The sequence below is a fragment of the Hippopotamus amphibius genome, chromosome 17, assembly GCF_030028045.1.
Source record: "Hippopotamus amphibius kiboko isolate mHipAmp2 chromosome 17, mHipAmp2.hap2, whole genome shotgun sequence".
In the NCBI taxonomy this organism is placed as follows: Eukaryota; Metazoa; Chordata; class Mammalia; order Artiodactyla; family Hippopotamidae; genus Hippopotamus; species Hippopotamus amphibius.
The window spans coordinates 52,533,440-52,589,616 of record NC_080202.1 but is presented as its reverse complement, the minus strand read 5'-3'; the positions used below and the strand labels follow the sequence as shown (position 1 = coordinate 52,589,616).

The 56,177-nt window shown below is 54.6% G+C and overlaps 1 protein-coding gene across 4 annotated transcripts; it reads right to left on the bottom strand.

The window, feature by feature from the left end:
* Window positions 1-3,840: 3,840 nt before the first annotated feature.
* Window positions 3,841-45,187, bottom strand: SLC38A10 (solute carrier family 38 member 10). 4 transcript variants are annotated; one of them, XM_057713894.1, is made up of 17 exons: window positions 44,788-44,802; window positions 42,127-42,244; window positions 41,523-41,730; window positions 37,137-37,182; window positions 36,224-36,317; window positions 35,864-36,007; window positions 34,876-35,000; window positions 32,032-32,134; window positions 31,018-31,200; window positions 28,650-28,761; window positions 27,686-27,792; window positions 15,987-16,158; window positions 10,133-10,300; window positions 9,457-9,909; window positions 8,797-8,916; window positions 5,564-5,734; window positions 3,841-5,293 (listed from the first exon to the last, which is right to left on the bottom strand). In XM_057713894.1, exons 4-17 carry the CDS (start codon window positions 37,151-37,153, stop codon window positions 4,263-4,265), a joined length of 3,000 nt encoding a protein of 999 aa, XP_057569877.1. In that variant the 5' UTR covers window positions 37,154-37,182; window positions 41,523-41,730; window positions 42,127-42,244; window positions 44,788-44,802; the 3' UTR covers window positions 3,841-4,262. The 4 variants fall into 4 exon arrangements, with proteins under 4 accessions (XP_057569877.1, XP_057569874.1, XP_057569876.1 ...); XM_057713891.1 differs by lacking the exon at window positions 41,523-41,730 and having other exon boundaries at window positions 44,788-45,187; XM_057713893.1 differs by lacking the exon at window positions 41,523-41,730 and having other exon boundaries at window positions 16,002-16,158; window positions 44,788-45,187.
* Between the last annotated feature and the right edge of the window lie 10,990 nt (window positions 45,188-56,177).

Below are 56,177 nucleotides of genomic sequence, written 5' to 3'. Positions count from 1 at the left end.
GAATTCAGGACCAGACACTGATGACACAGTCCCCATCCCTGCCGGAGGTGACGGACCCACAGATAGGCTGAAGGCCAGAGGGAGGAGTGGGCCAGAGAAACAGACTTGCCGAGAGTACCTCCCCACCTTCCCTGTCCACCTGGACCTGTTGTCCACGCCCAGCAGGTGCCTCCGGCCTGAGGATGGCTCTCTCTTCCTGACCCTTCATGTTCTCTACACTCTGACCTTTGACAGCCTGCTGGCTAGAGCTTCCAGCATCTCTGTTGGGTACAGGCGCTCCAGCCCCTTCCAGAACTGTCCACCCAGTGCTCTCTCCTGCCATCCCTTCAGACTCCAATTCATGGCGGCAGATGAAGCCACTACCCCATGTCTCATGCCCAGGGCTGTGGACATGGTCCACTGACCAGGCCAGGACACTTACCACACGCTGATGTCAGTTCACAGGCCTCCCAGGCTCTCCTCCCCAAACTCGATCTGTTTTCAAGACTATATTTATTGAAGGGAATTCAACCAAGTTGTGTCAAGATGCAGGAAACATGGTTTCTGCTGCTTCTGCAGCTGCGTCACTACCAAGAAGTCACCCCATGTGGCTCTGTACTCTCCACCTGTCTTAACTTTAGGCGGAGGGCTCAGCTGCACCAGTGGAGGCTGTACACAGCCTTAGCCTTGGCTTCTTCCCACCCCGGGCTGGGCTCAGTGGCCCTGCTCTTGAACAGGAGTATGGACAGGGTCCTATCCCAGTCACCCAGGCCAGCCCTGTGTCTGCCAAGTACAGCTGCCAGCATAGAGGGTTACCCGCTGGTGGCCCAGTGTGCTGCTCTGGCTGGGACCACTGGCCACACCTACCGGCCATGGGGCCCAGATGGAGGAGTGGTCTGTGGTCAAAAAGCTAAGCAGTGTCCCCGGGCCCCTCCCAGCTCCATGCATCACTGGTAACAGTGACCCCACCCAGAGATCTGCTCAGATTCTGGGGAAGAAGATTCAGGTTCCTTTCCCAAGGGGCTGCCGACTGGGGAGCGGAGTGGAGCTGAGAGCCAGGAGGAGAGGACAAGCATTAACTGGGACAGAGGACCCTGAGTGTCCGGGGATGGCAGGCGGCAGCAGAGGCCCGGCACTGCTGCTCTCAGATGGTCATGGCCCCGGGCTCGGGCCGTCCTGCTCTAAGGAAGAGGTTACCTTGACAGAAAGAGGAGGGTGGTGTGACCTCCAGAGGACACGAACGCTGGGTGAGGGTAAGACATTCGGGTAAAGAGGGCTGGAAACAAAATCCAACTCCAAAACCTTAACAAATGGAGTTTCAACCTGAGGGAAACTTCCACTGAGCACGGTTTGTTTGGAATTGTTTTTAGTTAAGAATGGAGAGGCATGCGCCTCCTAGATAGCTTCCTCCACAAGAGGGCAGACAGCAGTATCAAGCAGTATCAGCAGTATTTTGTCTTGTGGAACTGAAAACCACAGCCACAGAAAGAGAAAATGAAAAAGCAGAGGACTTTATACCAGATGAAGGGACAGGATAAAACCCCAGAAAAAGAACTAAATGAAAAGGAGATAGGCAGCCTTCCAGAAAAAGAATTCAGAATAATGATGGTGAAGATGATTCAGGACTTTGAAAAAAGACTGGATGCAAAGATCAAAAAGTTTACCAAAGACCTAGAAGAATTAAAGAGCAAACAGAGATATGCAACACAATAACTGAAATGAAAAATACACTAGAAGGAACCAATAGCAGATTAACTGAGGCAGAAGGGAGAATAAGTAACCTGGAAGACAGAATGGTGATAATCACTGATGCAGAAAAGAATAAGGAAAAAAGAATGAAAAGAACTGAAGACAGCCTAAGAGACCTCTGGGACAATGTTAAACGCACCAACATTCGCATTATAGGGGTCCCAGAAGGAGAAGAGAGAAAGAAAGGACCCCAGAAAATTCTGGAAGAGATTATAGTTGAAAACTTCCCTAACATGGGAAAGGAAATAGCTACCCAAGTCCAGGAAGCGCAGAGAGTCCCAGGCAGGAGAAACACACCAAGACATACAGTAGTCAAACTGACAAAAATTAAAGACAGAGAAAAGTTATTAAAAGCAACAAAGGAAAAATGACAACATACAAGGGAACTCCCATAAGGGTAACAGCTTATTTCTCAGCAGAAACTCTGCAAGCCAGAAGGGAGTGGCTCGATATATTTACAATGATGAAAGGGAAGAACCTACAACCAAGAATACTCTACCCAGCAAGGATCTCATTCAGATCTGACAGAGAAATCAAAAGCTTTACAGACAAGCAACAGCTAAGAGAATTCAGCACCACCAAACCAGCCCTACAGCAAACGCTAAAGGAACTTCTCTAAGGGGGAAACAGAAGAAAAGGACCTATGAAACAAAAACAAAACAATTAAGAAAATGGTAATAGGAACATACATATTGATAATTACCTTGAATGTAAATGGACTAAATGCACCAACCAAAAGACACAGACTGGCTGAATGGATACAAAAACAAGACCCACGTATATGCTGTCTCCAAGAGACCCACTTCAGACCCAGGGACACATACAGACGGAAAGTGAGGGGATGGAAAAAGATATTCCATGCAAATGGAAATCAAAAGAAAGCTGGAGTAGCAATACTCATATCAGGTAAAATAGACTTTAAAATAAAAAATGTTACAAGAGACAAGAAAGGACATTACATAAAGATCAAGGGATCCATCCAAGAAGAGGAGATAACAATTATAAATATATATGCACCCAATATAGGAGCACCTCAATACATAAGGCAAATGCTAACAACTATGAAAGAGGAAATGCAAGGCAGAAATAGAGATGAAGATGTAGAGAACAAACATGGACACCAGGTGGGGAAAGCTGGGAGGGTTGGGGGGGGAATGAATCGGGAGATTGGGATACCAAATTGTACACGCTAAATACATGCTGTTTATTGTCTGTTAACTGTATCTAAATAAAAGTTCTTAGAAAAAAAAAAAAAAAGAATGGAGGCTGGGAAGCAGCGAGACCTGGCCCCTTTCACCGAGCTTCCCTCTGTGAGAGCAGTGCTTGAGGTTCATGGGGAATCAGCTTGGCCTCCAGAAAATTCCACTCCTTTTATTATTCCTTTCTAGTCTTTAAGATGACATACAAATTACAGTAAGCAATAAAAACCATTTCAAAAGGCACAGGGGAAGAGAGTGACCTGAGGCCGAGGCTGGAGCTGACATATGCCCTGGGCACCCCAGCCAGCGGTCAGCTAGCAGCCCACCCACGGACCCCTCGGGGCAGGGTCTGGAGCTGCCCCTACCCCCACAGGGGAGCGAGGCACACTCAGCACAAAGCAGGTGAAGACCCTGGGCTCACGGGGGGACAGCCTGGCATACCTGCCAGGTCGCCTGCAGACCAGCCTCAGGGGTCAGGGGGTGACCATCAGCCTTTCTGCGCCTTAAGAACAAAGTGCAACATGAAACACCACAACCCTCCCGACAGATGAGTAGGTCCCAGGGGTGCAGACCCAGGGGAGAGGCTGCCCCGGAAGACACGAGAAGCAGCCTCTGCCGGCTGTGCGCTCCCCTACCCCCCACACCTGTGGGCCTGGCACCCAGTCGAGATGCCGAGCATGTGTCACCGTGGGGTTTGGAGATCACAGCTTCTGTGTGTGGTACGTGGTCCTTTGGGTGACTGACCTTGGCACCAACTGCACTAACCAGACATCAGTGGTGTGTTTTACTTTTTAAATCTCACAACCATCCGACTGGGAGACCAAGAGTGTGCAGAGCAGAGCACCAGCACGGAAGCAGCTGGACTCACAGGCCCACTGAGCCTCTGAGACTTGAAGCAGCATTTGCTGTGAAGCAGGGTAAAGGCTGAAGTATTTACTCTGGTTTTGTACGACACGCACAGAGAACATCCATAAAGCATTAAAGTTTGGGGTAACAATACCCGTGGCTGGTGACGGCCTCTCAACAGTGGCCCAGGGGTCAGAGCTAAGTCAGCACCCGGGACCCCCATAGTCCCCCGGAATCCCGGCTGCTCCTGCAGCCGCACAGGAGGGGGGCGTCCTGTTTCCCAGATCTCAGCGAGCAGCTCCTCCTCGAGGCCGCAGGGAGCTGAGTCACTGGCAAGTGGAAGAGGACAGAGGGACAGCAGAGCTGGTCTGGAAGCGGGGTGCAGCTGGAGGGCCGTCAGACTCCACCCTGGGCCAGACATCCGGGACGCAGCGCCCATCGTGATCCAAGTTCCCCGGTTGACCGGGAGCACCGTGGCCTTAATGGGGCTCAGGGCTCTTCCAGGGCCCCGGGCAGCTGTTTGATCTGGCGGCCTGGGACCACCCGCAGGGCGCCCCCTGCGGCCTGGTGCAGCTGGGTCTCCAGGGCGCTGCGGAGGTCGTTGACCTGAACGTCGGGCAGAGGGTTGAAGCTGATGATGACCCCGTCCTTTGGGGCTGGCCCCGCCTCTGCAGGAGGAGCCACGTCCCGCCGTCTCCTCCGAAGGTCGGAGCCGGCCTGGACTTTCAGGTCCCGGTTGGGTTTGGCGTTGTCCGGCTTCTGATCCCCTGGCACGGCCAATTTGGGCCCGAGCTCAGGGTCCGGCCTCTGCTTGGGCTCTTGGACAGCAGTGTCCTCCCCAGGAGCGGGCACGTGCTCCTTTCTCATCTCCTCATGGCCACCCTGCTGCCCGCCGGCAGAGACGGCCCGGTGTTCTGGCTGATGTAACATGGCCTGGGCCCGAGGGTCTGCTCCCCCTAGCCTGCTCGACAGGCCTCCAGGTGCCCGGTCTCGGCTCCCTTGCTGGGACTTTACCTGAGGGGCCCCGATCGCTGCCCCCACCCCCAGCACGCCTGCCTCCTGAGCGTCTGCACCAGGGGCTGCCGCCTCTTTTCCAGATTTCTTCCTTTCGTGGGAGCCTCCACCAAAAACGTTCTGCCTCTGCTCAGGGATGTCCCCAGCACCGTGCTGCTCTGGGCTTGCGGGCGCCTTGGCGGGGTCCAGCATGGGGACCAGCTCCTGCACGCCAGCGCCCACGGCCTCGGGCACAGCGCCCCGCCGGCCTTCCCTTCGCTCGGCCTCGGCTGCCCGGGGCTCTAGGTCAGCACCGCCAGGAGGTACAGCTGGGGCTCTACCCACGGCCCCCTCGGGCTTCTCCAGGGAGCGTTGGCTGTGCCCCTGGGGTGGAGCCGGGGGACGACCAGGAGCATCGGGCACAGCTTCCAAAGGCTGTGGGGGGGGACGGTCCGCCATCCCCACGTCATGGGCCTCCTGCTCCTTGCCTCTGGGCCCGGCCACCCCCAGCTCAGGCTGCACATCCGCTGCAAATGAAGTCAGTCACCATTTAGCCACAGAAATGAGCAGAAGCTACCGACGCAGCTTGCCAGCAATCAAAGAATATGAACCACGTCCTAAATTTGCCCAGCAGGACTCTCGGCCACGGAGCCACAGACCCAACCGTGCAGGGACCCCAGGAGACTCTGGCATTTGTGCATTAAGTGACAACCCCTCTTCCCCGAGTGGGCGCAGCAACTGTCCCTGGCGCTGCAGGCCCAGCCCCCTCCCCCACCCCCTCCTTCCCCCAGACTTGCCATCCTCGCCATCCTGGCCGTCCTGCCTCTGCTGGTGGATCTCCTTATGCTGCTCTTCGATCACCGCAAGCAGTTTCTCCTGCTGGTCCAGGAGGCGCTTCTGCTGCACCTGCTGTTCCTTAATCACTTGCAACAGAACGGCGTGGTCCAGCATCTCCGCCCGGCCAGCTTCTGGTATTTGGAAAACACGCAGTCAGAGCCCGTGGGCTGCCAAGGCATTCTGCTGGGCTGAGGGTAGCATGATGCCCTCAGCAATGCCAAGGTGGCCTGTGGGCCCCTCCCCAGGACGCCCCCTGGGCGCCCCTCTCCACCCGGCTGAGCTGGTGCCCAGGCCGCCCAGGGGCACAGCCATGACCTCTCCGGTGACCAGACACCCTTCCAACTGCTTTGCTCCCACCGTGGCTCACAGGTTATGAGAGCCAAAAGGGAGGTCACACGCCATAACCGCAATGACGGGGATCTAGGCGGGGTGACCTGAACTATGAACTATCCTAAAAGGAACCCTGGTACTTTAAGAAAGTTTCCTCCAAGATGAGAATTTTAAAAACAAACACAACCATCTTCCTCTTTGGCAGAGACAAGAGCTGGGACCTCAGTGAGGTGGAGGCTGTGGCAGTGCTCCCGCCGGCCCCACCTCTCCCAGGAAGCTGGCTGCAGCGGGCACGGGAGGAGCACCAGGTGAGCTGGGGGCAGGAGGGCCCCCCGCAGACCGTGGACTGAGAGGAGGCCCCGAGGCTGGACACCTTGGGTGTGGGGAGCTCACACTGCACTGCAAACGCCTCTGCGCTGGGTCAGCTCTTTACAGCCAGCAGTCTGGGTTTAAGTACCTTTTACAACACATATGTCTTTAAACAGGAAGCTCTGAAAGATGATGTAACTGTACAGGCTGTCAGATGTAAAAGCTCAAATCCAAAGAAAGAAGAACATTTTGTGAGCGAGGAGAGCTAACACCCCAGCGAGGGCCCTGCATGCTGGGCACACACAGATGTGCTGGCCTGTTCTCCCCAATGGTGACCTGTGCCCCTCCAGAACAAGGCGGGGTTGGCCTTCTCCCAGGGACTACCATGGCTTCCTCCCCAGAGGCCAGTGCCAGGACACGCAGGTGGGCGGGCCCATGAGGAATATGCTGAGGCCGACCGCAGACAGGACGGGCCCCTTGGCCAGCCCAGGTGCTCCAGCCCCCCGCTCCCCACACATCTAGATATCCTCAAGTGACCAAGATGCCTGTCTGTGAAAGCCCACGTTCCGTGGATTGGCTCAGGGCTCTGCACACTCCCTTTAGACAAGGGAAGTGCACAGCACCATCCCACAGGGTTCTAGACCAGCTCCTTCGGCCATGGCCATGCTGTCACCCTGGGTACCCATGGCTCATGACCACCTAATGGTCCCACGTGCTGCCAATACCACCTGTCCCCAAGGAGGGTTCCTGAGGAGCAGGCCCCTGCCTCACTGGCTCCTTGGAGGACCAGACTGGACTGAGGCTGGAGGAGGGGGCAAGTGCGCCATGTCCAGCCAGAAGCAACAGGGACAGACATGAAGCAGAGTGGAGGTGACAAACTGAGCCCCCCCGCCCCCAGCCAGAGCCCCGCATATGGCTCTGGGTTCCTGCCTGGCCCACCGGGACCACAGCAACCAGGCTCATGGATGGGATGAGAGCTGCACGGATATTAACATACGTGCAGAGCAATTAATACCAGGCCATGCACATGGCGGAAGTCACACGCAGGCCCCGCCCCATCTCTGGGGGCCCAGGCGCTCACAGGCTGCACCTGGCTGTCCTCTGGTGACAGTGGAGCCCCAGCAGGGCTAAGAGGGACCAGGGCGTCTGTACAAGAAGGGAGTGGGTTGGGGCATCAAGGGGACCCTACCTGAGGGGCGGTGGCTGAGCCAGGGTCGGGGGCAGACCATGTGTGGCTCCTGGGCTCTGCCTCACGTGCCCCATGCAAGGTGCTACCGGACGTGGGACCCGCACCGTCTGCTCTCGCATCTTTAAACCCCCACAGACACCTTCACTGTGATGCTCCTCCCGACTCCTACCTGCCACCATCTTTCTGATTTCAGCTGCGTATCCCATTGGGAGGCGTTTGGAGAAAGGCAGAATAGGAAACCATGAAAGTTCTTTTCAGAAAAGAAAAAGTCAAAGAATCAAACAGGCTTAGATAACAGATTATAAGGACCGGGACCGCTAAACAGACTGAAACCAAAGACAAAGTAACAAGCGGGATTCCTACGGCTCCCAAGCTGCAGGAAATCCCAGGACCCTCGGCTCTGTCTTCCTGGCCTCAGTGTGCAGAGGACTGGCCCGCATCCCTGCCCAGTGTTCTGGGCCGGCTATCCCGAGGCTGCAGGATCCGCTGGGAAGCAGCTCCTGGGGCAGCGAGGCACGAAGATCCCATGAACCCACCCAAGTCTGCTGTACCACGATCCCCACTCGCAGACCCAGATTCCCAGAGCACAGGGTAAAACACCCAGGGGCTACTCTGGACACTGCTACCAAATATGGGGACACCATGGGGACTTAGATTGGGCGGGGACCAAAGAAACCAGGATGGGTGATCATTTGCTGGGACGGCTGCCAACGCCTCTAATGCAGGCGCAGTGCCCCACCAGGTGGGGCCACGAGGAGGGGGCATCAAAAGCCAAGAGTTGGGAGCACCCCAAAATGGGCACGAAGGTCTGGAGAAGGATGCAGAGCAAGTTCTGTTCACTGGAGAGAAAAGATAAGATGAGCTTTCACGTTGGGACAGGTGCTGGGTCTTCACTGCAGATGGACAGAAATATCCCACCCTCTCCCCGACCCCTGCCCTAACTAAGACGAAGGGGCGGGAGCCACTGCTGGGGTGGGGGCAGCTAAGACACCAGTGAGTCACCGGCTCTCCCACCCTCACTAAAGCCCCCACACCTGGTGACTCCTGGAAATATTAACATATCTATTTTGAAATGAGATACAAATGGTAACAGAAAATCACATGACAGTGAGTTTTTTTTTTAAAGGGAAGAGAAAAAAGACATAAAAAACGTTCCCAGGGAGGAGAAAAGGCTGTTCGTGGGTAGAGGAGCTATTTAAGAGCTTTCCTCAGCAGGAAACTGGCAAGTGCAGAGGCTGCGGCCCTGGGAAGGCCCCCAAAACGACGGGCACCTGTGGCTCCTTGCCCACCTCAGTCCACTTCTGGAAGGGAGGGGCAGGTGTCTCCAGGTCCCCGGAGGATGCAGGGAGAAAGCGAAGGTCTTACCCTCCAGCTTGCTGCCGGCGTGGTCCCCGCCCTGTCCCTCCTCGGTCCTCTGCTCTCGAGGCTCTGCCTGCGGCGCAGCCCCCGGGCCTGGCTTCTCCTCGGGGAGGGGAGCCTTCCCACCTGCACACACGGCAAAAACTTAGGACGTTTGCAGAAAACTCAGAAGAAGGTAGCGGAGAGACAAGAGAAGGAGGCACAAGTTTCTTAAAATCACCTCCACGTCACTCGTCCCTCCCCTGTAGCACAGTGTATATTCAACCTGATGAGTTACCAGGGAGGTAATAAAAAATATTTAGCATCTCATAGGCTGGCGACAGAGAGCCAGGGTTAACTACCTTCGCCAATTAACATGCAGGGACCGTCCTCAGCAGCTCTGAGACGGCACTTAACAATGCACCACCCGTCAGGCCAGCGCTATGCCCCGTGAGCGCCCAGACACGCAGGAGTAGCTCGGCACCTGACGTTTACGGGTCTGGCAAACAAGTATGTGACAGATATCAGAGTAGCTGCCAAGCCCTCGACAGCTGCAGAAGGGCTGCTACATGCACATGCTGATCTCGCGAGAAAAGAAAGGCAGTGTGACAGAAGTGAGGATGGTCGGTTTCTCCTGCCCCTTCCCCAGCCTCTCCCGGGCCCCACATGGAAAGGGCCCACACCCACCAGGCTCGTTCTTCTCTGCCGGCTTGCCCACAGCCCCCGCGGCATGGCCAGGCAGCAGGGCACCGTCTGCTCTGGCCCCTGCACCTGCCTGCAGGACACCCTGGCCCTCGGGGAGCACCGCCTGGGGCCCTGGATGCACAGCCCTGTTGCCCGGCCCCAGGTCCTCCTTCACAGGCTCAATGGCTGGCTGACCATTTTCTTCTGGAACCTTCTGGGGATCTTTAGGAAGACCACCCACTGCCTCCAAAGCCTGGTCCTGTCTGGGTCTCTCTCGTTCTGAATCCAGCAGGGGCAGTGCCATCTGACCCTTGCCCCCCAGGGCCCTTTCATCCACACGTTTGGATGGATGCTCCTTCTCCAGTCCTTCTCGGTCTTGACCTTCATCCACCACCACCTTGTCGTGAGGGATGGGAGGTTCGTGGCGGTGGGCCTCGCCCAGAGGTACTGCAACTCCTGGAAGGAGATGGACGATGTGGGGGAATGGGCGGGGGTGGGGTAGGGTGGGTGGGGAGGGGTGGGGGGTGGCCTGGCCTTCCCTCCCAGGGCGGCCTTCCCTCTCCAGGCCTGTGAACTGAGCTCTTGTCTCGACCAACCGCACGGACCGCTGTCCAGCTGACTTCCCTCTCCCGTGGACACCGCCCCCAACCCCCCACCCCCATCCAGGCAGTCACAGCACCTTGCCCAGGGCGATCCAGCTGTGCCTCCTCCTGTTTCTCCTTGGCGTCTTCCCTTGGGGGCACATTCACAGGGCCCTTAATCTGGGCCTGCTCTACCTCATCTTTCTCATTCGGCACCTTCGGCTTATCTCGGCTGTCCTCGGCCACTTCCACAATTGGATTCTGGCCTGTAAGCACGGCACAGATAATTGAGCGGTGTTTCCACATGGCTACGCCGCCAATCAACACGCCAATCAACACGGCAACTGGGCGGGTTTCCCTGGATTGTAATCACATTTCCCAGTCGAATGGCAGAGCCTAAGCAGTTATTTTTTTTCCTGTTCGATCATTAGCAGCTAAGTAGCACAGAAAACTGTCATTTTTCATGTGTATTCATAACAAAAATACGTCAAGATGCAATTTACACCTAACTGGGTGCAGAAGAGCAACACTGCGCATAAGCCTGGCCACCACCACCAGGTGGCAGCACGAACCCACCATTTGCAGCCTGGGGACCCCCCCCCCCCCCCCCCGCCCCGCCCAAGCCAACCAACCTCTTGCTGCAGGCCAAGGGGGAAGGGGAGGATAAGAGAAGCTTAAGGAAAATGCCTGAGGGAGGCTGATTTGCAATTCTGTCAACTTTTTGCTGCAGAAGTGAAAATTCCCATCAAAAGGAAGGTGAGAAAGAGGCACAGCACACAAAGCTGGACCCTCTAGCCTCCCACTTCCGGCCTCCCACAGGTGCCCGTATCCCACAGGCCTCCTCATCCTCCAGCAGGTCCAAGACCTCCCCCACACGGTCACCGCAGGTCCCTGGGGAGAGGTGCATGAAGATGGCCCGCAGAATGGGGCCAAAATGGAGCCTATTAGGAAACTCTCTCCATTAACAAAACCACTTTCTACCTGTTAGGCCAACGTGGCAGAAACTAAAAAAACTATCTGGGGAAAAAACACGTTTAAAAAGTCATTTCATCCCAGAGGCCGGAAGCAACCTCTTTACCCCTCTAAGGCACAAGCTGCCTGCAAAAGGGGAGGTGGAATCCCCCGCAGTGGCAAACCCGAAAGGGACTCTGGGGGGGATTCATGACAGTCCTCTTCAGGTGGGCCTGCTCCCTCCCCCAAAGGAGGAGACGGGACCTGGGCCAACCTGCCGTGCTGGTGGGAGCGTCTTAGTAGCTGAGGTTTAGTGTCCCAACTGGAGAGGGGATTGTGCTGGGCAAGAGCCAGACTCGGGACCCCACAGTTCAATCAAGAAGCTGATTCAAGGACTTTTTAGGTGGCGCAGTGGTTAAGAATCTGCCTGCCAATGCAGGGGACACAGGTTCGATCCCTGCTCCAGGAAGATTCCACATGCCACGGAGCAACTAAGCCCGTGTGCCACAACTATTGAGCCTGAGCTTTAGAGCCCAAGAGCCACAACTACTGAGCCCATGTGCTACAACTACTGAAGCCCATGCGCCTAGAGCCCGCTTTCCGCAACAAGAAAAGTCACGGCAATGAGGAGTCCACGCACCACAGTGAAGAGTAGCCCCCGCTCACCACAACTAGAGAAAGCCCATGTACAGCAACGAAGACCCAGCACAGCCAATAAATAAATAAATTAATTAATTTAAAAAAAAAAGAAAGAAAGAAGCTGATTCTAATAAGCCTGTGGCGCCTCCGCCACGCCACAGTTAACACCCCCGTCCCAGCCCACACAGGCCCCTGTGCTCAGAATCAAGAGGTGTGGGTCCAGTGGATTACAAAGCTCAGAAAGAGGGCCAGGAAGGGAAGGAAGAACACAACAAAACAAAGACCATCATCATGTCATAGGACCAAGTCACTTTCTCAGCAGGGAACAAAAATCCATCCGTCATCAGGCAAAGGAATGACCTGGAGACTCAGGTGTGCGAGGGGCACAGGGCGCAGGGCGCGGCCACCCTGCCTGCAGAGGGCTGGGCTTTTGGCACTTCGCAACTGTCCTCGGCAATGGATGTTTTCTTAAACAGAGCTCCTCGAGGGGACAGTCTGCCAGCAATGCCTCTGGGCCTCAGTAAAACTAACACAAAACTTCCCAATTAGCAACTGAAAAACAGCCCGCGCTCCAAGGCTTGTGGCTTGGCTCTAGAAGGAGGCGCCCGCAGTGGCGCGGACGGGAAATTGTCCGTGTAGTCACCCCAGGGAAGGACGAAGGCCAAAGGCCGGGCAACAGCAGGATGAGCGGCTGGGCCAGAGGCGCTGCCGGGCTCTCCTCCCAGAGGCAGCCGTGGGTTGGCAGGGACTGGCCAGCAGAGGGCGCTCCAGCCTGGATGGGCCTCCTCTGGCCTCAAGGTCATGGCCTCCGCTCCCCAAAGCAGAAACCACGAGGGATATGCCATGACTGCTTCGTTCTGACGGGTGGTGGAGCGTCCGACCTGCTCAGCCTCATCCACACTCAGACCCTGCTGTCGGTGCTTCTGGCCAGGAGCTCCAAGACAGGCCATCGGACAGTCAGGCGTCAGACTCTCCTTCCCGCATCCAGTGCAGGCGCCAGGTGATTCTGTAACTGGCTCGGGGAGATGGAGGACCGAAGGCCATAGACACCCGCAATTCGTTCTAAAATCGGGGGACGTGCGGCAGTTTGCAGGTGCGACATCTACAGTAGGTCTGTCCATGGCAACGAGAGTCTGCCTGCGAGGCTGGTTCCACCTTGGAAGACAGGGTCGGGGCTGGGGGCTCTTCTTTGCCAACTCTCCTCTGCAGGACCCCATTCTGAGTCCGGGGGCGTCTCTCTCTGTATCTTGTGATCAGTAAAGATGGAAGCAGTCCTCTCTGACTGCCAAGCATAAAAATAAAGTGACTTTCAAAATCACACCTGAGTCCCGCAGAATGAGTCCCTGTTGACTGGAGGGGAAACCCACATTCAGGAGACGCACAGGACCCCGGGGCCGTACAGAGAGCAGGAGTGGCCGCCAATGTTCCCTTAAAAGGCCAGGCGCTGCTTTAAAGAAACTTTCCAGACAACCTTCGAAGCAACCGCCTTGCTGCTGCCGTAAGAAGGTTTTACTTGTTAACCCCCACTCTTTTTGACTTAGGCAGCAAGGGAAACGCTATTACACTCTTATGAATGTTCAGGAATCCCAATGGGTCCTTGGACCCAAAGTCCTCGCTGGGTAGCCCGGTGGCCCCGTCTGGCTCACCATCACGGCTCTTCTGCAGACAGGTGCGTTTGCCCACGGGCAGCAGGTGGAGGGGGCATGGGCCGGTCACTCGGGGCTGGACACGGGAGGCAGTGCCCCTCCCACCCCCGAGGAGTCCTTCCAGATTCGGCTGCAGCTGATGTGGTTATCTTAGCACCGGTGAAATGAGCTCACAGCCGTGTCCTGACGAACGGGCAGAAAAACTGAACAGAAATCACGCAGCACAGCGGTCTTAACAGCCCCTTCTCTGCAGGGCACAGGGAGGGCTGTGAGTTGGGCCTCCCCATGGGCAAGCCAGCATCTGCTGCAGGAGTTCGGACGCTTTCCCGTCTGCGTGCTCCAGCAGCTGGCGCAGCAGCAGAAAGGACGCATCCTCAGAAGAGCAATTAGATAGGGCTGGGGGCAAGGGGGGAGAGCTCCCACTCAGGCCTGTGATCACCCTCTGCCACCTGTGTCCCCACACAAACAGGTTGTTGCCCACAGGCCCCGTCCTGGCCCTTCCTCTTCTTTCCCACCCAGCAGAAGCAGGGCCGAGTCACCGCTGGGGAGAGAGACAAGCTGTACAAGCTGTGGCCAAGGTGGCCCCAACACCAAGAGAAGCTGCGGGCTGGGAGGGAGAGAAAGAAAGGGGACAAGGCCATGTTCAAAGGAGGAGCTGAGAGTATTACAAACTCTGAACCCACCCGCCAGACCCCCGAGGGGGCCATCAGCCTTAGGTGAGCGGCCTCGTAGCCTTTCCTAAAGGGCCCGGCCACCTGTTCTGTCCACACCAAGTGTGTCCTGGGCTCTGCACTTTCCGAGAGTGCCAGGCTGGGGGTGGCCAGTCCCACATGTCCCCAGGAGGGCAGGGCTCCCCCAGTCTCAAGGCCAACTTGCGCTCTGAGGAAAGTTGGTACTGTTCGGTCTCTTCGACATCAAACAGGCCAATAAACCCGCCTCACACGCTGATGGGCAGACGTCTGCAGGGCACGCGGCCAAGGCCCCACGGGCCCCACTCTGCTTCAACGAGGCAACCCATCAATGACGGGGAGGCCGGGGGTGAGAAACACGGAGACTGAGTTAAACAAACGGCATGTGGTTCTGAGAGGGGCCATGTGTTTGTTACAGACTCGTGGAAGAAATGGAAACCAGATGTGGCTGCGGCAGCTCCAGGTGAGCCCGGGGCCCGCCTCCACGACAGGATGCAGCTGCTCGCACCGGCCATGGGCTGGAGGCCGCATAGCGCCGTGGGGACAGGCAGCCCGGGGCCGATTACAGCAACCGATGCCGAGAAGCCCACTACTGGGCAGGCCCACAGCCAGCTGAGGGTCTGAGTCTAGTTCTGCTGGGGGTGTCCCCAAAGCACACGGGGCCAGGACACCCGGGGCTGCCAACAGGGGTGGAGAAGTGACATCTACTTCCCTCTTTAAGGAGACGTTTTTCCCGTCCAAATTACTTAATCCATGCAGCTTGCCGCGGGATGCCCAGGCAGCTTCTGACCACTCGGATTAACCTCTCTGCTGAGCCCTGCTGTTCACAGGGGTCCTCTTTGCAGGGGACCCGCCAAAGGGGGAGTCTTCTCGCTGGCCCTTGCCATCCCAGGAAAGCAGGAGAGCATGCCCAGCTACTCTGGGCTCAGGGCTTCCTAAAAAGAGCCCCAGGATAGACTGTTATCCTGCAGGAAGTTGATGTGGGGCACGGGCACTGCAGGGGCTTTCCGAGCACAGGGAGGTAAGGCTGGAACAGAGACAGCGACACATCCAAGAGCCCCGTGCTTCTGGCTGCGGGCAGCCCGGCCCTGCAAGCACCTGGCATGCTTGCCTCCCTGGACAGCCCTTGAGAGCTTTCCTTTTGTCAGTCACAGTAGGTGGAGAGACCAGGGCTTCCACCTGGGCTTCTTAGCCATCACCACCCAAAGGGACCTGGAATCCACAAGCACCCAGCACTGCTCCCGCAGAAGGGAATACCAGCCAGGCAGCCTGGGGAATCTCAATCCAAGCCAGGGGTCTCTTTGCAGGGGAGGTGAGCAGACATGCACACACCATCAGTATGAATACACAAAACCCAGCCATTGTCAGGGCGGAAGCCCCCAGGATGAATGTTATTGTAGACAGCACCACCCACCAGCACCTGAGCCCGACGCCACTCGCAGCTGCTAGAAGGGGATAGGCCAGATGGAGGGAGCCCTCCCTGCACCCCTCCTATCTAGGCCTGGGAAGTCCACAGGCTCCAAGACACCTCTTCTCTCCCAATGCCCCCAGATGCAACGGAGCTCCTGCTGTACCCTAGAAAGCCACGCTTGGAAAGCACTCTGCACCCCATGGGCCTTGCCACAGATGGGTGACAGGGCCACCACACTGGGGAGCCTTCCGAGGTAGGCCTGCAGCTCATGGGGGAGTGTGGCTCAACCCTCTAGCCACGGGCAGATCGACAAGAAATACAGAAGGTCAAAGAGGAAACAAAGCTGATGGGCATCACTGACATCAGGAAAATCTGGCTTAAAATTTACATCCTCAAAACAAAACAGGCAAACGTGAGTGACACCCACAACGAGGTGACTTACCTGTCACCACTCTAAGTGGGGGTGCTGAGATCTCGGCCCTGCTGTCTGCCATCTGTCTGTCCCCTGGAGGCCCCCTGCTCCCTCCATCACCCAAGGTGACGCTGCTGGGGTGCCTCCAAGAAGGCTGCGGGCCTGTGTGCGTACCTGGGAGCCGCGTACCCGGGAGCCGCGTACCTGGGAGCCGCGTACCTGGGAGCTGGGCTGCCTCTGCCTTCATCGCGCCCTCGGCCTCTCCAAGCCTGCCGCCTGGGGCTTCCTTTGCCAAGTCCACAGGAGTCTCCTGGCTCACAGACAGGGTGGTGTGTGTGCTGACCACCAGGATGCCCAGGCCGACCCAGAGCACCACCTGGATGAGACAAAGGCCACAAGAGCTAAAGGCGCCACCCAGTCCCTGTGCCCCTGCCCTCCCTGGGGGTGGGGCACAGCCCACAGAGACTCCGAGCACACTGACCAGTAGATGATGGTCACTAACTGATCAATGTGACCACCATCAGCCACGCCTGCAGGAGCCACACTGGCGATGGGGCACGGTCGGGGGTGTGTCATGAGGGAGCAGGGGCAGCAAGTGTGATACGGAGGGGCCTGCTGGCTGGAGACACCCAAGCTCACTGGCCAGGCGCCTTGGAGAGCCCAGCGGCCACGCCTGCCCGTGCCTACTGCTGCAGAGATCGGGCCCCTTGATGGTTTTGGCCAGAAGAGCAAGAATCTCGGGGCATCTGCCCATCTTGAAGGAGGCCCTTGCTTGTTCCACCCCCTCGCCCAGTAGAGGGCCCAGGCCACTGGGTGCCCGGCTACACATGGCCTGTCCCCAGCGTCACCCAGCAGGCTAGACATGCCTGCAAGTTGCAGGGCACAGACGGGGAGACGGCTGTGAAGGAGGTGGCTCCTCACCCCCTTGGGCTGTCGGTGCCCATCGGTGCTGCCCAGCGAGCTGAGCTGGAGGCACTACTGCTCACCAAGGGGCCTCATCCCCACCCCGTCCCTCCTGTGATGGCCCCGAGGCTGATCATAAGCGCTGCCCTCAGTGACTCGGTACACGCACCCCATGTTGTGTAACTCCGTCTCCCCTGCAGCTCCTGCACCCGCTGGGCTGACGCCCTCCGTGTTACTTCTGCTGCCACAGCAGCGGACACTGCTTGTTCTGCCCTTCCCGGCCCGGCCCACGTGGCTCTCCCCAGGGAGCAGTAACTCCTGGTTCCACAGAGGGGAGCCGCGAGGCAGCCTGCCTAAAGAGCCAGGGCACCCCACCACCCACCTCTGCGCGCTCTCAGAGCCAGAACTCAAATCTTTTCTGAAAGGCACATTGACTCTTTAAAAAATATCAGTTCAAAAGAACCACTGAGACTTTCCCAGGCCCAACACAATTAGAGAAGGAAGATTTTCCACAGGAAGAAAGGACCTGTGCTCCTGAAGGTGGGTGCCAACCAATGAGGAGAACCTAAGGGAGAAAGTCCATCTCCACCGCCGCCACTCCAGAAACACTGAGCTGGTGCAGGGCTCATGGAGGCAAAATGCTGGCCGTGCTCCAGGGTCAGCCATGGTTCAGGGAGGCCCAGTCAGTGCCGTGGACTCGAGAGGCCCCTGCGACACGGACCACCAGCTGGCCTCAGTCAGGTGCGCGTGGGGATACTGTTGGACTTGAGCCCCTGGGGTCTGAGCAGCATCAGAAGACTGTACACAGCTTGGGGTCAAGAGCTCCTGACTCCTGTCCCTCACCCCAAATTATTTCCTTAAAAACATGTGGATGCCCAGCTTCAGCTGTGCGCTCAAAGAGCAGCACATTACAGCCGCTCACCATGAAGGGAAGATTCGAAGAGCAATGGTATCCAGAGGCGATCAAAGTAGTTTTAAAAAATTAAATAAGAAAAAAACTTTAAATCGCTTGCATCTTGCATTTCTCCAGAGAAACGACAAAAAGAACTTCATGTCCTGACTTAGACCCCGCAGCATCAACAGAATGAGGACAAGACGGAGAGAGAGCCCTAGAATACTCACATGGCCAAAGTGGTTCTGCCCACATGGCCGGCCAGAGGGGAGAAGACAGCTCTAGAACGACCCCCAGGACAGCGCCAGGTGGGGATGCCATGAGCCCAGGCTTCACCAGCAGAACCCCATCCCCCTCCAGGCTCTGATTTGGGCAGCCCCTAAAATGGTTTTGACATGGAGACAAAGACATCTGCTTGGTTGTTTTTCGTTGGGTTATTTTTACGGGGACATCACTGAACATTCCATGGGAAACGGACAAGCCAAAGGCAACATCTCATCTGTAGCTGTGAACGATTTATTTCAACTCTGGGCTTTCTGGCCTTAAAGAAACAAATCGCACTCAAAATAAAAAACGTTAACTCCATCAATGCTGGGAGACAGCAAGCTTCCCAAAAAGGACCAAGAAAGCGTCAACTTAAACTCAATTTACGAAGAGTCTGCAGGAAGCTCCACCTGGTGCCACGCACACACCTGCCACTGCCCCCGGCCCAGACATCCCACGACTCCGCTAGCAAAGTGTGTCCCTGGCTCCACCCTGTCCATGAAGATGCCCAACCTGTGCTCCCTGACCCGGTGGAAGTCTCCATCCCACCCTTTGCTGAGACCCCTCTCATCCCCTGACACACCTGGCTCTCAAGCCACCCTGGGCTCTTGCGGGGTACTCGCCAGCTGACCACTGTCTGAGCGTGGGCAGCCTGCTGGCCCCGCCAGACCCTTTGTAACCGGTCACATGTTGCAGCTCTCCACTCTTACCCTTTCCTTTGAAGAAATGCCACAGGTCCACGAAAAGCCCCAGGCAGAGAAGCCAAAGCCACCCCAGCTTGCGGGGCACAGAGAGGACGTGGGAGGGCCATGCCACACACCCAGGGAACCTAGGGCCCAGGTGATGCTGCTGCGGTGACCAGATCGCAGTCTGCAAGCAGGCATGCGCTGGGAGGCGGGAACACGGCCCCCACGGCAGCGTCAGGTGGGTCAGACTTTGGAAAGGGCACAGGTGCTGGCCAAGTCCCCAGGGCAGCCATGACAAGTACCCACCGACCATAGAACCCCCCCACACCCCTGCAACAACCAAAGGCCTGAGGCGTCCACGAGGCCCCAGCATCACGAGAGGCCAGAGCTCCCAGATCACCGTTCTGCCATGAAGTTTGTGAGGCTGACGGCTGCACGTGTGTGAACAGGGACAATCACCAGCTCCCAAAGTCCTGATGAGGAAGAGACGCTGCTCCAGAAGAAGGGGCCACAGCCGAGGTCTGCACTGCACCAGCCAGCAGCAATGGACGACCAGGAACACAGGGGCAGCCAGCGGGGTACAGGGCTGTCACAGCCTCAGGACAGGGACAGGAGGGCACCTGTGCCTATAGAACCTGTCTTCCAGGAACAACTTCCTGCAAGTCCAAGAGCTGCTTCGAAATGCGACAAGGTTGGTGAGCAAGGCTGGTGCACCAGCCATCTGATCACACAGCCCTGACTTCTATTCTTAACCAGCTGCAGAGCCATCAGGAGGAGAAACGCAAACACATCCTGACATCTCAGCCCAGGTACGTGCAGCAAAACCCGGGGTTCAGCCTGGGGACCACGTGCAATGCGACATCCCAGGGCTCCCAATCTGCTAGGGTCCCCAACTCCAAACCAGAGAGAAGCCACTGGCCAGGGAGTGTCCCCTCTTTCACTGCTCACACATGAGAATGAAGATGTACAGGTTCAAATGAAGCCCACGCCTTGAGGCAGGGGCTCCAGAGCCCGCCGCGTGCACCCTGATTTGGGTCTCCAGGGCAGTGTGATCAGGGTATGGCAGGCATCCCAGCCCTGGGGCCAGGGCGTCACGCTCTAGGTGAGGTCCCAATGGGTGCCGGTGCACAGTTATGTCCCTGTTTCAGGAGCACAGTAGTGCCTTTGGGCCCTCCCCACAGGTGCTCCCTGCTCCCCAGTGCTCGGCTGGAGGACGGCGCACAGAGGCCAAGCACAGAGCACGGAGGCCAGTGCAGCTCCGGCTCAGGGCTCCACTGCCTCCTGTGAGTCCCAAGTGGCCCTGCTCCCCCTGCTGGCTCCCGGGCACAGCGTCAACTCTGGACATCGAAGCCCACCCTTTCTGCCTCAGCCCCACTGGAGAGACCCCTCTGAGTTCTCATTTTCAAGATAAAGGATGAACTGGTAATGACAGAGAAGGTTTCTTTTCGATTCACTAAGGGCCAATTGTGTTTTTGAGGTCCCTGCTTATTCTTCTGAGGACGTTTCTCAGAATACCCTTTCCTGCCTTTCTCTGGCGCAGCTGTGATGGGCTCATCACCTACGCCCCCCGCTTTCCCTGGCTCTTCCCAAGGTCTGGGGCCAGGAACGAGCACCCCTGAGCTGGCAGCGCTCAGGCATCTGAGGCAGATGGACTCAGGCTGATGCCAGGTCTGTGCTGTCTGGGGAACAGCAGCCTGGGCTCCCAGGACAGGCGGGACACACCCCAAGCAGGTGCCCTCCAGGCCCCAGGTCTGCACCCCACACTCCAGCCACACTTCTGAGTGTGTCCCTTGGCAGGCTCATTTTCCTCAAAACATGAAAACTCTGTGTTTGGAAATAAAACAGCAGCACGTACAAACGGTACACCACGGTCGATGGCCCCTTCCAGGACTGATCCGTGATGAGCCTCACCACGACACCAAGCCCAAAGGAGAAACTCACCGTCTTCTCTGCACATGGTCAGAAAGCAGTTAATATAATTCAACGCGCTTTCCAGTTTTAAAAATCCATAGGAAAACAGGCACAGATAGATGCTTCTTTAATTCTACGATTCTACGTGTGTTCACGTCTACAGACACGTGGGGGCGTTTGAATGTGCATGTTCACTTCTGTACGTGGAGCCAAGACCAGCATTACGCTCTACGGTTCAACACTGGAAGCTGTCCCAGCTGAGGCGGGAAGATGACAAGCTGGCCCCTCCCTCAACCCCCAGCGCCACAGCGAAAAGACACAGAGAGAAACAACTAGAAAGGGGGAGGTGAAATTAATAAGAGATGCTATAAGGTCAGTGGATAAAAAGCTGATATATGAGAACTTACAGCCTCCCTACATACAAACAGTCAGGAAAGCCAGAGCAAGGAGAGGTCCCAGGAACACAGGCACACGTAGCAGAGGGATGCTGGTCCAGCAGACGGAGACAGGGAAGTGGGGCTGAGTGCAGCCATGACGACTGAACACCACACCCCATTATCACACTGGGAGGCTCACAAACACACTCTGCAGATTAGCCAGAGAATCAGGGGAATGATTCTTTCTAAATTTACCTACAGCTTCAATGAATTCCAATTAGACCAAAACCAAAAAGGTGGATTTACTTTTGTTAAGAGTCAGATCAGTTGATTGGAACTTTCATATACAAAGTAAACAGGGAGTTCCCTGGTTGCCTAGTGGTTAGGATTCCAGGTTTTCACTGCTGTGACCCAGGTTCAGTCCCTGGTCAGGGAACTAAGATGTCGCAAGCCGCAGAGCGCAGCCAAAAAAAAAAAAAGAAAAGAAGGGAAAGTAACCAAACAAGAACATCCACAAATGTCATTAATGCAAGAAAAGCGGTTAGAATTAAAACATTTTCAGAGCCACACCACAAGGCAAGGGAGCACCATCACAAGGCTGACTAGTTAAAACAGCGTGGACAGCTGCGCCACTGGACGGGACCACCAGGAAACTGACATACAAGTCCCAAACGAGCACAGATACATACAAGAACTTAATCCACAGGAGCGGCAACATTTTACACCAATGATGGACTAAAAGTGTTCTGACAACTAGGGAGCCGTCTAGAAAGAAATCGAGGATACCTGCTTAGTTTCTTACACCAAAATAGAATACAGATGGGTCAAAGATTTAAATGGAAGAATGAAATCACAGCATTACTAGGAGAACTGAGAGAAGAATTTCTTAAAATAATACTGGAGTGGGAGGGTCACTTTAATAATGACTTTTTTCTCTCCTAAGAAGAGTCTGAGAAACTAAATAAAACACTGGGACTTCACAAACTGGGAAAACCATTTTGGCACTTTGGCAGGCAATGGGGCCAATTTCCTCATATCATAAGGAGTTTCTAAAACTCACTAAAATCCCTAGTTGAAGACACTGGTGAACAACCTCAATGGCTAAGACTTAAGGGGCAAGACCCCAGAGAGCAGATAAACACTGAGGGGCCACCAGGCCAGCCTTTTCCCAGTCAGCAGTGCTGAGCACAGGGACAGCAGAGCAGCAGCCTGGAGCCTGCAGACACACAGGGTGGGCCCCGGGCATTAGAAGTGAGGGCTCCCCAGCAGTCAGAACCGGAGGGGCTATGATCCTGGAGAAGAGGAACCTTCCAGGGATGCACCCACGTTCTGTGTTCAGTTCCCCGCTGCGGCAGGTGCCAGCCGCCAGCTGTGCAGAGTCGTGCAGAGAGCAATTGCCAAGAGGATGAAAGCTAAGCAGAGGATTTAGTAATCTGCGGATGATCACATTGAAACTTAGGAAGGGCCATGTTCTAGGAGTAAGGGCAAACCTGACACAGACTGGCCTCGAGTGGACACAGGCCTTCTGCCCATCCTCAGTCTACTGGACAGAGAAAAACATCATCCAGAGCCTCTACAATTTCTCACACACACCTCCACAAACTACCAATCATGGCAGGAGACAGGACCAAGGCCCAGAAAACCAAGAGGGTGCAGAGGATCAATATAAACAAACATCAACTACTTGTACAATTAAATAATGATGTCTTATGGTATTTAAAATATATGTAAAATTGGGGATTTCCCTGGTGGCGCAGTGGTTAAGACTCCACCTGTCAATGCAGGGAACACGGGTTCGATCCCTGGTCCAGGAAGTTCCCACATCCCACGGAACAACTAAGCCCGTGTGTCACAGCTACTGAGCCTGCACTCTAGAGCCTGTGAGCCACAACTACTGAGCCCACATGCTGCAACTACTGAAGCCCACATGCCTAGAGCCTGTGCTCCGCAACAAGAGAAGCCACCACAACAAGAAGCCCGTGCACTGCAATGAAGAGTGGGCCCTGCTTGCCACAACTAAAGAAGGCCTGCACACAGCAACAAAGACCCAATACAATCAAAAATAAAAGAAATAAATCTTTTAAAAAATAAAATACATAAAAACAATAGTACCGAAGGCCAGAGGAAGGTAAATGGAGTTAAAATATCGTTGGATAGTTACTTTGTCTGGGAAGTGGTAAAATAAAACTAATTTATGGTCAACTCTAATAAGCCAAGAGTTCATATTAAACGGCATTGTATAACCACTAGTAGAACAGAAATGTACAACGCCAGCTAATAGAAGAACAGAAAATAAACACTTAAAATGCTTGATTTATCCAAAAGGCAGCAAGCAAGCAAGAAACAGAAAAAAAGGACAGATGGGACAAATAAAAAGCAAAGAGTAAGACGGAAGCTTTAATCCCCCCAAATCAGTAATTTTATTAACTGTAAATAGTCTTAAATACTATCAACAGACAAGATCAAAACAAAGCAAAACAAAAGCCAACTATATGCTCTTACCTGAGACATACCTTAAACATAAAGGTATAGACAGATCAAAAGAGAAAGAATAACAAAAACTATATTGTGAGAATATAAACCCCAAATAAAGCTGGATTAGCTACATTGTATCAAACAAGGCTGCCTTTAAGGAGAGAAGCATTTCCAAAGATAAAAAGGGACATTTCACAAGAAAAAGGGTCAGTTTAATAAGATGTAACTATCTTAAAACTGTACACTCCTAACAACATAGCTTCAAAACAAAAAGCAAAAATTGATAGAACTAAAAGACAAATAAAACCTATAATTAGAGTGGGAATTGTCATACCTTTCTCATAACTGATATACAAGAAGATTAAAAAATCAGTAAGAAAAATTGAAATCTAAAAATCACAGTTAGAAAACTTGAATAGGGTATGAACCTTCAATGTAGTTACATATTGATGTTAGTTTTCTGATTTTGATGATTTTCTAGTGGTTATGTAGGGAAATGCCCTTATTTATAGGAAATATACACTAAAGTATTCAGGAATGATAGGTCATCAGTTTGGCAACTTATTGTTAAATGGTTCAGGGCTTTTTTTTTTTTTTAAGGATTTTTACTGAGATATAATTGACATACAATAAACTGCAAATATTTAAAGCGTGAAAATAAACAAATAAATAAAAAATTAAAATCACAGTTAGTAAACTCAGCTTAACTACATGTTGGATGCACACTGCGTCTAACAGCTGCAGACTACACAGCCAGCTAAACAGCCATCAGAATAGACCATCTGCTAGGCCCCAACAAATGTCAAAGGACTGAAGTTCTTAAGGTTGTGTTCTCCAACCACATTGGGATTATGCTCAAAATCAGTAAAAGAGAGTACGGGGAAATTCCCAAAAGTTTGGAAATCTGAAGAAGCCACTGGTGACAATCAGCTACAGTCCCCGAAGGGCTATAGACAGAAGGCGTTTCCAATAAGGAAAGGTCTGAGACCTGCCTCAGGAGGAGCAGAGCAGTCAAGAGGAGAGCTGGCTACCTAGTATGTAGGACCCAGTGCGAAATGAGCATGTGGGGCCTTTTGTCCAAAAATCAGGTGCCATTAAAAGTACTAAAATATTTTCCCTTTCTTCTGCAGTCTTTCTCACAACTTGTTACAGTGTTTTTTTTCTGTTTGCTACTTAATGCTGTTCTAGGAAAAATTAAAATTTTAAATTATTAGCATAAGAAAGAAAGAAAGGAAACGAAAGAATACTGGTGAAAGAAGAAATAAGGATGGAAATTAGGAAAAGTTGTGAAGTGAATGATGTCAAGTCTTCAATCTATAGTTTGATGCAACCCCAGTCAAACACCAACAGCTGAGAAGCCACTTCTAAAACTGAGTTGGGGTAATTCCCTGGGGGTCCATTGTTAAGACTCCAAGCTTCCACTGCAGCGGGCATGAGTTCAATCCCTGGTCAGGGAACTAAGATCCCACATGCTGCGTGGTGCGGCCAAAAAACTTTAAAAATTCAAAAAATTAAAATTGAGCTGCAGGGGGACATGGAAGCAACCTAAATGTCCATCAACAGATGAATGGATAAAGAAGATGTGGTACACATATACAATGGAATATTACTCAGCTGTAAAAAGCAATGAAACTGGGACATTTGTAGAGACATGGATGGACCTAGAGACTGTCACACAGAGTGAAGTGAGTCAGAAAGAGAAAAACAAATATCGTATATTAACACATATATGTGGACTATAGAAAAATGGTAAAAATCAACTGGTTTGCAAGGCAGAAATAGAGACACAGATGTAGAGAACAAACATATGGGGAAAGTGGGGAGGGTTGGGGGGGGAATGAATTGGGAGATTGGGATACCAAATTGTACACTCTAAATATATGCAGTTTATTGTAAAAAATTAAAAATTAAAAAAAAAATTGAGCTGGAGGGGATTTCTCTCAGTGGTCCAAGGGTTGAGAATCCATCTTATGATGCAGGGGACACTGGTTCCAATCACTGGTCAGGGAATGGTCCCACATGCTGCAGAGCAACTAAGCCTGCGCACCGCAACTACTGAACCGGCATGCCACAGCTAGAGTGAGTGCATGCCGCAACTACAGAGCCCACGCACTCTGGAGCCCACTTGCCACGACTACTGAGCCTACATACCTCAACTAGAGAGTCCACGCACTCTGGAGCCCATGTGCCGCAACTACTGAGCCCACACGCTCTGGAGCCCATAAGCCACAACTAGAGAAAAGCCTGTGCACCACAACAGAGAAGCCGCACGCCACAATGAGAGATCCCGCATGCCCCAACTAAGACATGATGCAGCCAAAAAAGTAAAATAAAATCAATTGAGTTGGAAATGCAAAGAGCCAACAATAGGAAAGACCATCCTTAAAGTTGCCAGCATCAAGACTCACTACAAAGCCTCAGCAATCAACACAGGGCACTACTGTGGGAGAGACCGACAGACCAGTGACGGGAGTACCCAGCCTCACACGTACGCAGGTGATGGACGACATGCAGGTGATGGACGACAATGGTGCCTCGGCACCGCGGGGCAAGGGGGTACTGCTCAGCTGGAGAGCCATGCAGAACGTGACCCCTGACCCCTGCCACACATCAGGTGTTCCAGATGGGGCACACATCTAAATGGAAAGAGAAAATAAAAGGCTTCTACAATATGAGTAGACTGTTTTCAGGACCTGGGGATAAGCAAAAACTTCTTACATAGGGTTATACAGAAAAAGCACACAGCAAAAGACAAACTCAAAAAACTGAACTACACTAAAATTAAGAACATCTGCTGATCAGAAGGTGTCGTTAAGAAAGTGAAAAGGCAGCCAAGAGTGAGAGAAAACATTTGTAATATATACTCCTGAAAAAAGTCTTATATCTAGACTCTCTTACAGACCTCCACAAATCAATAAGAAAAAGAAAACCCACTAGATAAAAAATGGGCAACACTTGAAAGGTGTTCACAAAAGAAGACACCTACACGGCTAACAAGAGTAGGAAAAGATGCTGCATGTCATCAGTCACCTGGAAATTGCAAATTAAAACCCAAATGAGGTACCACTACACGTCCATCGGAAGGGCTAGAATCAGAAAAAGGGACAGTAGATGTCAAAGCAACTAAAATTCCGATATGGTTCCTGAGGACCACTTTGGAAAGCTGGAAAAAGTCTGGCAAAATCTACTAAAATTGGACAGACACAACCTCAGGACCCAACAATTCCTCACCTCAGTGAATAACCAATAAAAGTGCACACACGCTGCACACAGGAGAAAGGTGCAGAGCAGCCCGTCCAGGACACTCTGCTCTAGGTGACTGCAGATTCCTACAGGGACAATCACATGGCAGGGAGGACGGGCAGACCACCCCCAACCATCCCCGGCCACCCCGGCAGTAACTCAGGGGAACTCAGCTGTGATGCTGAGTAAGGAGGCTGGACACATGCCGACACTTCCTGTGAGCCTCCGTCTATACTAATTTGAAAGGCAGGTAAGATTATTTCACAATGTTAGAAGACAGGCAAGCAGTAACTTTTGTCGAGGAAAGACTGAGGGGGCGCCCCAGGGAAGCGTCAAGTGCTGGAATGTTCTGTATCTGCCTTGGAGGTGGTTCCGTGGTTGGGTTCACTTAGCCAACACGTATCAAGCTGTACGTGAGAACTATGTGCTTTGCCATATGTCTGCTACGCTTCTAACAAATATTACCAAAATCAACCAACAAGAAAAAGCTTAACAACCCCATTAAAGGGGAGCAAAAAAGCACGGACAGTTCACGGGAAGAGAAACGCGTACGTTCACTCCAGGGAAGCCGAGACTTGCCGCCACCCTCGGGCTGATGGAGGGGAGAGGCCGAGTTCAGCTACGGAGTCACAGTGCCGACCTGCACACGGGCCCTTGGGGGAAAGCTCCCACTCCTGATATACGGATCCCAGGCCCAGGAAGCTTCCTACAGGTACTTTCTCAAATATATAGAAATGCCCACATGCACAGATATTCACCATGGCTTTGTCAGTAACAGTGAAAGACTGGAGAGGTGACACCAACCAGAGAGTTCCCAGCGAGACAGTGGGGGTGATCTCAGGAGGGGATAGAGCCAGGGACGTGGGGCACGCGTGCACACAGACAACCCGGTCCCTGTACAGAGAGGCGGGGAAAAGCAGCTCAGCATCCGATGCTCAGGTAGGCGCAGGCAGCAGCTTGGCTCGGCGGCCCTGCGGAGCAAGGCTGCTCACCTTGGCTTAACGCCACATTGCCCAGACCTACAGGACCGTGATCCTTTTGTGCTAAAAAACACAACTAGTTCATAGGAACGTCAGAGAAACACCACCTCCTGCTCTCCCTGACCCAGACCCGCCCTGAGGGGCTGAGCGTGCCCCGCAGTGCAGCACATACCTGGGAGGAAAGGGAGTTTTTGTGGATCTTCTTGTAGATCAGCGCCGGGCAGATGAAGCAGATGAGGCTTCCCATCGTGGCGCCCGTGAGGCCCAGGATCGTCTCCACTGGTAACGAGAGGAACAGGGAGGGGTGAGCTTCCCGTGAGCTGGGCGAGGAGCCACCTTGCTACTAACGCCCCCGGACGGCAGCAAGGAGCGGGACACAGCCTTCTGCGCCCGCAAGGACACTCAGGGTGTGCAATCTGACAGCGTGGGGTCAGGAGCCTCAGGCAAGTCCCTTCCTCTCTGAACCTCAGCTTCCCTGCCAGTGAGGTGAGACTAACAGCACTGCCTGCCCCATGCTGGGCCCACAACACAGCTCCGGCTCCTCGCGGAGTGTCTGGGCAGCTAGCGTGGGCTTCTGGGCCAGCTCATCTTACATCACCCCACCTGCTGCCCAGTGAGTGACTGAGCTGGGCCCTGTCTTGGTTGCATGGGGAAGCCAGGAGCTTGGAGTGTAGGGGCCTCGGGGTTGCTGCCTGGAGGGCATGAGGGGCCCACTCGATGTCTGACGACAATAAGCTTTGTCTGTGCTGGACAGGACGTCAGACAACAGAAATCTTGCACAGGGCCCTCCCCTATTCCCTTGGTGACGTGTCAACAAAATCAGGAGTTAGCAGTAAGGAAGGAGCTGCTTTATAACCACTAACTTCACACATCAGGCTTGGACCCCACATGGCAGCTTCCACCCACGTGCTGTGGTCACATCAAGCTGCAGCGTCTTCTCCTAAGTCTTTCTCAGGGAGTCAAAGAAAGAAGCACCCAAGAGTCGCTAGACTTTTTTTTTTTTGACCAGAGAGGATGGTGGTGAGACTGTGAGTGTCTTGGTTGAACACGGAGCTTGGAGCGCACAACAGCAGGAAGAGGGGGGCGGGGCGGAATAGCACAGCAGGAGGCCAGTTGCTGGAGCAGCCCCTACTTACCGTTTGGGAACATGATTCCACAGACCATGGTTCCAAACACAACCGAGAGGGTGAGGGCTTTAAACCGCAGTGGTGGCATGTAGCCTCCAGCAGCGAAGGTCCCGTCTTTTTGCTACATGAAAGAAAATAAAAACAAGGTTTTGAAATGACCGATTTCTTCTCCACTTTTCTGTAAGCAAGTCCTTCAAGGGCTCTGCCAACACCCCAGGCAGGTCTGCCCGGGAGGCGGCAGGCGAGCACCTCAGGCACAGATGTGCCTGAAAGTGAATCTGCAACCAGAACTGCGGACCCCAGGAAGGACCAGGCTGCTCCTCACAGCAGCTCCGGGAGTCAATCATAACTTTGTTCTGAGATATGAGGAACAAACCCTTCTGTTCTGCTTTTAGAGCAATGCCGTGAGGGAGACTTTTAAAAGTGCTGCATAGCACGGGAAACAGAACACAGCCCCAGCTCACAGTGACACGCAGTGGGTTTCAGGGTGCAGCGGGCCCCCATGCACACAGACACACTTGGCTACACCACCCTCATCTCTACCAGGCGCACCCAGGAAGAAGACAAGGGGAGAAGTCACGACACGCTGTAAGCCAGCCAAAGAGACCACCTCTGGCCCTTGTATCCGTAAGTACAGGGGCACCGGAAGCATCTCAACAGGCTGTGGTGAGGACCATAGGAGGTGATGGGATTGAAGCTTCTAGAACAGTGATGTGCATACAGGAGGGGCTGACCGTGATTGCTATTGCTGGGCTAGGAAAACACCACTCAAGTGAAGCTTCAGACCCTCAGAGAACTACAGTTTGTGGGGGCACCCAATGTCCAGTATTGACTTGCACAGGCAGCTTTCTTAGAATGGACTAGTGAGGGAGGGTCTTAGGTCTACACCTTCTGACTCAGAATCCTGCAGAAATTTACCCAAGAAATACTCCAAGAGGAGAAGAAGAAATGGGCAGCTACATGTGTGAAGGGGTCACGAGAGTGATAGGTCAAGGGGAAAGACCGGCAACAAACAGGAAGTGAGAACAAGGGCTTAGTGATGCTGAGGGTTTCTATGGATACACACGGACTGAAGACAGGAGAAAACACAGCAAGAGGAAATCTGCAAAGAGATGCACACAAACGCCGAGGGGAGAAGAACAGCTGGTTCGAATGAGGATGGAGGCACGCAGGTAAGTCTTCCACTTGAGTTAATGTTTCCTTTAATACCGTTAGTGATTTTCTAATTTAAAACATCATAAAAACAAGTTACATACAGAAACACAAATGCTGTTCAGATATGAGATACATGTTTGCATCAAACAGAGGACCCCCGTGGCCGCATGAGCTAGCCCGCTGCACCCCCAGGGGACAGAGCTTTGCTTGGTGCCCAGGTGCCTGAATAGCTAACAGGGGTGGGGGGTGGGCAGCCAGTTCCTCAGGACTGGGGCTCTACTGCAAGGTGCTGTCCCTGGTGGCAGAACCCGCAGGAGGCTGCCTCAACCACACGCCAGCCACATGGACAACGAGCCCGGTTCCAGCTGTCCTGGAGGCCCAGGCAGCCACCCGCCCCGTCTGCCTGGTGGACTCTCCCCTCCTCGCCACCAGGGCCTGAGCAGTTCAAATGGCCACCAGGAGTCCTGGCTGATGCCATAGACCAGGCTCAAGGACTTGGGTGGGAGCACAAGAACCTCTACAGAGAGACGGGGCCAACCCCTTGGGCACGAGTTACCACACCTGCACCTCTTGTTATCAACTGGGTGGCAGTTAGAGAGCCAGAGGAACATGTGTTCCCCAACTGTGCATTTGAAAACTGCTTACACAGGACTACATGGTACTAGGCCTACACACATGAAAGCAAACGAAACTCGGCCTTTCTCAAGGTTCAGGTGTCTTTTGCCAAAATGTCAAAACTTTCCCTTACACAAACGTAAAGAGAACGATGGTCTGACCCCAGCGCCCATCTGCCCACCCAGCCAGCCACTATCAGCTCCTGTCAGTCAAGCTGGCTCTTCTGAGTTCCCACCCACTCCTCTCCCACAAGGTCGTGCTAAAGCAAGCCCCCGATTTCCTGCTATTTCTCCAATGGGGGGACAGCAGGGATGTCACAGGACACAGACCTAATCTGCTTGGACACTGGGCCTGACTCCATATCTCCTGCTGGAATAAACCCAATTGATCTGGGGCTTTTTTCTGCAAGTTGATTTAAAAAAAGATCCCTATTCAAAGATTTAATGTTAATTGGAGTTTTTAATTTTTAACTAGGAAAAGCTCTTCCTACTACCACGTAGGAAAATAAGGAACTAGCAAAAGCCACCAGAGGACAACATAACTGAGACCAGGACAGAGACGATTCCCAGCAGAACACAGTCCATTCTGCTGCTTACAAGCACCTTACCTGCTGCTCGCAAAGCAGCGTGTTCAAGGCCTGTCTGCAGGGCAGGATCATCATGGGGAATCCCACGGCCACAGACATCATGAAGCCCACACGGATCATCTCGGTCACCAGGTTGGAGGGGAAATGCATGAGCACGTTGCCCGCGGTGGCCTCCGTGAAGCTCACGTAGCCGAAGAAGCCCACCTGCAGGGGGGATGACAGCCGGGGGGGGGGGGCATATGGTGGGAGAGGTGCACCCTCCCCATAACAGCTGCCCCGTCAAGAGTGGCTGCAGCAAGACCAAGGCCCGCCAGCTCCTGGCTCGTAAATGTCCTCCTTGATGAGCCAAGGTTGAAAGCCTGCAGGTGAGGGTCCGACGTGGCTCCTCCCCACTTAGACAACAGGGCACCAAGAGCAGGGAGCTGCCTGCGTGGAAAGGGAGCACTGGAATGCCCCACGAGCCCCACAGAGGGGCTAGACTTAATTTGGCTCAAAACCCAAACGACGGGGTAAACCAAGGTCCCCATGAGCTGAGGTTCAGCATGGACAACAATCTGACGGACCATTTATAGAAACTTACAAGAATGGCGGAACCACAAAGTTCAGGGAAACAAGCCAGACTCTCAGTGAATTTATAACTATTTGCCACGTAAAAAAACAATGAAGAGGAAAATTAAGAAGACTGGAGGGAAAATCTACCAAAACATGAACTATATGTGCATCTGTGGGCTGGAACTTGTGATTTTCTTCCTCTGCTATTTTACTCTTTCCAATGTCTCACTGATGGGCCACCTTTCCACAGTGAATCAGCAGAGGTCTTGGGGAGGCTCCAGGCCCTGTGTTTAGGCACCTGCGCTCCTCCTGGGATGGGGACAACACCACCACCCGGGGAGCGGGCTCGCAGGAGGCCCTGGAGCTGAGCGGAGGAGCAGAGCCGCCTGGAGGCCACCGGGCACTGGGGTGGGAAAGAGCTAGGGCGGGCCTGCACCAGGGGACTGGAGGAACTGGGGGGGGTGGGAGAGAAAGGGTTCCTACCATGACATAGAAGGTGGTGACCACGTTGAGGGAGGAGGCGAAGATGGAGCTCATGGTTTTCACTGACGGCTCATCCAGGCTGTCATAGGTGGGCAGGACCTGGCTGCATAAAAACGAGTGACTTCACACAGCCGATTCCAGAAACAGACATGCCTCCCCTAGGCCCCGAGCCGAGCCTCCAACACCTGCCTGCCCACCACACTGGCCACCATCAGAGCCGAGGCCGAGCTCTCACAATGCTACAGACGGCACTCAGAGCCCTCCCCAAACACACTCTCTGTAAACATTTCAGAAGTGCCACAGGATGAAAGGCCGTTTGTTCCACTGCAGCAGGAGCGTGACCGCTCCGGGCTGGGCTGAAGCAGCCCATGTTTACAGGGGAAGCAGGAAGCGGTTCAGAGCATCGCTGTCAAAAGAATGGAAAGTTAAACAAACAAGCCGGGCTGCCTGCCCATCTCAGCACCTTGGTGAGGGGTTCAGAGCCGGCGGGGACCCAGCTCTGCGACGGGAAGAGCGGCTTCAGTCCCACGGCCCAGGGCCAGCAGGGCAGTGCCGCCAGGCCTGGGAGGGATGCGTCCATGTGGACTCTGCAAACGGCAGGCAGGGACCCACCACCTGCGAGATGTGGGCCACATGGAGGCAAACAGGGAGGCACGGGGGGGAGGGGCGCTGGGGAGTCCTGTGCAGCCCCGAGAGGAGAAAGCAGGGTGACGTTGTGCTGAGGGCTCCGGCTCAGCACCAAGGGAGCCAGGGCCAGCGGTCACGCCATGCGGGAGGCCGGGAGGGGGCGCGTCAGGACACAAATGAAAAGCACAATAGTCAGTGGAGCCAAACCCCAAAACCGCCTTAAAAAAAGTGAAAGGAGAACAAAGGGGACCCGCTAACATTACTAATAGCAAACGACAAGAACAAGGACGAGGACGGGGAGGCCTGGCCGGCAGAAGCTGGCACCATCCCCTGGCCCCACACATCGTCCCATCGGCTACCCCCGGTGGGCAGGAGTCACCGCGGACAGCCGTCCCCACCTCGGCCCGACGGAGGGCAGCGGGTGGCCACACGCCCATGCAGCCCAGGGAGGTGACAGAGGACCTGCAGGGAAACTAGCACCAGTATCTGGGCACTGACCAGCTCCTTGGGCCAGAGCGGCGTCCATGCAGGGAGCCCCAGCACCAGATCTCAGGACAGGGGCGCCCCGCCCTGGCCCCCAGCACACGCAGAGAGAAGTCCCTGCCAGGAAGCTGCTGACACTGCCGGGAGGGGGCTGTGCCCTGCACATGGGCATGGATAGGTGTGGAAAGGCCACGGTCCCACCCTCCTCCAATCCTGCCTGTGCCCCAGGAACCCTGATGGCAGCAGCCAGACCCCTGCAGCGGGCCACCCCAGCACCTGCAGAGCACTTGCCCACCTTGCTGACCAGCCCTGTGACTCAGTTTACCCGAGTCAGAGGAGTCGGCCTGTCCCCCGCACAGCCTGGGCCTCCATGCGCTCCGTGCTCTCTCCGAGCTTCTCTGGGCTGCAGGGCCCAGTGGTCCTGCACCACCACTTACTCATTTACTGCGAAGTCAGACCAGAAAGGGCCACATGTGATGGTGCAGCGGAGGCCCAGCCTGTCCAGGATGGGGAGACCAGCCACACAGCCAGGCCCGTGGTCACCCAGCAAGAGCAGCAGGGCCCCCGCCCCGCAGGCGCTCTGGGGCAGACATGCAGGGGAGAGAAGAACCGTCTCTGCCCTTGGATGCCCCCAGCTCTGGACCCCTCAGCACCGCTCCCCAGGGGACGTGGGTGCATCTGCAGGCCCTCTGTGAGCGGCAGATGAGATGTGTGCTCACAACCCCTCCGGAACCTGTAACTTCACCTGAGAACCAAACCCAGCAGATGCGCCTGACTACAGAGCGGCCACTACGGAGAGCCTGACCAGGGTTTACTTTCAAAAAAGCAAAACTCACAGAGAAAAAGGACAACTGGTAACTAGGTACATGGCAAAAGGATGTAACTTCTGTCACCGATTGTAACAGGGACATTAAACAGCAAGAGCGGAGTGTGTTCTGGTGGAAACCGAGCTGCCAAGAGAGACGAGAAGTGGGAAACGATGATTTGGATCTCGAGTGTGGGTGTAAACACAGCAGTCTGAACAAGTCTCATCTGTCTTGTTAGTTTACGACTGGCACAGTTCACGCCCGTAGAGCTACGGGGGGCTGCTCTGCCAGCCCCCCGCCACCGATGGTCCTTTCCCATCCCTGCCAGATTTACGCCTCTCTTTTGAGCAGGTTACCGCCCAACTGGGCATGAGTCACAGGCTCCTGTCATTTGGTAGAGAAGGTAAGGCTGCTGGAATTAGGGAAATAGCTGCTCTGCATTTACAGAGCCCCGAGTGCCAGAAAGCACACGCCCGCTCGCGCACACACATGCACGCATATACACACACACACACACACGGGCCTCTGAAAGCATCCCAGAGGCAGTCTGAAGTCAATGTTTGTGCAATTTTCTCTTAAATATTCTCACACGAACAGCTAAATTCTGGCAAAATGCTCAGGACTCTGCGAGTCAGATGGTTTGGGGCTGTTCTGCATTCCCCACAGCCAACTCTACTTGTGGGGGATTTGGCAAACTGGGCGCTCGCACCAACGCGCCGGCAACACAGACCAGGAATAAAGTCGACTTCTCCCTCAGTAAACATCTAACTACCGTCCTGAACCCAGAGTGGGAAGGCCACGGTGAAGACCACGTTACTCGCCGTGGTCTGGATCATCCGCTGAAGAACGTGGTTCTTCCCTCCCCCAGGTTCGTGGCCCCACCTTGTTGCACACTCACGCCCGGGGTCCCGGGAGCAGGAATACTTACGACTGGCAGGCAAAGGACATGCCAAAGATGGGAATGCAGCGGAAGACGCCCTCCCAGCGGATGTAGCTGACCCGCCGCAGCCACTGCCCACTGAAGAGGCCGTGCTTGAGGGAGGAGAGCACGATCTGCGAGGAGAAAGCGGAGCTCGGCACCAGGCAGCAGCACAGGTGGGACTTAGGTCAGGGCCGGGCAGGGCACTGATGCTGCCTCACCACAGTGCGAAAAAGACAGGCTGCAGGCTCCGGCACAGTGCAGCCCGGTGCCACCAGCTGGAGGGTCCGGGGGTGGTACACGGTCCTGGGCCCACTGCCCTCTGCTGTGCCACAAGCTGGCCGGGTGCTGCCCAGAGAAGCACGGGCTGCAAGGCCTCCTGGCATCAGTTACCTGTCCAGGGCAGCTTAGCACAGACGGTAAGCAACTAGTCCCACCCGCTGTGCCTGCCCCAGTTGTCTCCGGGACAGGACTGTCCCCCAACATGGCAGGTCTTTGCTGGTCCTGCACGGACATGATTTAAAAGACAAGGGCTGTCTGGAGAGGAGGGGGCACGGTCAGTGGGCTGGCCCGCACGGACAAGGGATGCTGGGAACACCGCCTGGTGTTGGAAAGCCCACTGCACAGATTCTCACATTCTGCTCCCGCAGGCGTGATCAGCGGTTCAGGTATGGGGGCTCCCACCAGGGGGCCTCCCAGCCTCAGGAGGAAGGGGGCACCCTGAGTGTCAATTCCATGCTGCATCCCACCCCCAGCTGGTGATAAACACTCATTAGAAAATAACTGCTCACCCCCGTGACAAAAGGCTGGCCTCGTGACTCCTGGTCACAAACCCCACATAAAAGGTCTTTCGTGAACTGGGGAGCATCACACTTTCACCCCCTGCCCCGGAGCCCTCCCCTCCCCTTCGGGCCCTGTCTGTCCACCGGGCTCCAGCAGACGATTCTACGTCACTTTCCTGTCGTCCTCGGGAGGCAGCTGGCGGCCCAACACTCACCACAAACATGAACACGGTGTAGAAGATGAGGGCCATGGCGCTGAAGGACTGGATGGAGGCCATCATGTTCCTCTGCAGGCTGAGCGGGAGCACGATGCACAGAGACACGGCGAAGAGCAGGAGCATGCGGAAGGTGCCCGTGACCTGCGGGCAGTGCCAGGCGTGGCTGCGGTGGGTCCCCGGGCTTCCCACCGGGCGCCCCAGAACGGACCCAGGGCCCGGGGAGCGTCACCTCACACGTGCTGGTCTCAGCCCCCCTCCCCCTCCCTGTCTGAGATGCAGACTCAAACAGCGTCCCCGGGCGGCCACGCAAGCAACCACGAGCCTTCCAACACGCCAGACACCTGCAGATGTCCTTACCTGAAACCCAAACAGCCGAGCAAAGAAGTTGGACCCCAAGTCGCCAATCACGACGTAGAAGGCGACGCAGGTGCCCAGCATCAGCCCAATCATGCTGCAAGGAAGGCAGGCGCGGGCTTGAGAGCCGAGCACCGGGGTCCCGGGGAGCCCCAGACGTGCCCCCATCCCCACCGGGTGGCCGCTGACAGGCGACAACCCCAGGGAGGGGCTGAGTGGGAGAGACGGTGTTGACATTCAGCGGTTTACCGGGTTTGGCTGTGGAGTTTGCTATTTTATTCAGAATGAATATTGAATAACGCCGAACTCTTCTTTATGTGGTATTACATTTTTCTCTCCACAGGAGGTTCTAAAAAGTTCTTTCAGGTGCTACAAAAATGCACTGTGATGTTAGACGAGTTAAAAGAACAATGAACTGCTTCCGAAAGGGTTATTTTTTTCAGTTTGCAATTCCCTAATTTAGAAGCCTAACAGTGCAATTTCCCAGCCATTTTTTTCATCCAGTAAAATTTTACTCCAAAGGGAGAATACGACATTTCCAGTTTAATGCCACCTTTATACAAGAGTGTTTGGGGCAGGGGGCAGGGTGGGGGCGTGTACGAGTTTCAGGAACAGAACCGAGAGTTGACGTACAGCCGAGGCAGCGCCCCCTTGCTGTGTTCCCCGGGTTTTCCATCTTTATATTTTTCTTATCAGTCAGACTTAAATAAGGCTTTCAGCCTTGACACTAATCATTTTAAGGGTACAATAAATTGAACTTTCAACTATTTAGTAAGTAACACTTCAGAGAAATATTTTTAGCTAAGAACCAATCCATGTCTAAAACACATGGCTCATTGTGTAACAATCCTCCAGTTTCTCTTTGGCCACAATTGAAGAAAAGAGAGAATTACCCCCAACAGAACGCACCACCTACCTGGTCTCCACCAGCATCTTCCCTGCTTTTCCGTAGGCGTGCAATGCTAGTGAGGCGGTGGGAGCGGGGGAGGAGAGAATGAACATTCAGTCCAACAGTGGGAGAAGCACATCAGTAAAAATGTTACCAATAAAAGTTGTGAAAAGCAATTTGACAAAAACCTGTAGGTCTGGAGTTCCATGGGTGTAAGGGGGATATTATTAAGTTTTGGTCCCATGCTAAAGACCTACCTTCAACAAATAAGAATCCCAGAAAATAACAATGAAGCTAGGGTGAGTCGTTTTTTTCACTCAAAAAACAAGAGAGAGAGAGTAAAGAAAAGGAAAGAAAAAAGAAAAGAAAGATCGTCCCAGAGAAGTAGCAGTTTCCCTTTGGGCAAGCTGGGCAGCCTTGAAGGAGGCCGAAGGAGGCCTGCCTTGGGCAGAAGCTGCACAGGGGTGCCCGGGAGGGGCTGTCACCCCCTCCCTGGCATATCTGGTTTTCACAACCACACCAAGGGGACCTGGCTAAGGGCCTTTATGTTCACTCTGTGGTATCAGAAGAAAATCTCAAGCGTGGTGCTTTAGGACAGGAGGGGACAAGTGCACTTGGGCCTGCCCCCGCTTGCCTGCTGGTGAACAGTGCGTCCCACAGCAGAGAGGAGCTCCTCTGCCCTTCCTTCCTGACAGTGGAGCTGCTTCTAGCAGAGAAGAGATTAACAGCTGACTCAGCAGGTCCCCCCCCAGACCTAACAGTGGCCGGTAACCCCTGCGACCCACCCCCAAGGTCCAGCAGGACAAGGGCAGAGAATCTCCGGTCTGCCAGGAGCAAGCAGAAGGGCGTGCGTGTGACAGCAGGGCCCCAGCTCCCTGCCCCATCCCTCCCTCACATGGGGCCAGGGCCGCCCAGGAGACTGGGAAAGCAGGGAACATGAAGGCCGATGGATGTGAATGAGCCCAAAACCACTTGCTACTTTCAAATTACTTAGGAAAAGGCACGGCACTGCCAAAAGCAAGTAAGCATGGCATCTGACATGGGCTACATGGCCACAGGGCAGGCAGCCTTGAGAAGCAAACGGGGTCACTCTGCTGGGGGGTCACTCCAGCCTCCCGGCTCGTCTGACTACCGCACTCGCACCTCAGGGTCCTCTAAGACACAAAGCCCGGTGCCCCAGCCATCCCATTCCTTTTCCTTCTCCAAAAAGAAGCTGAGCATCTACAGCATATTCCAAATGCTCAGAGCTCCCTGCCAGAGAAAGTTCCTGAACACACCTGCAGTCTGGACAGAGGAAACTAAAGTTGCTCTAGGAAGCCAGAGGTCAAGTCAGGGGTGGCACCTCTTCCCCCAAAAAGACGGGTTTCCAGAACGACACCCCAGCAGGGCTGCCCCCCAGGTGTTGCCTGTGCTGAGACAGCCTGTGATTCCAGCCCCATTCTCCCCCTTCCCTCAACTGGGCCAGCCCCACCCACCCCCAACACACACACCACTTCCAGTGGCCAGCCCTCAGTAACCTCTAATCCTGAGTCACAAATACAAACACTTGGCAGCCCCCCAGCCCTCAGCCTCTTGCCTGGCAAGCCAGGGACTGCCCTCTTGCCCCTCTGGGCTGGAACCACGGCATCAGACCAGCCCTGCAAGGCTGGGAGGCGTCTGCGGGATGATCTCTGAGAAGGCACGTCCCTTCCCCACGCTCCTGGGTCAGGCCTTCCCTCTCCACCTGTGACAGGCTCGCGGCAGCTCATGGGCTGGGCTTCACGGGGGCCGGGAGGTGGCAATGCCGCCAGGTGGGGGGCCAGCACTGGTGTCAGGAGGGGCTCTCCAGTCTCCCCGGAGACGCTGGCTCAGCTCTTCCTCTGGGGGCCACAGCCTCACCCACAGCTCCACGGCCACTGTACACGCAGAACTGACGCTTAGCCTCATCAAGTGCGAGACCCCAGCCCCACTCCCACACTCTCTGCCCACAGTCCAAAGCCCCCTGCTCACCAGGCAGAGACGGGAAGCACGCACCAAACCATGCTGGTCAAGCTGAGGGTGGCAACCTCAACCTCACCCTCCCCAGAGCCAGGCCCTAGATGGCAGCTGACTCCCCACTGCCATCCGCCTGATGAGCACTTGCTGGATAAACAATGGATGGGGTGGGTGCAGAGAATCCTGGGTGTTAGAAAGCTTGCCTTTACGGCCCTCATTTCCCAAGCCAAGTATCCACAGGTGCAGATCACACAACTGCGGGCAGGCAGGGAGGGGCAGGCCCTCTGCAGGCCCCACCCAGCCCATAAGTGGGCAGCAGGCTGACCAGGGTCACAGAAACCTGGGCAGGCGGACAACAGGACCCCAGACGCGGTGCCAGAGCATCCGCTGTGCACAACTGAGCCCTCCGAGGTGGTGGCGAGGCCCAGCCACCCTCTGCGGCCAAGGCCCACATCAGAGTGGCCTTGAGGGGGCCACAACTTCTAGGGGCAGTTGACTATCTGACAGAGCTGTGTATCTTCTGAAAATGGGGTTTGAAAAGTCTACTTGAAAGTAGGCCATGCAGTGAGGGAGCAGCAGGTAAGAAGTGGATAAAATTCACAGAAACAGCCCACAAGCAGCAAACGGAACATCACAAAAACACACACAAAACACCAACAAAAAAATCCACCAGTGCTATATTTCCCCAAATTGGCAAAGTTCATTCTCCAGTGATGCCTACGCACAGGCCAGAGCGGAGCGGGCAGAGCTATGGTCATTTCCAGGGACGAACCAAACTGAGAAATGTTGCAAACTCAAACACGAGAAAACCACCCACCCGTTCCTTGGAGCACATACAGTTTAAAAAGGTTATTTGTTAAAGCTGTGTCCACCATTCTAGGAATTTCCGCACCACAGCCTGCACTGTCTCCAGGTCTGTCCATCTCCTCGCCCCTCAGCTGCCTGATGCCCATGGGCCCAGCAGACACCATGTGTTGGGGGCTCTGCTGACAGAGGTCGTGTGTCCCGGGCCTGCAGCACTGGGATGCAGTGAGCGCTCTCCTCCTGGGCCACCCTCTCTGGCTGCAGTGAAAGCTCTGGGCCAGAAGGCGGAGGACAGGAGAAAGGCCTGCAGGCAGCAGGAGATGGCCCAGGAGGTGCGGGAGGGTTGCTGGCCCATGGGGTCCAAGAGATTCCCATCTCTTCCTGTCTAGGGCTCCTCTCCAAGCGATGGGGCCTCTCCATTTCTGAGACAGTGCCAAGATGGAGCCAGGACAAAGGGCAGCTCATGCTGCAGGCTGGGCCCGGGGGACTGCGGGAGTTCATACAACTGCACCATCTTGTTTGGTGCCAAAGACATAACCAGAGACCACTGGTGGTTTCAGATCTTTTTTGCTTCCAGCAGTTAGAACTGGCCTGCAGTCACCACGAGCAGTTAAAGGTAGGAGCCCCAGCCAGCTATTCAGAAGGGTGTCCAGGGGCAGTTTTCTTCAATCTATCACACCTGGCCAAACCAGTCTGCCTTCTCAGGGACTTTCTAAGAATACTGAGACAGACAGCTATCAAAGCTCATGGCCTCCCCAATCCAGGGTCACCCATCCTCTTTCAGGGCACAGCCAAGCACTTCATGGGACGTCTGCTACAGGAACCCTCAGTGAGTGGGGAGAAAGAACCACCCCAAAGGCCATGGCTCCGCAGATGGAGGAAGGGACCTGCCCTGGAGCACATTTCATCCTAAGCAGAATTTAGTCTTGGGGGGGGTGGGGGCGGGGGCAAATTTAGCTGATAAATTTCACTGCCGCGAGTGATTCCAACAGCCATGAAGGAGTCTGAGAGCACCATGCTCATCAGAACAGACAGAAGGAAGCAACCCTTCAGCTCTGAGGTCAGAACAAATGCAACTACCTCTGTGCCAATGCAAAGTAGGCAGACTGGAAGGAAACCAAAGGTCACATGGCCAAAAGCCCACGCGTGGGACCTGCAGATGTTTTTATTTGGTTTGGCCCCTGGCACTCTGCACACCATTTCCTCTTGCCGCCTGCTCTCCGCCGTGAGAGCTGCGAGCTGAGGGCCCAGCCAGGCCCTCCACAAGTGGACGCAGCACCCCAGCCACATGCTAGCTGGAGGGTCAGGCGCCTCCAGCTGGAGGACGGGAATCTTCCCCAGAAGTGCACAGGGCCAGCTCCTGAGACCCCATGTGGCGGTATTTCAACACCCACACCATGAATCCCCAGAATGGCGTGCAGAGCCAAAAGTTCTGAGGCAGTGGAGAGAATACAGCCTTCACACACCAGCCTGAGGGGGGCAGAAGAGTGAGGGACCCTGCCCTCAGAGCCAGGCTGCCCAGGAAATAGTCCAGACGGAAAGGAGGCAGAGAGCACAGCGCAGAGAGCACAGCCTTCTTTGCCTTGGCTGAAATCAAAGGAAGAAAGATCTAGAGGAAACAAAATTGCAACCGACAGCAACAGGAAACAGGATGCCACTGAGGAGATGGTGACTTGCTCTCGGCGACGAGTCTGAGCCCAAGGACAGTCTGCCCATGGCATTCAAACTGGGAACATGCAGTAAGATCCCGGTCAGGCAGCTCGGAAGGAAGGCTCTGGGGACTCAGGCCCAAGAGCAGAGCCTGCTGAGGCTGCCTGAACTGGGAGGGGCTCTCTGTGTGGATCTGCATAAAGGGGAGACAGGAGAACGAGTATCACCTCAATTTTAAGACGTTAAAACGTGTGTTGATTGTTAACAGGTTTTTTTTTTAATTGCATTAAATTTAAAAATAAGCAATTGCTGTTCAAAGGACTCTTTAAGAATAAAGTGGAAGAAAAATAATTAAAAGAATAAAGCCCACGAACTTCCCTGGCGGTCCAGTGTTTAAGACTCCCCACTTTCAACGCAAGGGGCACAGGTTTGATCCCTGGTTAGTCAGCGAACTAAGATCCAACATGCCACGAGGCCAAAAAAAAAAAAAAAAGAAAAGAATAAGGGCCAACCCCCAGATTTAGATGCTGCATTTCTTAAGGAGGTGCTGAGAAAGGTCCTGTGCCCCTTGGGGAGGCAATGTGCTCACCCAGGCCAGCGTAGGTCCTCCTCTTGCTCAGGCTGGCGGCTTTCACCAGGAACATGCAGGATTGGTGTGTCATCCAAGAACAGAAGACCAAGAGCAGGGCCCCCAAGACGATGCCACACTGGAGGGTTGGCAGAAAAAGAGATGTTAACAAAATGAAACTACTTGACGTCTTTATCTCACACACTGAACAGCATGTGTGATGACCAAAAGCCCTCCGCAAGGCCCCTACCCCCTAGACATGAGGCCCCAGCTCTGTTTCATTCCCGTGCCGTTGGGTGACGGCTCCTCGAACTGAAAGGACAGTTCCCTGGATGTGGTGACCACGTGCTTTGTCCAGGGACACAAAGCCTATGCAGGACTCCAAAAGAGCACCAGGGACACTGTTTCCTTCCCGGCCCCTCCCAGAGTCTCAAGGAACGGCGAGGGGTTGCCAGTCTCCCCAGTTCCCTGCAGACACCCTACAGCGAACCACCTTCCAGCCACTTGGATCAACAGCTACGAGTGATAAACACATTCTGGAAAGAAGAGATTAAAAATGACATTTATGCCTTTCTTATAAGTTAAACAGACACTCACCATCTGACCAGCAATTGCACTCCTAGGTATTTACCCAAAAGAAATGAAAACATGTGTTCATGCACAAACCTGCATGCCAATGTTTACAGCAGGTTTATCTGTAATCCAAAAGCTGAAGAAACAACCAACTGTCCTACTAGCATCTAGCAGAGCGGAACGCACACACAGCCCAGGACCCAGCTCTGCTGCGCGCAGGTCAGCACCCCACAGAACGCATCCATGGGGTCAAAGCCTGTGCACGTGTTCCTAAGCGCTCCAAATAGGAAACACCATGCCTGCCTGGCAAAGGATAAAGAACAGATAAATTGAGGAATGCTAGGCAGAGGTTGAAACATACCTACCACATGACCCATTCACATAAAGTTAAAACCTGGCAACACGGACCTGCGGCACTGGGGGGGTGGGAGGGGGATCCTCAGTAAGGAGGCAGGAGTGGGGGGTGCTGTAAGGAGGCAGGTGTGGGGGGTGCTGGCTATGCTGTGCAGTACATCTACAATGTGTCCACTTTTCTGTATGCATGTTACACTTCAATACAATGTTAATTCTTTTGGAAAAGTATCCAAATTACTAAAATCAACCAAACAAACAAAAAACCCAAACTGCAACTTTTTTAAAATGACCTGGCTGCCAGAGAGAAACACACATCCCCAAATTGCCCCTTGGCCTCAAGCTGTGTTCTGGCTGAGGGGCTTCTCATGGAGAAGGTGCTGAGGTAAGTGATAAGCGAGAGAGCGACCTAACTCAGCCAGGTCCTCAGGGCAAGGCAAACCACTTCCAGGTCTCCGCTGGCATTCAAGACCCCACCTCTAAGCACTTCCCCCAGGGGAAGTCGGCCTGGACCATGTTTAAATGCTCTGGCAGGGGGCTCATGCCCAGCACACTGCAGACACTCAAATCTGAATCACCAGAGCCCTGCCGCGGTGGCACTTGGCAGAGAGGCATCAAGGATGGCAGCACTGCATTTACAGACGCAGGACCAGCCAACTACACATCCCAGGAGGCAATTCTGTGCCAGGCACGTCGCAATGCATGCTGGGACATGTAGTCCTTCCAGAAACACCCAGAGGTAGCCAGCTCACGCTGGGATTCATATGCGGAGACACAGATGTTGCCCCAGGGCTCCTAGAAGCTGCCAGCGTGGCCTTCCACATAGGCCTACAGTCTTCGTCCTCCCACGAACATGCTCGCCAACCAAGTCAAATCACTCATACAGGAAACCTAAACACATTTTCTTTCTTTCTGCAATTTTTATCCAAAAGATGCTAAATATGAAAAATGCAAAGTGTTAACATAAAAATGAAACAACTGGTACCCATTTTCAGTTCCAAAATGTCCATCTTATTTCCATTTTTCCATCTATTTGGTTTCATCACATAAGTCTTGTCTTTGAGGCCTTGCTGGCCACCTGTTCTTCTGTCTGGTGTCCCACTCCTCCTCCTCCACCCGCAAGCAACCCAGCTAGTGGACAGTTCTTGCCCCAGGAGGCAAGGGAAACGGCACCTCCACCATGGCACACAGGAAGCTACGAAGTTCATTTTTACGAAAGAAGTTACCCAATTTGATAATTCCATCAACCTCCCTTTTCTAATGTACCAAAAATGGTGAGTTTCTTTCATGCAGTATTTAATGTTGGGATGACACCAATTTTTTAACATTTCGGATTTTTTTCGATCAAGGTAACATTTGCATATGGTGAAACGCAGAGATCTTAAGCATACAATCTGGAGAATTTAGTAATCATCTTGTAACCAACATCCCAATCTAGTTCCAAGGCCTGGGGGTTTTGACTTGTGTGCTTCTGAATACAAGTGCAGTCAGGTCAGAGTTTTAAAAAATAATAATAAAGAAAAAGAACACTGAATCCTGTGGTCACTTTTCATTTCTGAAAGATCATTTTGCTTTGCTACACTTGCCCTTCGCTCTGACTTTATTAACTGTGCTTAAGCTTTTCACTGAGAGAACTCCCTCGGTTTCTCTTGCAGCCAGGAGGCGGGCGAGTTGCGAGGCCGCCTACCCCAGCCCTAGTTCCCGTGAGGGGATGAGCCCCGGGCGGCGAGGACGGCGACCACTGCCCGCTGGACTCACCTGTTTGAAGCAGAAGGGCATGGTGAGGACACTGACCCCTACTATGCTGTTCACTACGTTCGTGATCAGCCCCCAGTTGGAGGCGGCGGCCGCAGTCATAGCGCGGGGTCTGGGGGCCCTGGAGCCCCAGTCCTAGACGCCGGGACGACGGTGAGGCGCGAGACCCTGAGGGGGACGGGTGGCTGCCTGGAGGAGGCGGTCTCGCGGGAGGCGGCGGGAGCAGTCAACCTCCAGACCCCGCTAGACTCCGCGGCCACCTCATGGCTTCGTCCCCCGCTGGCTCTCGCTAGCCACCCCGTGTCCCCACGCCCAGACCCGGAAGAGCCGCGGGGTGCCAGCCACGAACACCTCAGCCCCGCTTCGCAGCCACCCTGGCACACACACTTCCGCCTTCCGCGGGCTCCTCTGCCCGGAAGTGACGACCTGGAGGCTGGGCTCGGGCAGGGAGCTCACAGCGAGAGGCCGACCTGGGCGGGGCCTGCGAGGGCGAGACCTGGGGAAGGCGGGAGGGAGGGCGAGGCTTGGTGGGGCGGGGCTTGGCGGGACACAAACCAATGAGAGGTGGGGGCGGGATCTGCGGGGGCGGAGTCTGCGGGGCGGGGCCGGGCGGCTGCGCACCTACCCTAGCACCCCGCTAATCCTCCGGTGGACCTGGGATCCTGAGCCACGTCTTTCAGGGCCCGGAGAAGAAGGAATTCGCCTCTGATTTACATTGTCACATACATATGGTATCATCAGTTTGGCCAGTCTGGTGAATAAAATGGAATCTCACTGTGGTTTTTAATTTGCTCTCCCTAATTACAAAATGAGGTTAATCATCTACTCATATTTTTATTGTCCATTCATATTTCTTCTTGAAATACTTATTCATTTTTGCCCATTTTTCTAATTAGCTGTTTGATCTTAAGAATTTTGCATTCTTTCAATGTGGTTAATAACTAACCCTGTGTCCCTCAATTGGGATTTGTCTGATGTCTCCACATTGTATTCGTTTTTCATTGCTGTCATAACAAATCACCACAAATTTAGCAGCTTAACCAACACAAATCTACTCTTACAGTTCTGTGGGTCAGAAGTCCAGAATGGATCTCACCGGACTCAAATCAAGATGTGAGCAGATCACCCCCTTTCTGGAAGCTCTCAGGGAGACTCCACTTCCTGCTCATTGGGTTACTGGAAGAATTCAGTTCCTTCAGGTGGTAGGACCAAGGCCCCCATTTTCTTGCCAACTGAAAACTGAGGCCCGTTCCCAGTTTCTAGAGGCCACATTCCCTGGCTCATAACCCCCTTCCTCTAACGTCAAAGCTGGCAACAGCAACAGGGGGAGGGGGTCCCTCTCCCTTCGCATCTCTGACCTAGCCAAGAAAAGTTTTCCAATTTTAAGTATTCATGTGATTAGACTGAGTCCATCCGGATAATCCAGGATAATCTCCTCATCTCAAGGTCTGTAACCTTAATTACAGCTGCAAAGTCCCTTTTGCCATGTAAGCTAACATATTCACAGGTTCCCTGGATTAAGGGGTACACATCGTTGGGGAGCCAGTATTCTGCCTACCCACACTCATGTTGAAATTCAAGTTACGTTTCTCTGGCGGGAATATCATGGATGTGCTGCTGTGTTTCCACTGAATCCTATCAGATGCCGAACAATTTTGATTTGTCCCATTACTGGTGATGTTCTCTCTGATCGCTTGATTAGATAGTTACATTAAAGTTACGTCTTTCTCCTTTGTAAATAATGAGTGGTTTGTGGGGAGGTACTTTTTAAAAAACAGTTATTTATTTATTTGGCTGCATCGGGTCTTAGTTGCAGCTTGCAGGTTCCTCATTGCTGCCTGTGGGCTTACCCTGTGGTATGTGGGATCTTAGTCCCCCAACCAAGGATTGAACCCACATCCCCTGCATTGGAAGGTGGGTTCTTAACCACTGGACCATCAGCGAAGTCCCTGTGGTGAGGTACTTTGAAACTAACTGTCCTGATCCTTGTCAAACTTGCAACATACTAATGTATCCATATCACGGTGAACTCCTGGTTTCCTGTTGTGTTCAGTGGGTTCATCCATTGCTATCACTAGTTATTTTTTTAAATAAATTTATTTACTTATTTATTTATTTTTTATTGGCTGTGTTGGGTCTTCCTTGCTGCACACAGGCTTTCTCTAGTTGCAGCCAGCGGGGGCTACTCTTCATTGTGGTGTGCAGGCTCCTCATTGTGGTGGCTTCTCTTGTTGTGGAGCACAGGCTCTAGGTGCCTGGGCTTCAGTAGTTGTGGCACACGGGCTTAGTTGCTCCGAGACACGTGGTATCTTTCTGGGGCAGGGATTGAACCCGCGTCCCCTGCATTGGCAGGCGGATTCTTAACCACTGCGCCACCTAGAAAGTCCCCTCACTAGTTATTTTGATGCTCAAATTTTCCAGACTTGGACTGTGAGAGCCCCTTCGGCTGGCTCCTGTGTCCTGTGCTGTGTCCCCGTCATTCTCTGAGCACTTCCTTGCTTTCTTGCACAATAAGATGTTCCTAGATCATCGTGTACTTTTCTGGAATCAATCACTTCTCCCAGGAGCCCTGGGTCCTTCCAGTGGAGACTAGTCATAGAGACCAAGATCTGGGCCTTGGGTGTGTGCATAGCCATTGGGATGCTACTGCTCCTTGTCCCTCAATGGACAGAATTAGAAGACACGTGTGTGTACCAACTCACCTATAAATTTCTTCCTATGTCCATCTACGTATATTGAAAGCCACACGTTCACAGCAAATCTCCAAATACCCCTGGGGGCCCAGGTCCACAGCGTTCATCCTGGTAGTCTCTCCTTCCCTACTTGCAATGCCTGAGGTGACGGTCCCCCACCTCACTTGGGCTCCAATACCCTTCCCTGGGCTGCTCCACCCCTATCCTGGACTCCCTCCCTACCCCACTCTGGTTCTGAGTGGCCTCCCACCCGCAATTCCCACTGGCACGGACACTCACCTTGCCCTACACCACTTAAAGGTTTTAGGACTGAAACGTAAAGCAGGGAAGGGCAGGGCCGTGGCCATTTCTGAACCTGAACCCCCTCCACTCCGTGTGAGTTCAGTCAGCAGAACTGACAGGATGCCGCTATTCCATGGGAGCTTTCTGGGGCACAAAGGCTGTGTGCCCTGGGCACGTTAATGAACCTCTCTGAGACTGTTCTGGGCCACCCATCACTGAAGTGGCAGCAACTTTCCATTCAGTCGCTGGAAGTGACAGCCACGGACACCATCTGGGGAAGAAGAGGAAGGGGCTGTACGAGGGTCCCATCTCTGGAGGCTGGCAATTTAGGTCTTCAAACAGAGGTGGATGCTGACCCCACCTGGCATATCTGTAGTGAGGTGAAGGATGCTGTTTCTCCCACACAGGGCAGGTTTGGGGGGCAGGGGAGGTGGTGCCTGCTTTACCAAGGGTGAGCCCCTCTACCACCCCCTTCCCCATCCCCTCCCTCTCCTCCACCTCAATCCTCATCAAAGAGATGCATGGACCCAGCCTGGGTTAAATCCATGTGGAAGCTGTGGCTGCTTCAGAGAAGAGCTCCTGAAGAAGGTGGGGGCCCCAGGAGCCAGCAGTGGGCAGAGCCAGGGCCATGGAGCTGGCTGTGCCCTGGCTACCAGGACACTGGATCAATCCTTAGTGGTTTCAGGTGTAAAATGGGGCTGATGACCCTGCTCTGCAATTCTCTGCGAGGTCACAGGTACAAGCCTTCTCTCCTGGAGAGATTTTTCAGCAGTCCTCTGCTTTTTCATCTGTGTCTCCAGCTTCCCAACTGGAGGCACGATGGGGGCCAGGACGGTTCCTCAAAAATGAATACTGGGGGCCCCAAGGGACTTGGGGCAATGTGGGCATCAGGGACTCTGGCATGGGGTCTGGGCTTTCATCGCCCCAGCAAGCAGAAGTTAAGCGTTCACTCCAGCCCAGTGGCTAAATTGTCCAGAAACCCAGATTCCCATTCCCCTCTCTGGTTGGGTTCTCCCTCTTTCAGGCTGTCTGTGTCAGAGCAGAGCCTGGAGGCTGCCCTGAGCCCAGGGAGGTGGCCAAGGGAAAGAAGGGGGAGCCCAGGGAGGTGGCCAAGGGAAAGAAGGGGGAGCCCTGGTGGCCCCCTGGCCCTGACTCCCTGCACTCTCCTCCTGCTGTTTATATAACCCAAGAGCCATAAAACTGACAACAGGTCCAGCAGAAAGGAATGGATCTCATTTAGCATCCACTGGGCAGCGTGCCATTGGATCACATGCAGTAGAGGAATCCACCAACCCCTTCCCACCGCCAGGCCTCTTCTGCAGAGAAAGGGGCAGTGCTGGAACCACGTGGAGTGACCGGCTTCACAGGGAACCTCAGGGCTCCCCCTCCTCACCCCACATGCACACACACTTGGCCCTGACCTTGGTTTTCTGGGTGGGGGCAGTCAGGTCTTAATGAGGTGTGAGAGGGGAGGGGATCACCCTGGTGTTTTCCAAAGTGTGCTTGCTCCGTTCATTTCATAGACCCCTTCGCCATGGGGGAGGGGAGCACATGAGGTGGGGGAGGCGGGGCTGGCCCCACTGTGGCCTGGAGGATGATTGTGTCTCCTGCTCCTCTGTCAGGGGCCCCCCAGGTCGGAGATGCCTGGGGAGCTGCCCAGGTGCAAGGGAGCTTTGCTGGGGCTAACAACAGGGAGCTGAGTGGGCACAGCTTTGAGAGTCAGTCCCTGGCCCCAGCCCCTAAAGTCACAAACCACATGGGTTTTTCCCAGAGCTCAAGCTGTTGGTGACCCCTGGTGGCTCAGGTTCTGGGAGGAGGGCTGGGGGCCAGGTGCCCGGGAGGGGAAGGCCGGAGAGCAGCTGCTCATGAGCGCCTGGGCTGCGTGGGCCTGGGAGAGCCTTGGGGGCTGGCAGGGTCTTCCAGGGGGCTTGACACTGGTTCCCTCTGCCTCCAGGGGCCTCTCTCTGGAGCAGAGGCAGCCGTGAGACCCTCTGTTGGGAGAATCGCAGACTAACCATCCAGTCCTCCAGGGTCCCCCAATCAGGCCCCGAATCCCAGGAGACTGGGAGGCAGACAGGCAGATCCCGTCCACACCTGAGGCCAGACCAGCTGACCCAGCCCTAAGGGAGACCAGTAGCCAGCTGGGCCAGGGGTGGACCAGGCCTCCTCTCTCCAGGTGGCTCTGGGACCCAAGGGGGCACCCAGGGAGGCCCACCCTCCTCTCTTTCCTAGAAGGCAGGAAGTCAGAATGGGGTGATTCTCCCTCAGAAAGACCATGCTGACACCCTGATATCAGACTTCTGGCCCCAGAACTGGGAGAGAATGAATTCCTGTTAAGTCCCCCAGTTTGTAGAACTTTGCTACAGCAGCCCCAGGACACAAACATTACCATACTGCCCATTCTGGACACTCCCGGGTTTCAGGCCTCTCAGTGTCCACACGCCAGGTCTCCCACAGGCACGGCCCCTGCCACGGCCTCTCCTGCTCCATCTGACACGCTCATCTTCCCCCTCCTTGGCCAATGGTCCCCTGGTGCCCTTCTCAGCCACCCCCACCCCCACCCCACCCCTGCCTTGGCCTTGTCTCTTCCTTACTCCTGGCCACCCCTCGTTGTGCAAGCCAACCATGTCCTCCTATGGAGCCAAGTTCGCACCGCCACCTAACTTGCAGCACTCATCCTGGAGAACCACAGGAACTGGAGCGATTAAAGTGTGTGGAAAGGAGAAATTCCCTCTTAATTCCTGCAGGTGGAGAGGATCCATGGGGCATGGCACCTGGCCCAGGTTGTCAGCACTCAGGGCCTGTGCCCACCAGGAGCTGACCCTGGGCTAAGTGCATCTTAATCAGCATCTCAAAGTGGCTGCTTGACCAGAGTCCATGCTGCCCTTTTCCCTATTAGCAGCATCTTTCTGTCCTTGTCGATGGCACTGTACCCAGCAAAGACATTACTCTTCCCATGCCTTCTTTGCAGTCGGGACAGTCAAGTGACTAACACCTGACCAATGTTAGCAGAGAAGGGTTGGGTGAACTTCAGGAAAGCCTTTTCAATTATCCTTTTTGTCTCCCCCAGCCTCATTCCTGCTTCCTGGAATGCAGATGTGACAGCTGGAACTCCTGCAGCTGCCATGGAACCATCCTTGACTTCTCTTTTCCAGTCACACTCCCAATCCAATCTGTCAGGAAATCTTGTTGAGTCCATGTTCAGATACCCATGAATCTGATCATCTCTCACCACTTCCTCTGTTTCTACCATGGTCCCGGTCATCACCATCCCTCTCCTGAATCACTGCAATGCTCTCCTCACTCGGTGCTTCCTGGCTTCCTGGCCTCCTCACAGTCTGTTCACCACATGACAGCCAGAAAGTCAGATCATATCTACTCCAACTCTTCTCACTCAGAGTAGAGTCCAGGTCCTGGCAGCAGCCCATCCAGGGCAAACTTCTGGACCTCCTATTAGAGGCAGCAAATGGCAATCCTTAACTATTACCCTCTCCATTTTATAGATGGGGAAACTGAGGGTCAGAGAGGCAAGGTGATTTGCTCAAGGCCACATAACAGGAGGCCCAGTGTCTGAACATAGGCCCCTGCATGAGGGGCCACTAGCCTCTGCCCCCTGAGCTGAGCTGAGCTTAGCTGAGCTGAGGGAGGCAGCATCTTCCAGCTGGTGGTGGAGTCCAGCACCGTGCCTGTAGGACTGGCTCCTGGAGATGCTTTAGGCCATGTCAGGGGAAAGAGGACACAAAGAACATCACTGCACCACTCCAGACCCGCCCCTGAGCTAGCCTTCATGTAAGCTTTGGGGCCTCCTGTGGCCTCTGTAGACCTGGTCCCCATCGGGGCCTCCCCTTTCCCTGGTCAGAGGGGGGAGCCCTTGGCCACGTCCTATCCAGCAGCCAGGAATGGGAATTGTGTCCCCAGGCCCATCAGGGAGAGCCTTCTGTGCAGCCAGGCTGGAGGGACAGTGTGACCTTTGTGATGTCCCTGGGCTCAGACAAAAGCTGCAGATTATAATCTTGGCCACCAGGAGAAAACTCCCCCTGAATCTCATTATCATCTTGTAATTAGAGGACGTTGAGAATTCAACAAGATGGAAAACCTGCTTTCATCTACCTTGCCTTTCTTTTCCCCCCTTTGCTAAAAATTCCAGACACGAGGCGAGAGCTGCCTGGGCACACAGGTGCAGAGTCGCACGTCCAGACACAGGGAGCCACGTGCACAGGCCCCAGGCACCCTCCCTGCAGCCCCTGCATGGTGGGGGGTGTTCCCCACTTCGGTCCCTGGGAAATTCGCAAGTGCTTTCCCTTCCTGTTGGGGCCGGAGGCAGATCTGGGGGCACAGGAAAGGCAGGGCAGTGTCTGAGCTCATTCTCCTGAAGCACCAAGCAGGTTAAGAGCTGGCACTTGACCCCAGTATCTGCTGACTGCTAACCAGCAGACCATGTGCTCCCCCACCTGCTCTGGGCCTCCATCATCCCTAAGCCAGGATGCCAGGCTGTCCCATGGCCACCTTCCTCTCAGCCTCAGCCTGGCAGATTGGAACAAAGCCGGGTTGAGACCCCAGCATGCACTCAACCCACCCTCCTCCCTGCCCCACGGACCCTCTGCGGAGGAGAGCAGCAAGGGAGATGAGGACTCCCCACTGCGCCCCAGGCTACATCTCAGGAGCGGGTACAAAGGGTGGGATTTCAGGCTGTGGATGCTTGTGCCCCTGGCTTGCCAGGGTGAGACGCCTCGAAGGTTTTGTGAGCCGGCAGGAAACTGCCATTTCATGCTCCGGAAGGGAGAAGCCAGCAATGGTGGCCTTCAGCGGAGGGAAGGGTCTGGGGGAGCTACCTGCCTTCTTCAGCCCCTTCTGCATCTGGTCTTCCCAGGCCACGGAATCGGGTAGATCTCCCCAGAATCAGCCCCCCTCCAGGGCAGTGGCCCTGGGATCAAGGTGTCACTTGTCTCCCCTAAAAGGTGTGCCCCAAGCAGGGCTTGCCCAGGCACGACGGGGCCCGTGGGCCCTGCTCAGGCTCCAGGGCAGGCTGTGACCCACAGGGTGGGAGGCGACGCTGGAAGCTCAGACGGTCACCTTCATGTGGGGAAGTCTTGCCCTTGCCTCCCCATTAGAACGCTGAGCTCCTCCAGGTGGCCCCAACAGACCCAGAGTGATAAATTTCTGACTTCTCTTTGCTGGGTTGAGGGACAGGGACTAGGAGGGTAGGGGTTTGAGGGAGACACAGCTGGGAGTCCTGGGGCAGAGCTGGGCCGTATCCAGACTCCCTCATCTAGCAGCTGCAGCCCCCACCCCCCAGGCTCCCTACACCCTTGACTGCCCTGCAATCGGGCAGGACAGCGGGCGGTGGGGCGGTATGCAGGAATGTGACATGCCCGGGCGTGGTGTGCAGCTTCTGAGATCTTCCCCAGCTGTGCAGAGGCCCAGGCAGATGGAGCCTGGGTAATTAGAGCCAGCGACAGCCGAGGGCTGATGGAGACGGGGAGTGCAGGTGGGGGCTGTGGGACAGGCTCTCCCTGGAGACCTGGGCCCCTCCACTCCCCAGGCAGAAGGGCTGGAGCTGGGCCTGGGGGGAGGGCAGCCTTCATGGAGGCAGGGGTCCCGGGCACAGGGGCCACGAAGGGCACGAGTGGGGGGCAGAGCGGAGGGCAATGGGTCTGGCCAGGCCCTCCAGATTCACACCCACACTTTGTGTAATCCTCAGGCCCCCTCAGTAGTAAGAAACAGTATCTGCTCGGACAGCAGCTGGAGGACCCCGCCTGGTGCCTGGACCGAGCGTAGCCTCAGTCTTCATCTCTCCTTCAGAGGAGCTGCTGCTGACAGGGCTGCAGCGACTTTGAAATCCTCCCCCACGTTCCAGCCAGCACGCTGGACAAACATCTTCATCTGGCCTTGGTTTCCTCACTGGAAATATAGCGCTAACCATGCCCACCCCGCCCCCCAGCTGTGGCCATCAATTAAGTGAGGCCCACATAGGGCTTGGTACACAGCAGGTGCTTAATCAATGAGGAGCCCCCTCTGCTCCAGCACTGCCCACCCCTTCCTCTGGAAGCAGCCACAGCAGGCCCTCCATTGCCTCTGCAGGTGAAAGGCCGGCCTCCAGTTGTGGCACTTGGCAGCTCACAGGCCCTCAGCCCCAGGGATGGAGAGGGCGGTCACCACGCCTTGCTATGTCGGGTGCCATGGAGGTGGAGTGGGCCATGCGTTTGGGAAGCAGCAGGTGTGTGTGGCACGTGGGTGCCGTCACTGCCCGCTGGTGCTATTACTGTTGTTTGGGTGCCCAAACACAGGCTGAGTTTTCAGATAACATAGGAGAACTAATGAAATTCCAGGCTAGTGGGTGCTGAGCCCAAAGCCAGGCACCCGTTGCACGTCCAGGGCCCATCAGGCGCTAGCGGTGATGACAAGGGCCACCAGGCTCGGATTCCACTCCGGGTTCCTCCAGCTGTCCCCACACTACCTGGGGGTGTGGCCTCCTCCCTCTGTGCAGGGCGGGTAGTCGGACTGGCCGGGTACACCTCCTGGAGGATTCAGAGTGCACAGCCTTTGGTGATGTAATGGCCCAGCTCCCAGCCCATCCAGGCTACACACAGACGACCCTCCTGTGCGCAGCATCTCTGGGGGTGGAGACAGCCAAGACTGGAGGGCAGAGGGGGAGGGGTGAGTAGGGGTGAGGTCCAAGCAGGCAAGAAGCCCCTGACCTCATTCCCACCTTCTAGCCCTGCAGAAGGCAGTCATAGAACAGAGCTGTAGGATGCTGGCCCCACTCTTCCTGGGGTCCCCGAGCCCCCAGCAGCGATCTTGAAAGGGCGCTTTCGTGTGGTGAGTGCCTCCCTGGGGGCTGGGCCACAAGGTCACCTCAATTCCCAGCTCACAGGGATTGAAGTCACCCGTGTTTGAGGCTGTTGGGGGGGAGAGTCACCCCGGCAGAACAGACCTTCCTAACGCTGCACCCCCAACCCACAGGGAAGAGTGAGTCCCCTCTGTCATTGCAGGACCAGCTACATAACCTGTGAGGTCTGGTTAAAGGAGAGTGTGGGCCCTGCCCAAAAGTCGCGGAAAATTCCCTGAAAGGTGAGAAAGCATAAAACTTTTCCTTTTCTTCCATGGTCTCTCCACTTGTCACGGTGTTTTTTATTTGCTATTTAATGTCACTTTAAGTAAAGGAAAATTTAAATTATTACCATGCGATTAACCTTCATCTTTATAACGTGATGCCCGTTTGAAACACAAATATAGGCAGAATCACTGACATCACACAACTCATACTTTGTAACTGGTACCTGCTCTCGTATTCCATTGTAATGAACACAGTACAGACAGGCCACAAAACTAACTCTGCTGTTTTTATTATTTCACTTCCTGCTGTGCCCGAGTTCTCAACCGGCAAACTGATGGGGAATGGACCGGAAGAGGGGCTGTGCCCCCCCTTTCCTTCCACATCATCATTTCCAGCGTGAGTGGTTGCCTGATACAGGGACAGAGCACCAGGAAGAAAGGATGTGATGGGTTCCTTGGTCGGTAGTCAGGCCTCTCTCCTTCCCTAACAGCCTGGGAATGAGGCCCGCCACGTCAGCTCTGCAGCTCTGGCTTGAATCCTGCTGGACGCCTGGCCCCCCACTCTGTTCTCCAGCCTCCTTGAGCCACCCACTTTTCCTGGCCTCTGCCCAGCAGGCCCTTCCTCACTACCCATCTTGAAGCTTCACAGACTCCTCTTCCTGGAAGCCTCCCTGGCCCTCTCCTTCCCCCAACTGGGTTATACACGCCTTGCTCACGTGCCCCAGAGCCCCCTGGACTTACATGTTGTTTCTTCCACCAGATTGGGACTAGTGCAAGGTCTCATGTACCATTGTGGCCCTGGTACCTGGTGCCAGGCCTAGGATATTGTCAGTGCTCCTCACAGGAATGTGGCTTGCTGGAGGGGGGGATAGATAAAGGATGAATGAGCAAGGACATGGACACACGGATGGGTGATGGGTGAACAGGTGAAGGAACGAGTAAGTGGATGACGGGTAGATGGGTGGATGGAAGGGGGAGTTGGGGGATTGGTGGGTGGGTGACAGATGGGTGAGTAAATGTGCATATGATGGATGTATGAAAAGATAAATGGGTGGGTTGGTGGGCATGCCTGAACTAGAGTCCTCTCCAGGTGGAAACTCAAGTTCCAACCCTGTTAGTTTCATCTTGGTGCGTCTTAAATCAGTGAAATGCTTTCAGTCAGTTTTTGGAGACAAAAACCAGCACTGTTCTCGCCATTAAACAGGAGAAGGATAACAGGGTCTCACAGTTGAAACAGGTGGCTGAAGGGAATTCTCTGGGGGTCCAGTGGTTAGGACTCCATGCTCTCACTACTGAGGGCCTGGGTTCAATCCCTGGTCAGGAACTAAGATCCCACAAGCCATGTGGCGCAGCCAAGGGGAA

What these genes read in the sequence shown, in the direction of transcription:
- SLC38A10 (XM_057713891.1), bottom strand. Translation starts at nt 44,886, where the DNA reads ATGACTGCGGCCGCCGCCTCCAACTGGGGGCTGATCACGAACGTAGTG. An exon ending in CCCAGGTACGCGGCTCCCAG is followed by an intron (nt 10,301 to 15,986) that starts GTACGCGGCTCC and finishes CCGTGCTTACAG; the next exon opens with GCCAGAATCCAATTGTGGAA. An exon ending in CGGCCAGGATGGCGAGGATG is followed by an intron (nt 5,294 to 5,563) that starts GCAAGTCTGGGG and finishes CTTCATTTGCAG; the next exon opens with CGGATGTGCAGCCTGAGCTG.